This window comes from Euleptes europaea, chromosome 7 (genome assembly GCF_029931775.1).
Source record: "Euleptes europaea isolate rEulEur1 chromosome 7, rEulEur1.hap1, whole genome shotgun sequence".
Taxonomy (NCBI): Eukaryota; Metazoa; Chordata; class Lepidosauria; order Squamata; family Sphaerodactylidae; genus Euleptes; species Euleptes europaea.
In genome coordinates, this window is record NC_079318.1 from 33,029,981 (window position 1) to 33,102,069 (window position 72,089).

The window sequence follows — 72,089 nt, forward strand, 5'->3', positions numbered from 1 at the left end:
GCCATGGGTTGCCATATAGGATGGAAAATTAATTCATCATTAAGTGTGACATTTAATTAAGCCCAAGTTTTAAATGTACACGGTTAAGATGGCTGGCATGATTAAAGAAGCCTGCCGTGCTCTAGAACCCAATATCAAAGGACTGAAACTCTGCTCCCCTCTCAATCATGGTATAACTTACAACGGAAGAAAAATGGTGAAAACAAAATGCACTTATGTTGGCAAAGCCTTCAAAATGGCCAGCGCTTTGTTGGTATTATTTCCCTTCGAAGCAAAACACATTCAGATTTTGGACTGGGGCCCACTCGCTACATTGATTCAATGGTTTGTTTCTATCACTTCCATTTCTGGAAAGAGGCTGCCGAAGACTTTTTTTTTTTTTAAGAGCTGTTAGAGCACACGGATGCCTAACGATTGCTGTAAGCAAGTAAATAAAAGCAGAAATAATTTAATATAAATGTCAGGGAACATAACCCCAAGGCAAAACTTTTATCCCAGATTGAAAAATGGAGCCACTTAGTAAATAACTTTAATAGTGCCCTTTGGGTACTGACTGCTCCTTTCACAAGGTCACATCCTTCAGTTTTCCATTTAATGATGCACTGTACATATTTGTTAATTTTTGTTGTCTGTCTCTAAAGCCAAATACCGATCCCATTCCACACTTCCTGAATTCTAACTTCTAACTTACTTCCTGAATTCTAACAGATGCTTAAGCCAATGCATTCAATCCCGTCACTTCGTAAAGTTGAGCCTTTGCTTTGGAATCTTGGCCCAGCTTTATACATACTGTGAACTGTGACTCATGGGATCAGATCACGAGTGAATTTGCCGACTGCATAAACAGCTGACTTGATCTAATTAATTGATTAACCAGTTTAAAAGCAGGTATCTAATAAATTTTAAATGGTTGGTGAGACACATAATGAGAGTAATCCTTTCTCTTCACTAAACACTAAATTGCATTGCATCTCCTAGGTACAGAAACATCCCCGTGATTATTTTGAAAGACTGCCTCAATACCCCTATGCGAAGAAAAGAATGTATTTTCTCCCTCCATAGAAATAAGCAAAAATATCAATTTCGAAGCTGGAGCTTTTGCATAGTATCATTAGACGGAAGTCTCTCTGGGCACTCTGTGAGCCTCTGACCAATTTGCGCCCATTCTCCCAGCCTTCTCATTGACATCCTCTGTACTTTTCCAGTACATTTGTAGACATTTACCATTTCCAGACTCCTTGCAGGCTATCTTCCTCAGAAGACTTATGGATTGGAAGAGGGACACTGCGTCTTCTCCTTTCAAGCAGAACAAAGCTGTGAGCAGCAACAGGTGGGAAAGAGTGAACTGAACATCCCGCTAAATTCCAAAGTACAAAATCCTTTCAGGCTTAAAAAGTAAAAAGAAATGCATCGTTCCTTGAATAGATGGAGTGTTTAAGCTGGCAGCCTATGGCCAAGCCAAAAGGTTCATAAAACAAAGAATTTGGGACATTGAAAGACAGGACGACCTGGGAAAATGCCCGGATTATAGGATCTCTTCAAACAATAAGTATAAAGTGGCTCTAGCAGGGCAGATTTAGGTTTGGTGAGGCCCTAAGCTATTGAAGGTAATGGGGCTCTTTACATGTCCAGCTGTCCTTTGTCAACAACAAATTGTCGCTTTTTTTTGTGTTGAATATATGCTATATGGTAATTTATGGACCTAATAGGTATCTAAAGCCATTTGCACATAACAAAGTAATTGTTGATTTTGGAAATGTATATCGAGTTTTTTTTTTCTTTACAAAAATTTTGGGGGCCCAAGAGAGTGGGGCCCTAAACTATAGCTTGTTTAGCTTATACGTAAATCCGCTCTAGCATCCTATTTGTATCAGTTAGACCATCCAAGTCTTAGGAGAGCCTTCACGCTGACTCGCTTCCAAGCTCTCCCTTCAGCAATGGTAGAGGGGCATTTTAAAAGGACCCCGATCAGTGACAGGCTTAGTCCGTGCAGAACTGGAGAAATAGAAACAGTGGCTCACGTGCTATTAAGATGTCTCTGGTACGAAGAGGCGCGTACCAAGTACCTTCTCCCTTTTCTGAAGGGCCCCAGAGAGCCCTCAGAATCAGTAATATTGCAGACTCTTCTGGAGGGGGGAAAAGAACAGGTTACCTTAGCCACGGCTAGGTTTTGCACAATAGCACTTAAAGTTTGCCTCTCAAAGGTTTCCTCATAGATATGTCTAATTTTAATTTAGGGGGATAAACCTAATCTGATGGATTTGCATCTTGTTTTTTAAATTAATGTATAAGCGTGAACTGTGGATAGTTTTATTAAGTATTATGTATTTTTAGAATGGGCAATAAAATCCTACTGAACCTACTGTTTAAGCTTGCACATATGTTTCATATACAACCTGAATGATGTGACATTGGACAGTAACCCAGGAAGTGATGGCAGTGGCATGAGTAAAGTCTGTGGCACTGTAAGGATGCAGCAGGAGTATCAAGATATGTATAGGATAATGTCAGGGATGAATAAGGAACCTTGAGGGCAGGGGGTATCAAACACTTTGCTGTAAGAACAAAGGAAAGGCCCTGCTGGATCAGGCCAGTGGTCTACGTGTCCAGCATCCTCTCACGCACAATGGCCAACCAGTTCCTCTGCAGGTCCTGCAGCAGGGCACAGGAGCCAAGGCCTTCCCCAGATATTGCCTCCTGACGCTGATTTTCAGAGGTTTACCATCTCTGGATGTGGAGGTTCACTTTAGACATTGCAGTGAATAACCTGATGAAAAGTTCCAGAAAACTCAAAAACCTGTTTGCCATTTTGGTTGGTTCTGTTAAAGCGTAGTACCTGGCTTCTGGGTTTGGACTCTTTTTAATGAATACTGTATTCTCTGATCAGAATTCTACATCTCCTTTTTACCTATGAATCCGCATAAGCCCTACTTTAACAATGAGAAAAAACTTTGTACTAATTCCTGTTCTAAATATTTCAAAATATGTACTAGTGGTTTCTGAAGCCTGGAACTTAACACCAAATACACAGCACTGACTTCCTCCATCGTTCTTAGGATTGCCAGGTCCCTCTTCACAACCAGCAGGAGGTTTTTGGGGCAGAGCCTGAGAAGGGCAGAGTTTGGGGAGGGGTGGGACTTCAATGTCATAGAGTCCAATTGCCAAACCAGCCATTTTCTCCAGGTGAACTGATCTCTATTGGCTGGAGATCAGTTGTAATAGCAGAAGATCTCCAGCTAGTACCTGGAGGTTGGCAACCCTAATAGTTCTGTATGAAGTTCCAGGTCAAAATGTGATTGGCAAAATGGCTATATTTGTTAATAATGGTGAAAATGTACTGTTAGTCGCAGAATAAATTCCCTTGCATTTCTATCTCAAGGTACTTGTAAATTTCACAAACGTTTGATGGATACGTAAAATATAATTTGTGCCTGCAAGATGACTAGAGTTTCATCGATGGCAGCCAAGCTCAATAGATCTTTTGTTCTCGCTGCTTCCCTGAGACTGGAAAAATCAAGACATGGTTGTTAGTCAGTACTTTACTTGGTGAGCCACACATTGCATAGGCCTAGAATAACTACAATAACATCTTTTACTGCCTCCTAATGTCACTTTAACCCCGGACTGTGGGAAACTTCTGGCACATCGCTTTGTAACTGTGGGATCATCATCAGGAACATTTCTCTAGATATACTTGTTTTAAGATTTAACTAGGGTTGCCAACCTCCAGGTACTAGCTGGAGATATCCTGCTGTTACAACTGATCTCCAGCCAATAGAGATCAGTTCACCTGGAGAAAAGGGCCGCTTTGGCAATTGGAGTCTATGGCATGGAGTCTATGAAGTCCCTCCCCTCCCCAAACCCTTCCCTCCTCAGGCTTTGCCCCAAATCACTGGGTATTTCCCAACCCGGAGCTGGTAACCCTAGATTTAACAGATAACAGAAAGGAAAGAAAGTTCCTCTGCAATATGGATTCAAAATATTGCCATCATGCACACTTGGGTAGCTATAGATAACCAAAACAAGCTCCTGGAACATTGATGATGGGGCCTGAAGATCTCCTGGGATTACAACCAATCTCCAGACAACAGAGGTCAGTTCCCCTTGATAAAAAGGATGCTTTGGAGGGTGTTTTCTATGGCACTGTATATAGGGTTGCCAAGTGCCAGGGGGTGGTGGGCAAGCCCCTGCCAATCCACCTGGCTGCTCGCTGACCAGCTGAGGGCTGGCAGGCAATCTGTGCAGGCACGGACAGGTCACGTCCAGTTCACATCCAGAAGTGCTGCTTTGCAAAGGCCCGGTTTCCACTCAAACTCCCAGATTGAGTGGTAAAGGCCTGTTGCGATGCGGCACTTCCCGGTGTAAAACGCATCACAAGGGGCCATTTGAGTGGAAAACGGCCCCTTGTGATGCATTTGACACCCAGAAGTGCCACATCAGAAGTAAACCGGAAGTGCTGAAGCACTTTCAGGAGTGTGCAACCCCCCTCCACTCCAAAAACCTCCCGCAGAAGAAGAAGAGGGACCTGGTAAGCCTAACTGTATACCAATGAGTTCCCACCCCTCTCCAAACCCTGCCTCCCAAGGCTCCTCTCCCAAAAATCTCAAGGTACTTCCCAACTCAGAATTGGCAACCCTTGTTAAAAAGGGAGCAGAATGCCATTTTTAAAATTTGCAAGGAAGATGGCATTTAAGCTTAGGCTAGGTGAGCAGCAACTGGAGCAGCTAATTTTATCTAATAAAAAATGAGCAATAAGTAAAAGATGTTGGGGGGGATATAAATCCGCATTTTTTAAAAAAAAAATCATAGGTCTATGTATGTGATACATTCTTCCTGTGTGTGTGTGAATCTTGGCTAATCTATGACCTTAAAATTCTCACATCGTCAAAGAATGTTTGTGCGCAGTTGAACCCCTCCTCCCATTAAAAGGGCTTCATGGAGGTCAAAACAGACAGGGCACGGCTCCCACAAAATGGATGCCTCTCAGAGTTTTTGAGATCCATCTTGTTGTGTTCAAGCCTGGGCAGGAAGGAGGTTGACCGCTGACCTTTCCCCTTGGCCTTAAGGTGTGCCTACCTTAATCATGGGGCTACCTAAGCTGATTTAATCAGCACTCCGAGCAGACCATTACTCATCCTATCTGTACCCAGCCCTCCAATCAATCAATATTCAAGGGAAAAGCCCAGGCATTCTCTTGGGACCTAACGGCCCATGAAACCTCTCCTACCCTTTTGTTGGAACCCCGGAAAAGCAATCAATTCTTTGTTCTCTGGCTTTACTGCCTGAATACCTCATACTGCATCAAGACCCATTTTAGAGTATAAACACCTCCTTTGGCCATCGTAATGTATGTGTGTTCTGCATCTGTGCACTCACCCCCACTTACGTGTGGGCTTTCCTCCTCAGCGCTGCTCTTGCCCTTCAAGACTGGTAACTATCACCCTTCCCTAAAAGGCTGTCCAAACCTCCTCCCTTTTCTCTTAGCTCTTGTATGCTTTGTGTGTGTATGTTCATTGCTTGAAATATATTCTATTTATTATTTTCCTTCTTTAATAATACCTGTTCAACTATAACTATCACCAGCTCATTTAAGAGTTCTCACCTGGGACAATCCTGGTATATCAATCCCAGTTACCCTGTTTTACTCTGCCTCCCCAGTAAATTCCCCCAACTTAAGTGGAGACTGCCTGCCCAGAGTAACATGTTCCCTTAAGTGGCTGGAGTCAGATAAGCTATTGGATACTTGCTCTAGGTCAGTTGCCCAATATCTCTGCTTATGCCACCCTAAAAGCTGCTTGGTTCAGAGCACAAGAAGGAGAGCACCAATACTTGCTATGGACTCGACTTAATCCTGGCTACCATTGGCAGGAGAGGAGGTAAAGGTCATACTTTATTTGAGGAACAAAATACCTCGAACCAGGCCTGAACAACAACTTTCAGGAAATCCTGCAGTTCCTCATAAGTTTACCAGGTGATCGGGTTCAGCAGTAGATGGGTATTCCTGAGGTCTACCATCTCTCTAACAACTTTCCTTTGCATTGCTGTGATGTGAAGTAGCATGCAGCATTGTCAGTTTAGTTCTCAAACAGTGCAATCCTGAAGGTGGGGAACAAGATGGCTTAGGAGCCCATGTGACCCTGTGGTGGCGTAAGTGCCTGGTTGTCCTGGAATAATAGGCACTTACGTTGCCATGGAGGGCATCTCCGCCAGCCCCAGGACACCATACCTCAGCGTGGGGCTCAGGAGCCGGCAGGGCCTTCCACCAGCATTCTCTCAGCGCAAATCCCTGCACCAGTGTCTTGGGAGACATTCCTGGGGCATTCCCGGGGGCAGAGCTGCCTTTAGGCAGCTTCCAAACCCCTTTCTTCCTGGGAATGCTGGTAGGCTTTTTTTCCCCCTCCGCAGTGGCCGGGAAGCCTATGAGGAGGCTTCTCAGCTGAGCCATCCTGGCCGCCGCGGTTCGCCCCCCTTCAGGAATGGCCTCAAAGAGTGGCACTAAGGCTAATGCCTACAGCAACAAAATGTGCGCCTGAAGGCATTCCCCCTAATGCATTCAGCCAAAGGAGTATCATGGGACAATGTTGACATTGGAAAGGTTACCCTGAATGTGGAAGTTCAATAACCATGGTTTTATGTTAAATTGCATCCCGCTTTATAATGAAAAGTGAAGGGATGTATTTATGTAGACTGCAGAAATTGTGGAAAAGGAAGTTGACTTCATACCTTTTCATGTGGCCAGGTAAATGCACACTGGATTCCAATCCTGTTACTGATCTTATGAATATGTTGTGCATATTAGCATCTATTTCAGGACCTTTTTTTTCAGTCTAGTTGCAGCAAATCATTTTCCCCAAGGTCACAATTATAAACAGAGAAATATATAGACCTGCCTTTCCTTGTTAGCAAATCTCCGATCCACTGAATAGGGACAAAAAAACATGGGAAAATAAATTAGCCACATCTCTTTTGCACTCCGTTACTTGCTGCAGACAGCAAAAGTAATCAAAACAAAATAGTGTCAGCCTTCAGCAAACATCAAACTCTTATAAATCTAAGAGTTTCATCACAATTATTGATTAAAGAATAGTAAAGGTTTATATTCTAAACTATACAGTTCTGGAAGAATTAGATTCCTTTCTTATACACTTACATCCCTCAACAACCTTTCAGATTTTAGATTGGTGATGGGGGGGAGAGATTTCAGTACAAATGTCTGTGATAGGAAATACATACACAGATTTAAAAGCATGCACACATTCAACATTAAATTGCAAAACAGCAGTGAATTTTAAGAATACTTGCTGTAGTTACTTCTTATACTTCATCATAACAATGTTAATTTAAAGCTGAAGGGATTTGACATGTAGTGAATATAGATGGATAGGTAGAAAGCATGGTTGCCCAGAAAAAATAATCACATGAGGTCTGAAGCACAGAGGTGATTGCTCCCCCTTACCTTGGGTTACCAGCTCCAGGATGGGAAATACCTGAAGATTTTGGGGGTACAGCCTGAGGAGAGTGGGGTCCAACCAAGTGACATTCATGTCATACCCAGCCCTCGTAACAATTGAGTTCGGCACCCCTGATCTAAAGAATGACAGACAAGTGACCTCTCTCAACAGTTACAAACACTTGTCAGTAAAACAAAGCAGCTACACTCTTGTGACGAACTATCTATTGTATACAGTTATATGGAGTTTCCCTCATTCTTGTTTACTTTTCACCTGTCAAGTTTAAACCTGAAACCTCCCTGACAGTCTAACTTGACCATTTCCTCATAAGAGTATAATAACCAAAGATTCAGCATTTGTTAGCAGTAATCTGACACAGTGAATTTCTCCCTGAAATTGACATCTTAGTATGTTCACAAACAGGCTGTGCTTCTTATAACTAATACTTCAATCTGGAAGCCCCACAGGTGCAATATATCTCTTCCAATAGCCCTACAAATGACATTTTTTTGCCAAGTTAGAATCATAAATAAATTTTATACAGAACAATGTCAAACTGGAATGGACTCCTTTTAGGAAAAGGAGGTGCAGAAATAGCACAAAACACTGTCTTTGCTGTAAATTGCTTGCATCTATGGCACCACATCAATCTCATTTGGACATTTGGTCAATGATTCATAAAATCATTTGGTCAATGATTCATAAAATGTTAGAATAGGAAGATACCTTTTAAGTACCGTGAGTGGATCCCTTCCAAAATAGCATATTCCTAGACTGAAGCAATTCTTGTACTATGATTATTAAAAGCATCTATAGTAGTAGATAATGTAATATTCAGCTTTCTGATACGCAGCCCAAATGTACTTGCTGAACCATGAACCCACAATTTCTTCTTTCTATGTTGTTGGACATAGGAAAGGTTGCCTCCCCTCATCACTTCTAGAAAGATGGAAACATTTCTTGGACAAAATACTTCTAAGATCCACTCCATTTTGGTAAGATCCAAACCAGATTCTTAAATACCCCCATTTAGGGCTGTTGGGAAAAAAATCGGTATAGTTCGGATTCGGCAGAATTTGGCCTGTCTTGATTTGGGATATGCTGAAGTCTGAACCCCCCCGATTCGGATCCGTGAAATTCGGCGCCTAGTTCGAGCTCGGGGGGAAAATTCGGCCGAATAAAGTCATTAAAATGCACTCGCGCCTTTCTGCGGCTCCGGGGGGGGGCATTTTTGGGGGTGCAGCCCCCAAACTTTCAGCGTAGCTTCAGATGAGGCTTCTTGGAAGAACCCCCAAGTTTTGTAAAGATGGGATCAAGGGGTCCAGAGATATGGGTTCCCCCCTTTTCCCTATTGGGATGAATGGGATCAGCCGATCCTATGCATCTAGAGAGCGGCAAATCCAAGGCAAAACCTCCCGTGCTAACCATTGCAATGCAAAGCAACACGCAAGCGACCATGGAAAGGAACAGAGGCGCACTAGGCTAGCTATAGCAAAAAGGAAAAAAGGAGCAGGTGACTTGGACCATGAAAATGTATTGTGAAAGTCAGATTTTGCAAAAACATTTTTGAGTGAGCAGCAAAACAGACCATGCAAAAAAAACACACACCAGAGTTTGTATTTTCTGCCCTGCTCCTTCTTCTCATGGTGGAGGGACACTCCCCCTTATGCAAACGACCCCACCAAACTCAAGCAAGTCTCACCAGCACCACCCCCCACCTCTCCAACCAATACGGCGCCGCGGTGCACCCCCCAAACGGGGGAAAAATCCAAGACACAGGGGATCTCACGCAAGCTGCCCCGTTGCACTCAACCCCAGACTAGAGGCAAAAACAGTGAACACCACCAAGGAGGAGGCTCGACACCAAGGGTGCCAAGCGGAGAGAGACTCGCTAGCCGCCGCACAGACTCAACTTTAAACTTAACTTTAAAAGCAGTACACACACTCCCCCAGAGGTGAGCGGTCACCCCCCCCTCGGCAGAATGGGCGAAAGCCTCCTTTGGCTCCCCCCCCCAGAAACTGCCCCCCCACAGACTCTGCTTCCCCCCCACATACACACGGGAAAAAATTATAGATTAAAGCCCCAAAAGGGGTCTTACTGTGGATGTCTTCTGTTCCATCAGGAGGGACTGGGTAATCCAATACGATTCCATTTAAGCACGGGAGGTTTTGCCTTGGATTTGCCGCTCTCTAGATGCATAGGATCGGCTGATCCCATTCATCCCAATAGGGAAAAGGGGGGGACCCATATCTCTGGACCCCCTGATCCCATCTTTACAAAACTTGGGGGTTCTTCCAAGAAGCCTCATCTGAAGCTATGCTGAAAGTTTGGGGGCTGCACCCCCAAAAATGCACCCCCTGCAGCCACGGAAAGGAGCAAATATGTACACGCACCCCCCCACACACACACACAGGGATTTCTCTCACACACAAACAGATACTCTCTCTTTCTCTCCCCGGGCCATGCAGCAGCTGGGCTCATGTGCTCAATCGCGACTGATTGGCCAGAAGACCCTGCTTGGCCACCGATTGGCCGCGGGACAATGCTGCTTAGTGCTTACTAACTGACGGTTATGCTGCTGTGCCGAACCCCGAATTTGCTGATTTTATTCGCCGAACACCCCGAACTCGCCGAATTCGGCTCCCCAGTTTCCAGCCTTTTTTGAGTTTGGTTCCATCCGAAGTAAAAACTGCTGAATCGGGGGAAATTCGGCTGTTTTTTGGTTCAGGCCAAATCGACAGCCCTACCCCAATCGAAGAGAGAGTCTGCCCATGTGGAAAGGCAAAGACAGAAACACTTACCCATTTTTTATTCAGTTGTGATTTATATTCTTCTATAAAATCTTCTTTTATTACTCCATTGATTTCACACTTTCCGGTATATTCTCACAGTCACAACTACCACTTACTCTATCTGCTGTCTGGTAACAATAAGGTTGTTACTCTAGTCATAGTTCATTATTTATCAGCCGCTTTGAAGATACACTGAAAGTTATACTCAAGTTACACCTAAATGCTCACTTGCATACAGGTGCTCTTTTTGCACTGGAACTGGAATTGGCAGGAACAATGATAGCATGGCCCCTGCACAGTATATGCCCATCTCCTTCATCTCCCACTGGTTGCCAGGCCAGGCCTGAAACCCTATTCATTAGTTTATAAGTCTCCATATTTATATAGCTTACTATCTATATCAACATGCCTGTTCATGGTAGGGTTGCGCTAAAAAATATTTTTTGGGGGTAAATTTTGGGTTTATTGGGCCCGATTTTTCCAGTAAACCCAGAATAAGCCAGATACCCATACCAGTAAATTTCAACATTCGGCTTATTTTCAGGTTTACTGAAAAATTCGGATCCATTACAGTCTATGGGGATTTTTTTCAAAGCTCCTGTGGGGCCTTTTTGGAGGTACAGCCCCCAAATTTGCAGCATAGCTTGAAGGAACTGTCCTTGCATGAACCCTGAAGTTTGGTGAAGTTTGGGTCAGGGGGTCCAATTTTTATTGGGTCCAGAATGGGTCGCCCCCATTCTCCACAGGAAAACACTGAGAAGTTCACAATGTTTCTCTATGGAGGAGGAGGGCGACCCCTTCCGGAACCCATAAAATTGGACCCCCAATGCAATCTTCACCAAACTTTGGGGTTCATGCAAGGACAGTCCCTTTAAGCTATGCTGCAAATTTGGGGGTTCTACCTCCAAAAACGTCCCCACAGGAGCTTTGGAAAAAAATCTCCATGGATTACAGCAGCCCTATTTCACATGTGCTGGGAATTGCCAAGCCAACTTTCCCATGATTGGTTTCAATGGGCCAATGCAAAGCAATGGGAGGACAGGTCTAAATTCCAGTGGAAAAGCAGAGAGCTCAGGCCAATCCCTCCCTCTCCAAGAACTCACACAAGCCCTACATGACCAGACACCAACCCAATCCAGCAGCACAACAAACCACACAGAGAAGTCTAACTTCACCATAGTTCCTTATGGAGGATGGTGCCAAGAATCCCTTGCATCTATCCTGTGAATCTGGAGACTCTGCCTTGAAAAATGCCCCCCACAGAAAAATCTCCATAGGATAAAATGAATCCAATTTTTTCAGCAAAAACAGAAATAAAGCCAAATATCCATTTACCGGTATGGGTATTTGGCTTATTTCGGTCCCCCCCCCCCCCAAAAAAAAATACCTGGACCAATAAATCCAAACCCAAATTTTACCAGAACAAAATGTACAGCCCTGCTAAAGACCGATATGTCTTTTCAATAACTAGACTTCAGGTTTGTCTTTTAAAGATCTGTAACTGGTGAATATGTGCAGGATGGCCTAAGCATTACTACTTCCTGTGCTCCTGCAGTACATCTGTCTTGTTTCAAATAAATCTTTTATTGTTCACTCTCCTCTATTAGCCTAAATGACTAAGCAGTGAGCACATTGATTTAAACCAGTTCATGTGTTTCGTTACAATGGGCTTAAGTACAAGAACTCTAATTGCAGTGAAATTGTTTGTGGATGAATGAGCAAACACTCACTGAAATTTTTGCTGGGAAGGGCATACCCTCAAAAGTATCCCTTTCAGTATAGGATTGTTTCCCTTTACAACAAATCAATATTGCAAATACCTTTCTGACTCAGGATAAGCCCGACATCTTCTGTAAATTTTATGTGCCAGACTTGATTATAAAGAAAATCTATAACTCGGCAATATGCCTTGGAGTATGGGAGCCAAAGCTAGACTAAACCCAATTCAAAACAGTCTGCCAGCCATAATAATATAGAGTCTTCTTCTCTTGCGTATCATGCACTGTCACTCAGAATGAAGTTGGTCAAAATCTGCCGCTTGATTTTATTCATATCACAACTGAGCCGCCACTTGTACATTTCTACTTCTTCCCATCTATCAGCTTTCAGAATTACTTATTCAGGCATCAATGCAGTGTCTGCATCTTTTAGCTTCAAGTTTGCCCATTTGTGCAGCTGCTGCCCTTTGATTTATGTGCTGAGAATTCAGGCCTTCAGGCTTCGCAAACAGTGAATTTATTTCTCAGGTATTTAAAGACTGGTAATTTGTTTTTGTTTGTTTTTTAAAAAAATACTCTCTCAAATGCTGCCGAGAATCCAAAGCAAATTGTCTGGTCTTTGGATAATATCTATTGTGCTCCTGTAACCCAGGTAGCAAAATTGCTTGGGTTACTTAAAATATTAAGCCAGTAAAGGGACTCCACCTGCTCCAGCGTAGACTTCATTCTCTTTGAAAGCTGATCTCTCTTTCAAGGGGAACACAAGTTATTTTGCTACTGCATTGTGTGTGCATATGTAATTACACATTTAATGATGATAAATGGCGTAACATCCCGATGAAATATTGGCTCATTTTAGGTCAATGCCCAAACTTCCATTCTGGTTTTGCCAGTGCTTTCTTCACAACGGACGAAAGATGAATCACATTTTTAATGAGATTAAAGCATTCAGTAAGGCAGTAAGATGATTCCATCTGTATTTTTATGCTACAAATAGCTTTAGTGCTTCAAGGCAGAGAAATTGGATCATTTCCCCAGAAATCGAGCACCAGTCGTGGAAATAACCTTGGAGCAGTTTCTTTTCATGATAAGGTTTAAAAATCAAAGTTTTGTTTTTGAGTGGCTGCACTATCTTTTACACCATCAGTGCCTGGAAAAACAGAGGGACTGTCAAGAAACAGCTACTGTATCTAGGTGGAGCTTTTTATGTTTGACTTCATGGATCGCATATTTTACAGTCCTGACTTAAAGGGAGGAAGAAGAAGATCCCCAAAAGCCTCCAAATACCTTTGCTTAATTTGATAGACTGTTATAATGAAATAAAAGTCTCTAAAGATATGCTGCCCCTGCTTTTCACAGTAACTGAAGTACGTTGCCAAATAACATGGACAATAGAAAAGAACCACAGGAAATCAAGGGAAGAAGGAGGAGGAGGAGGAAGAGGAGGAAGAAGTACAGTTGGTTTTTGTATGCCAACTTTCCCTCCCACTTAAGGAAGAGTCAAACTGGCTTACAATCACCTTCCCTTCCCCTTTTCACAACAGACACCCTGTGAAATAGGTGCAGCTGAGAGAGCTCTAAGAAAGCTGTGACTAGCCCAACGTCACCCAGCTAGCTTCATGTGTAGGAGTGGGGAAACAAATCCAGTTCACCAGATTAGCCTCCGCCGCTCATGTGGAGGAGTGGGAGAATCAAACTCGTTTCTCCAGATCAGAACCCACCGCTCCAAACAACAGCTCTTAACCACTACATCATGCTGGATAACATAAGCAGTGGTTATTTTCATCAAAGAGAAATTCTTGAACCAAAGCAAAGGTGTGATGGGTTTGGCAAAGTCAGACATGCTTTGTATATGTATGGCATTTTTACCATACAGAGCCGTAGGAGGCAAGCTCAAACAGTTCAGTACCACGTTCGATTGATCCTGTATTCTATGCACATGGTGAATTCCTAGGGTTGCCAGGTCCCTCTTTGCCACGGGCAAGAGATTTTGGGGGCGGAGCCTGAGGAGGGCAGGGTTTGGGGAGGGGAGGGACTTCAATGGCACAGAGTTCAATTGCCAAAGCAGCCATTTTTCTCCAGGGGATCTGATCTCTATCGGCTGGAGATCAGTTGAATTAGCAGGAGATCTCCTGCTACTACCTGGCAGTTAAAGGGAAACACAGCACCAGCTCAAAGTAACTCAATAACCTTACTATATTTATATTACAAACAAACACAGGAAGTGTGGACTCTCTATATACATACAGAATTATATAATATGCAAAGAAATAATGTCCAATTCTGGTTACTTCACCAATAGAAAACCAAGTTGGTGAAGTAACCAGCATTGGACATTATTTCTTTGCATATTATATAATTTTGTATGTATATAGAGAGTCCACACTTCCTGTGTTTGTTTGTAATATAAATATAGTAAGGTTATTGAGTTACTTTGAGCTGGTGCTGTGTTTCCCTTTAACTAGTGTTTATTCAGCACACGTAGCAAATTATTGAGATACTACCTGGCAGTTGGCAACCCTATGAATTCCAGATCTACTAATCTCATGATCCAAACACACCAAAATTGAGACATTGAACAACTAAAACAATAATTCTTAATGGGGGCATGGACCCTCCCCCCCCCCATGTTGATCTACAAACTCTGGGAGTCATTCAGAAGTTATCCAGTTCCACAGGGCCTATAAGACTGAGATGTTCTGCCAGGCCTGTGGCTCCGGGCTGCAACAGTTTTCCCATCAGAGGTGGCCTCCCATTTTTCCTCCCCTCTCCTTATTTTACCATCTAAATGGGGGGGGGGGCTGGCTGGCTGCCCTTTCCCCCGTTGGCCAGGAAATGTCCCTAGCATTTCTGTACAGTAGTGCAAAAAATAAAAAGGGGGGATGCTGTGACATCACTGGTCATGCCATCAGTGATGCCCAGCACTCCTGCTGGATATTCCTGTTTATTTGGCCATGTGCAGAAGCAATACACCAACTCTGCAGCAGAAGGGATTCAGAGGAAAGGGCATACATGCAGAACGATTCTCCCAAGCTGATTTAAATGCTTGTGGATTGACTGCTGGGAAAATCAGGAGGAAGTTGTGCATGTAGAATAGCCCGTTGGGGGGTTTACCAAGCCTGTTGCAATAGCTTCCAACAGCAAGCAAAGGACAGCTGTTTTCACTTCACATCCCACACTAGCAATAAAATCCCAGATTTCTCTTACAAACCCTTCAAAATGGCATAGAGTGAACCAGAAACAAACCTAATATTAAGAAGCTGGCTGATGGCCATCAGGCACATGGGTCTCATTGAATGCCTGCCTGTACACTGTGTGCATGTATCATACCTATAGAAATAAAGTTGATTTACATGCAGTGCTGGTTTTATGCCCCAATTTATTTACTTGTTTGCTTGTTATGAGCTTATTCATCACCACAGATGCTCCGAGGGCTTCATCATTGTAGAGCCCACTCTTCGAGCTACTTATTGGACTAAAACTTGGGGCTGTGTCTTTCTTGTGTATTTTTTAAATTTTACTTGACTTGCAGTTTAGGGTTTTTAGTAAGCCACCTTGAGTGGCAGAAAAGGCAGCCTATACCTTCACAAAAATAATTGGGGAGCATTCAGTGATAATATTGTATACTTGGGGATGGTAGTAGATTAAAGGTTAAAAACCACTGAACTACAAAACAAAACAAAGATCGCCTGTCAGAGTTTTATCCTGCCCTCCTCCAAAAGTATAGGCTTCATAGTTGCCATTACATCCTTTGTATGCTCAAAATATCCATGTAAGATAGACTAGACTGAGAGAAAGTGACTGGCCAAAGTCACCAATAAGCTTCATGGTTGAGTGGGTTTTGAAGCTAGGTCTTCCCAGTACTAATCCAGTACTCTAACCATCACACCACACTGGCTCGAGATTGTAATGATTTTGCGGTTATTTTAACATGGATGAATTCTGCTCAAAAACTGCCTGTCTCATAAAAAATGGTGCCTGAGCTGAGTGCCACTGCTGTTATTCCAGTGGACATAAGAACATAAGAAAAGCCATGCTGGATCAGAGCAAGGCCCATCAAGTCCTGCAGTCTGTTCACACAATGGCCAACAACATACTTCTAGGAAACCCACAAACAAGATGACTGCCGCAGCATCCTGCCAGCACCTAATATAATAGGCATGCTCCCCTGAGACTGGAGAGAATCGGTATGCATCATGACTAGGAGCCATTTTGACTACTAGCCATGGATGGCCCTATCCTCCATGAACATGGCCACTCCCCTCTTGAAGCCTTCCAAGTTGGCAGCCATCACCACACCCTGGAGCAGGGAGTTCCACCATTTATCAGTGAGTTGCAGCAATTGTTTAAAGGCTACTCGGGAAAAGCCACTTCTTAATCTCGACTAACCTTGGGTGTAGCTTGTAAGAAGGGAAGGAGGAGGTAGTGTGCTGCAGAGAAGATTTTATGGAGCAGGTCTTTTTTGTTATTTAAAATATAAAATAAAGCATTGCACTGTTTTCTATAATGTTGCACCGAAAGTGTGGGTTTTGTGGTGGATCTTTCTTTGGAAAGCTTGTTTTTCGGGGAAAGTGAATTATTGATACACCAGCTGTGAGAGGACAAGTAAGGCAGGAAATTAAAGAATGATTTAGTTAGTGTGAAGTATCTAAATAACAAGAGTATGTATGATTCTAGGCATCTGTAAACAATATTTCCTTAGCTAGTAAACATTACTGTGTGTTTCATACTGGAAATTATGTGAGACGAAGAACAAAATGTTACTTATAATTGATCTGCTGCTCTCAATTAAATAAAACTTACTTTATTGCACGATATTAAGTTGAGCTTTAAAGAGGAACACATAGAAACACAGTAACCAGGATAAGCAGAAAAGAGGAATCTTGAAAGTGGTATTCTGTATCAAAGATAACATAGAAACAAATCTCTCTCTCTCTCTCTCTCTCTCTCTCTCTCTCTCTCTCTCTCAATATTAATGCTTCTCCTGGCCATTCTTCCCTAGTGATACAAGAAACAAGTCTCTTTGCTTTCAAGGACATTTTCCCCTCCTCAGATGCCCATTCCCCCAAAATGTTATTTATTTAAAACATTTATATGTCACCTTTCCACCCAAATAGGGTCCCCAAGGTAGCAAGCATCAAGGCATGAAAACATTAAAATAGCATTTAAAATGTATATATAAATATTTTGAAAAAATGTTCAGTTTTGTCAAACAGATCTGGACACTTCTTGCAAATCCCATCAACATTATTATTTACAATCACACATTTTGTTTCCCAATACAAAATGTGAACAGCAGAACATATCTAAATAATGATTGCCCATCACATAAAATGTTGCAGATCCTGATAATATTTGCAAATATAGTACTTGTTCAGGATATGTATCTGCATCGATAAATTTGCTTTTCAATTCAATTTCAATACCTTTATTGACATACTTTTTTTTTCAATTTCAAAATTGGCTTTTCATTTAAGAGTGAAAAATCATGGGTATCTGTAGCATCCATATCCTCTCCGTTAAAGAAACCAGAGTTTTCCGCCAGCATTATGCAACCACAAATTCCACATGTATTTGTTTGATTTTTACTTTGGTTTTTGCAAGATAGAAGCTGACATCTTCTTTTGCATAACAGACTGAATCAATCTACAAATGTATATTGGAATGAACAGTGAAAAGCCAGAGAAAGTATTGTTTTTGACGAAATATAAATTGCAAGAGAACAGTTATAAAATGTAGGATATGTAGAACAATTTGTTTTCAACCTCTATGTCAGTTTCCTGCTCTTGTTCTTTCTACTCTTATCATGATATATATATCTTTTTCTGCTGTCATACATAAATACCTATTCCTTAACTGAATACATGATATACATCACTAGAGGCCCACGCAGATGTCTCTGGTTAAGATGGTTGTAGATAGTATATTTTCTCTTGTAAAGTTTAAATCTGTAAAACTTGGAAATATTTGTTAAGTTATTCAAGAGCCAGCATGGTGTGGTGGTTGGAGTGTTGGACTAGGATCTGAGAGACCTAGGTTCAAATCCCTACTCTTCCATGGAAGCTGGCTGGCTAGGGTTGCCAACCTCCAGGTACTAGCTGGAGATCTCCTGCTATTACAATTGATCTCCAGCCTATAGAGATCAGTTCACCTGGACAAAATGGCCTTTTTACAATTGGACTCTATGGCATTGAAATCCCTCCCCAAACCCAGCTCTCCTCAGGCTCTGCCTCAAAAACCTCCCACCAGTGGCGAAGAAGGACTTGGCAACCTTGTTGCTGGCTGACCTTGGGCCAATCACACACTTTAAACCTAACCTACTTCATAGGGTTGTTGTGAGCATAAAATGAAGGAAAAGAGAACCGTGTAAATCCCTTTGGGAAGAAAGGTGGTGTATACATGAAGTAAAATAAATTCTCCTTAGTCGGAGTGATTATTGAAGTGTGTCACAGATACTATTCTGCAATAGAAAACTGAAGGTTCAGACATCATAATCGGTAAAGGGCAGTCTGCAGGTTCATATCTAATTTTTATAACACTAATAATAATACACAGATATTACTGTAATTAATGTACAAATAAACAACATAAAAGAAACAAATATGTCAAATTCCAGTAATGATCCCATTTTCAAACTTGCCCAGTTGTGTATGGATGTGGTCAAAGAACCTTCTGGAGTCACATACACTTGGTTCAGTCATTAACATTTCAATTCTAAACAGAGTTATATCCTTCCAAGTTCACTGAAATCAATAGGCTTACAAGGGTTTAACTCTGCTTAGGAGTGCACTGTCAGTGTGACCATTTGTTCTGAAAACATGCCAAAAAGAATTTAAACAAAACTTGCCCCTACAGTGTTCAGAGGGGCAAAGACTTCCCCTCAAAGTAAAATTACCCACCTTGGGTATGGTGTCACTATGAAATAATTACGGTGAAACCAAAATTATTTACTTTTTGCAAAAAACCCACCCAAGGGTTGCTAGGTCCCTCTTCACCATCAAAGGGAGATTTTGGAGGCAGAGCCTGAGGAGGGTGGGGTTTGGGGAGGGGAGGGACTTCAATGCCATTGAGTCCAATGGCCAAAGTGGACATTTTCTCCAGGTGAACTGATCTCTATTGGCTGGAGATCAGTTGTAATAGCAGGAGATGTTCTGCTATTACTTAGAGGTTGGCAATCCTACCCCCCCAATTATTTCTCAATAGCTGTTGCAAAAGTATTCACTACCCAAGAATCACTGTCATATCTTCGTATTGCCATTGTATACCCTTAGTAATATCAGGATGTAGCAAATCTGATTTGCAACATACTGCTGGAAATCTTATTCACAAGGAGATCCCTGATTAGATAGTTTTACTCTTGTGATAATGCCGTAAAGCATTACGTCCCTCTGAATTGGCTTGTTTTCCCTAAATAGTTATGGTTGTATAGCATTGTAAATCTCAGATATAGTTTGTGATCCCTAATTGGTTGGAATCACCACAGGGATATTTCAGGAAGAAAAAAAAGGAGACCTAATAGGGCTGCCAACCTTCAGGTGGTAGTTGGAGATCTCCTGCTATTACAACTGATCTCCAGCCTATCGAGATCAGTTCACCTGGAGAAAATAGCCGCTTTGACAATTGGACTCTATGACATTGAAGTCCCTCCCCTCTCCAAACCCTGCCCTCCTCAGGCTCTGCCCCCAAAATTTCCAGGCATTTCCCAACCCAGAGCTGGCAACCATAAAGCATAATGAAGAAGATAAGCAAAACAATAGCACTTAAGCAGACTAAAGCCTGCAAGCAACCCCCTGCTAATTAAAGTGACAACGTCTGCCCTTTCTTCCTGCTCCATACAGGTCATTTCTGCTTGTACATTTAAATGGTAGTATATTCAGTGTGGTTCTTGCATATCCAAATCCTTTTATTTCTCTCCACTATATATTTCTGTTCACTGCTTATTTGTTCTAGGGCTGCCAACCTCCATGTAATAGCTGGAGATCTCCTGCTATTACAACTGATCTCCAGCCGGTAGAGATCAGATCACCTGGAGAAAATGGTTGCTTTGCTCATTTGGCATTTAAGCCCCTCCCCTCCCCAAACCCCTCCCTCCTCAGGCTCCACCCCAAAAACCTCCCACTGGTGGCGAAGAGGGACCTGGCAACCCTAATGTGTTCATTGCCTATAACGTTGTATGAAGTTGTGCTACTCATCAGCTATTGTTCATTTTATACTTATGCATCTGCTTCTTCTTATAAGTAACCCTTCACACAGAGTTACTGAGGTTACTTTGACATTTTCTGATCTATCATCTAGTGTTTGAAATGCCTTCCAATAACAGTGACCTATTGCAGGATGCTTGTGGATGCCTTCAAATTGCATTCTGCTCCATCAAGCATCGGGACACCTTCATTGATTGAGATGCTACAACTAATTTTTGTTTCTCTAAATTACTCAGTTTTAAGGTGGCAGATTTCCACCTTTGACATTATTGTAAAACTGCAGTCTTATTTGGATGCCAGAGTAGTAACAATTTCACTCTCAGATGAATATTGCAATTTTGTTAACTGTTAATTCTGGAAAGTCACGTATTCATGTGAGACATTGTAATATCCAGAGCAAAAGAATAATCAAACACATGCAGAGAGCATTATTTGCTTCAAAGGACTGGTTTAATGTATGCCTTGCAATAAAAGTCACAGAGAGCTTAGTGTTGCCGATTAAGGTGCATTAACTTGTTGAACCAAGCTCTTAATTTCATAAGTAATTTTTGTTTTGTTTTGTGTTGTACTTTATACATAGCTAGTTAAGTGAAGAACAGCATTTTAGTGGAAAGTGCTGTCAAATTGCAGCTGTCTTGTAGTGACCCCATAGGATTTCCAAGGCAACAGATGAGCAGAGGTGGTTTGCCATTGCCTGCCTCTGCGTAGCTACCCTGGACTTCCTTGGTGGTCTCCCATACAAGTATCTGGTTGGCAACCCTAAGAATGAGTTAGCAGCCCTGTTTGGGAGCAGAGAAATTTGAAGCTGTAAGCTACATTGCATATTCAAAGGCTGAAGAAGTCACTTTTGGTGATGAAAAGCGCTGCTGTATATCCGGAAAGGTGTTTCCTCCGAGTTGCCTGACTGCGCAAGCACCCAGCCAAGAGCCAAGCTGACTTTATTGGACATTGTTCCTTATCATGAGCATTTTGAAATTATTGTGCCTCTTTGCTGTTGCGTTTGTTTGCTTGCGCCATTTTCACTTGTCTAGTACTTGTTGCTTGTTTTGGCCCATTTTTGTATACAACATTGTCATCGTCAGTCACTTTTCCACTGTTTCACTGTGTTCTGTTACATTGTTTATATGATTGTTTGATGTTTTATTACAATATATCACAGTTTGCAGAGCCAACTACTGTTTATTTTCACAGTACCTGGAGGTTGGCAACCCTAAGTATTGATCACAGCCGACCCTGCTTAGCTTCCAGAAGTGCATGCTCCAATTCAAACCACTTCTAGTTAGAGATGGGGCAGAATTCTTCTAGCTGGAACCCATGCACGGATCTGGAAGGGATGGCAGCATTTCTGATTTTTTTTTTTTTGCCAGGTTCTGGTTTTGTTCCAAATAAAGGGAGGCGCCTAGGTGTATGAGGCAAGGTTCTAATCAGACTTGTGGACTCTGATCTGGAGAACGGGGTTTGATTCCCCACTCCTCCACATGAGCTGCAGAGACTAATCTGGTGAACTGGATTTGTTTTCCAACTGCTACACATGAAGCCAGCTGGGTGACCTTGGGCAAGTCACACACTCTCAGCCTCACCTACCTCACAGGGTGTCTGTTGTGGGGAGGGGAAGGGAAGGTGATTGTAAGCCGGTTTGATTCTGCCTTAAGTAGTAGAGAAAGTCGGCATATAAAAACCAACTCTTCTTCTTCTTCTTTGTGCATTTCTTTCAGTTTTAATTTCATTAATGACAGAAATTGGGTGGTTTTGTAACTATTGCAATTAATACAAAAATAAAATTTCCAGAATTAACTTTCCAGAATTAACAGATAACAAAATTGCAATATTCATCTGAGAGTGAAATTGTTACTACTGTAGCATCTACATAAGACTGCAGTTTTACAATAATTTCAAAGGCGGAAATGTGCTACCTTAAAACTGAGTAATTTAGAGAAACAAAAATAGCTTCTCAATAAGTGAAGGTGTCTAGATGCTTTATTTTTGTTTTTCATTTTGAAGCTGCTGTAAGATTTTGTGTGGTTTTGTTGCAGAAGACTAGTGTCTCTCTCTCTACCTGGTCTAGCACTGTGTTCAGCACAAGCATTCATTTTGATTTTAAGTTCTTGACATTTCTGTTACCCTGAGGCAAAAGCTTTGCCTAATAAGCTGTCCTGATAAGATCATTTAATCCCAGTCTACACAGTCTACACACACACACACATACATACAAACACACGATTATGGGGGAACATGTTAACTGTAGGATTAAGAATGAAATACAAGTAAAACAGTATGTGATCATTTTTATGTAAAACTCAAATATGATCACCAATTATTTCTGTTGCGACCTGACACTGTACTTATCTTGGTTATGTTATGGGGGCACTTAAGTTATTGTTCACCCAGGGCACCAAAAACCTATAGGCTGGCCCTGCAAGGATTCCAGTCCATTAAGAAGGAAGTTACTTTCTGTAGCTGAGGGTCATTTTCCTGGGAAATTCATCCGGTGATGAAAGCCTCTGATCCAACAAGGGGACGATAATTAATGCACAATCCTGGAAGATTCCTTTTGGTGCAAAGTAGAGCCAGCTACTAAACTGTGTTCTCTTTGCATCTTACAATTAACTGATTAATAGACAGGGGTTTTAGTGATTCTGGGACCCTGAGCAATTGGCCAAGATTGGGGCCCAGAATCACTGCTGCCACCACCCCACTGGGGCCAAGCAAGGAGTGGCCTGGCCATGCGTGGTGGACAGGAGCCACCACTGCAACTGAAAGCCAGTTGCCCAAGCCCCAGATTGGGCAAGCGCAAGCAGTGGCAAGAGTCTTCTTTTCATTCTCCTTCCCCCCTCCTTTGAAGGTATGGGGCTGTGGGCAGTCAAGGAGGCCTGAGGCACCTGCCCCTGTTGCCCATTGGTTAGGACCACCCCTGGATGGAGGTAATTTTTACTTTTCCCTTGTTACAGCTGAGGACTTTGGGTTAGGGATATTGCCTGAAGCCCTCTGTATGATTGCAAGGAAGGACAGTAAATAAATAAATTCAGATAATGAATGAATTCAGAGTTCTCAAACTCAACCAGTGTGGAGTTTTCAGTACCACAACTTTCCCCTCACTAGAGCAGAGTGAGTCATGGAAACCATTCCAGCTTCAACTGATCTCTGGAATTTTGTGTGGGTTTGTAAAGTGCTGTCAAGTGACTTATGGGGACCTAGGGTTGCCAGGTCCCTCTTCTCCACTGGTGGGAGGTTGTTGGGGTGGAGCCTAAGGAGGGTGGGGTTTGGGGAAGGTAGGGACTTCAATGCCATAGAGTCCAATCGCCAAAGCGGCTATTTTCTCCAGGTGAACTGATCTCTATCGGCTGGAGATCAGTTGTAATATCAGGAGATCTCCAGCTAGTACATGGTGACCTCATAGGGTTTTCAAGACAAGCAATTAAGCAGAGGTGGTTTGCCATTGCCTTCCTCTGCAAAGTCTCACTTGGTGGTCTCCCATCCAAGCACCGACCCATCTTAGCATCTGAGATCTGACAAGATTGAGCTATGCTGTACCATTCCATATCCCATGGAATTTAGACAGAACAGAATAACACCATTATTCACCTTACCCAAAGTCTACCGAGAAGGATCCATTTATCGTGCTCATTTTTACTTCCAGTATGATTGCTTGAGAGTGTAAGGAGGAGATACGTAACCTATTCTTTACTGAGGGAATGGTAGCTACTGAGGGTCTTGTACATGCTGCATTGGTAGTAAAAATATCTTCCCCTTGAAGTGGAGAAAGGGAAGCTCAGGAATGTTTCACAAGGCTGTATATAGCTTTTCAGAGGAATATCCATTGACGCTGGTATATGCGTAGATGGATCTGTTTGGCTATGTGGACATGCATTGCAAAAATGACACTTTCATGACCTCAGTGGTAGAGCATCTGTTTGGCATGCAGAAGGTCCCAGGTTCAATCCCCAGCATCTCCAGTTAAAGGGACTAGGCAGGTAGGTGATGTGAAAGGCCCCAGCCTGAGACCTTGGAGAGCTGCTGCCAGTCTGAGTAGACAATACTGACTTTGATGGACCAAGGGTCTGATTCAGTATAAGGCAGTTTCATGTGTTCACATATGACAGTATATATCACTGTACATGGGGCTTCCTTGCAGGGAATGTTTCAAGTGTGAATCTAGCCTTGTATGGGAATCCAAGTGTACATTTGTTCCAAGGGAAAGGAGCAGGTATAGCTTCTTCCTCAGTGAGGGGAAAGCAAGAGTGAATCCAGACATTATTTTAAATAACAAGGCAAATGTTTGTCCTTCTAAACCCCACCATTTAAAATAATGAGCAAAGTGAAGAAACATAGATCTGACCTGGGAAGAAATCTTTCTGCTCTGGAGCTCTTCCTGGGCTCCAGGGCTCTGGTTTCTCATGTCCTTGCAGAATAGCTATCATTTTGGAATGAAAAACTAATGACTTCAAAAACCATCTGATCTCTTTTCTTCATGTAGGCTGCATTTACAATTTATAACACTGTAGGTAATTAGACATGCACAAACAGTAGTGTGCAGTTACTATTCAGGGCAATTCAAGCTGGCTTAGGTGAGCAGCGCAACATGGATGTAGATGTGCATACAGATATACATCTACATCTGCATCAGCTGCATAGTGGAAGCCTCGGTTGGCATACTTCACTCCGCTCTTTAACCAGATGTTTGTATTTGCAGTGCATTTCAATTCAGGAAGGTCTAATTAAGTCTGCTATATCTCATGCTTTTTTTAAAAAAAAAAGGTGGTGTAATATCAACAGAATAGGCTTTGTCTCCAGTAACATAAGCTGACAGGTAGCTTGTTGAGCTCCAGGCAAACTATATTGCCAGTGACTCATTAACACTGTCTAGTACTGAGAAGCTGTCTGCATAGATGTCCTTCCTACAGAATAAATGAGTGAAATGTGGCCAATTTTCTGCAGAAACAGCATCTACAGCAACAGATCCCCAGCAATAATCAGTGTTAGTAACTGATTACCAATGGGACAGTTTATCAGGAGCTTAACAAAATGCAAGTAACAGAAGAAAAAGCTTAGTCAAGTATTAGGGTAGATTCTGCTGCTCATATCTTACCCTTGTTACCTTTGCCTGTACTGCCCTTCATCCCCTCCCTCATCTATCTCTGCTGTCTCTTCCAGTTATCAAAATTTACTATAAGCTTTCAGGTCCCCCCCTTTTATGTAAAATACTTTGAAATGTTGCCATTGTGTGAATAAAAATAAAAACGGTTCACCTTTACAGAATCAGCAATTGTAGAATGGATCCATTTTATCCCAATTTACGGTTAAAAAGGGGAGGGGGGTTACCAAGCTCCAGGTACTAGGTGGAGATCTCCTGCTATTACAACTGATCGCCAACTGATAAGAGATCAGTTCACCTGGAGAAAATGGCCATTTTGGCAATTGGACTTTATGGCATTGAAGTCCCTTCCCACTGGTGGTGAAGAGGGACCTGGCAACCCTAGGGAGGGGCCATACATTATGTACCAGGCAGGGTCATGAGCAGGTTTGGGCAAGTTTAAATGAGATAGGTCTTATTTGGTTTTAGACGTGTGTAATGTTTGGTATGAAGAAGAAAAAAAACACATGCTAATAGCAACAAGGAAATCTTTTTGTGGCAAAATTTGTGGTTAAATATCATTGCTAAAGACTCTGTGGCCTGATCAGTGTTGGTCAATCCGCCAAAACACTATAACTTGTTTCTTCAGGCTTCTTGTGGAAATTGCCTATTTTCTTTCAAATAGCGTGACTTGATTAGACACTGTTTCTTTATGAAAGGTTAGGCCATCTCAACACCCCTCCCCCCGAGTAATATGCCCCAATCCAAACTGAAGCTGGGCATAACTGGTACTTCCATTTTAAAAGCATTGGAAAGATCTGATTGCCCGCCTTCCAGTATCTCAGTCATTCGACCCACAAAGTGACACATATTTCTTATTGGGGCATTCTTCACGGTAGATTTTGCTTCTGTTTTGCCACGGACTAAAGAAAAACACGATTTAAATGTTTTTTTCATGGCCGCGATTTATCCCCGTCAATTATCTGTAGTTTTGGTTTTTCATGGGAACAAAGCACGCTGTATTTGACAACGGTTTGGTCTGTCCCTTTTGCAGGAGCCCTCCCCTTCCAACAGGCTCATTGTTTATGCCTGCCCCCAGCTCCGCCCCAACTCCGCCCAGCAGATTACCTTGGGCGGTTCACCAGCCCCAGCGCAAAAAACAAGCACCAGTCCCTCTGGTCTCCTCCATTTTTCTTCCACCCTCGCTCTGTTCTGCTTTGGGAACAGTCAGATTCCAAATTGGGGGGGAGGGGAAGGCAGCGCTTTCCTTAAAGCTTCCCTCTATTTTCTATAGGTGTGGAACCCATTGCCCTTTAATGATAGACAGGATTGGGGGGGGGCAGGGAATCCATGTGCCCAGAGAAGTGTTTAGCTGAAAGTGGGAATGGGGAGTGGGGGGAGAGGAAAGAAGGCTCCTGGATTGCGCGCTGGCCATGATCCAGCCACATTGCATCGTGAAAGACAGGAGGGCTCCTAGCTTGCGTGCCAGCCCTGATCCAGCCAGTGTGCATGGCGAGGGGGGGAGAGGAAAGGCCCCTGGATTGCGTGCTGGCCATGATCCAGCCACATTGCATCATGAAAGACAGGAGGGCTCCTAGCTTGCGTGCCAGCCCTGATCCAGCCAGTGTGCATGGCGAGGGGGGAGAGGAAAGAAGGCCCCTGGATTGCGCACTGGCCATGATCCGGCCACATTGCATCGTGAGAGACAGGAGGGCTCCTAGCTTGCGTGCCAGCCCCGATCCAGCCAGTGTGCATGGCGAGGGGGGGAGAGGAAAGCCCCTGGATTGCGCACTGGCCATGATCCAGCCACATTGCATCGTGAGAGACAGGAGGGCTCCTAGTTTGCGTGCCAGCCCCGATCCAGCCAGTGTGCATGGCGAGGGGGGGGAGAGGAAAGAAGGCCCCTGGATTGCGCGCTGGCCATGATCCAGCCACAGTGCATCGAGAGAGAGGAGGGAGATAAGAGGAGGCTGGCCGCCCCTCTTCAGAAAAGTGATGGGAGGGAGTTTGACTTGGGTTTTCCGCTCTCAGGATGCACATTTTCCCCATCCGATTTCTCAAAAATCCCCCCTCCCCTTTGGGGCAGAAGGGCCAACAGCCCCTTCTCTTGAAGATCTCCCCCATTGCCCTAGACTGAGCTGCTACCGCCACCACCCCCAGCGCGCGAGGAGCACATGGCGTGGCCCCGCCAGTCTCCCACTAGAGCCGTCCGTCCAACGTCCCCCAGCTCCAAGGCCCATCCCGGGCGAGGGGCGGGGAAGGCGTGCGGGGACGGAGGGAGAGAAGTGCCAGGATTCTAGGCAGGCAGGCAGGCAACCAAAGGGGCGGTATTCTTGTCTGAGCGCAAAACTCCCCCAGCCAATCACCGTTCTTGGGGGTGGAGAAAGGAGACGTCCCGGGGAGCGAAGCAAACATTTTTTCATGGGCATCCGCGCAAGAAAACACGTGTCCACAGGAAAGATCATTTCAAAAGTGGTTTGGATTTCCTCTCTTTTAACCCGGCTTATTTTGCTAAGGGGGGAAACCACGGATCTGCAGTGAATAACCAAAATTTGATTCCGATGCAAATCAGCATCGAAACAGCAGCAAATCTCCGTGAAGAATACTCCATTGTGTCACCATTGTAGAAAGGGTGCAGATTGGGCACTTAGTAGAAAACCATTTGTATGTTATACTTTCCAGTGGCCTAGCACAGGGACATGAAGAGTCTGGCTGGATCAGACCAGATCAAGTCCAGCATCCCATTGCATACAGTGTGCTAACAGTTGACCTGGAGGGCCAGAACCATGGCACAGAAATGAATATCTTCCTCTGATGTTCCCTCCTAGCACTGGTTTACTGCCTCTGAATGTGGAGGTTCCCTTTAAGTCACCATGGCTAGTGCCCATAGATGGACTTATTTCCCGTGAATCTGTCTAATTTCCTTTTAAAGCCTTTGTTGCTCACGGCCGTAAGTATATCCACTGGCAGTTTAAGCTAAATAAAGGTGTGGCTATCGTTATGCAACCGTTTGAAAATCAGATAATTTGCAAAATAAAAATCCATCTAGCCACTCAACCCTCAGCTCTGGACATTGTTACATCTCTGACGCCAGCACAGTATTGATGTAGCTAATTGGTCTCTTAAGCTTGCTCATCAAAGAGAAATGTTTATGAAAACAACCCCTTTCCAAGGTGCCAAGAACATATCAGTAGCATCAGTCCATCAGAACCCTTCCCATACCCACCAATCAGTACCAGTGGCATGCTGGCAATATCCCTGCAGCAAACAGAGATGGAAGCAGCTAGGAAACACAGTAAACATCATCGTAGGGGAGCTGCAATATGATCAATAGATTCCCTGGCATGAACACACTCCAGGAAGCTCTGCAGAAGCAGGTTTAATTCCCCCTTGCAACCACAAAAGGAAGGAACCATGGCCACTCTAGCACATTCATATTCATCCACAACTAAATTAGCAGAAACAATCCCCCAAAACAAGGCCAAAACCTCTCTCTACCAAGGGTTCAGGTCTTGGGGCTAAGGATCACCAGCATTTTGCAAGAAGTAGAATTCCCAGCATTAATGCCAGGGAGCAGCATGCCCCGGCTCACTGGATTTCAAAGGAGGCATGAGTGTTTAGTTTATTTTTCAGCTGCACCTCCTCCAAGCAGGCTTTTGCTCCTGGCTGTTGCCCACATGTCCTTGCTTTACTCATCACAGGATTAGCCTGTCACCAATGGGGCTGTGACGGACAGCTGAATACTGATGTGTTGTCCCATTCTTGGAACCCTTGACTGACAGGGGGTTCAAATAGAATTCTAGGGTTGGCAAGTGATAGAGGCAGTTAGGAAATGTCAGTTGGAGAGTGACACTTAGAAGTTGACGGTTAGTGTCTGACAGCTGGAGTGAAAGGAACACAGTTGAGTAGGATCAAGAAGGATCCAGTGTGAGGGAAGTGAATTGAGTGTCCTTCCCTAAGGGAAATAGTACCACAGTAAAGGGGTGACCCTAACCAGTTTTAAGGAAGAAAACTGGCAAACTGTGTGAGAGTTTTCCTGCCTCCACCAACTTTAGAAATATTGTTTCAAAGAAGCTTATGTCAGTTCAACTAAGCAGTGACTACCAAGTATTTTCTATCTTCATCTGTCTCAAAAGTAACAACACCTGTCTGTGAAATCCATCAGCTAGACTTCTATTGTATATAAGGCTCCTCATTCCTGTGGTTGTTTTACCTGCTAAGTTTATTCCTGGCTGTGTTTGGAGGCAGGGTGGGTCTTGGTTTAATCAATTAAATAAACTAGTTAAACCCAAGCTGTTGTATTGTGTCTTCTTTGAATTGGTGCCTGGGGCAAAAGAAGGATGCAGACAAGAGGACAACAATAAGAGACTATGCAAGCGCACATTTACAGAAGCCATTCCTTGTCATCTCCCAAACTGGGACTTGAGGGGAAGCATCTATATGGCAAATGAAGGTACAAATCCCACTAAGCAGGGCACTGGCAAGTCGGACACTGGCCTACCTTTTGGTCAGCATTCAACTGATGAGCAGTGCAAGAGAAGGAAAAGACAGTACTACTACCCACACTTCATAGCATTCTACTAACCACCCATCAAAGTGGGCAGCTAGGACAAAAGAGCAGCATAGGGCATTAGGACCCATGCAGTGTTTTGGACTCCTCAGAACCAGATACATACATCAGGGCAGGGGGAATTACAGGGAAAGGAATAGTGCACTGGCAATGCACAGCCATAGTATACCCAAGTCCCCAACTTAAGCCCCAAGCCAGCCACTAAGAACACTAGACAGTTCCTGTCACTGAAGTCCCCCTACCCTGTGCAAGCTATCAAAGCCTACCTGACATGAGCCCAATGGGCTGACTTGTCATCCGTTTTAGTACATCCCTTTTAATGGCTTTATTCCAATGGGCAGATGGGGGGACCCCTTCCGGGCCCCATAACTCGGGGGCCCCTGACCCAATCTTCACAAAACCTGGGGGTTCTTGCAAGAAGGGTCCCCTCAAGCTACACTGAAAGTGTGGGACCTCTTCCTCCAAAAATGCCCCCCGGAGCCGTGGAAAGCCGCGAATGTGTTTTTAATGGCTTTATTCCAATGGGCAGATGGGGAGACCCCCTTCCGGGCCCCATAACTCGAGGCCCCCTGACCCAATCTTTACAAAACCTGGGGGTTCTTGCAAGAAGGGTCCCCTCAAGCTACACTGAAAGTGTGGGACCTCTACCTCCAAAAATGCCCCCCCAGAGCCATGGAAAGCAGCGAATGTGTTTTAATGGCTTTATTCCAATGGGCAGATGGCGTGATCCCCTTCCGGGCCCCATAACTCGAGCCCCCCTGGCCCAAGCTTAACAAAACTTGGGGGTTCTTGCAAGAAGGGTCCCCTAAAGCTACACTGAAAGTTTGGGACCTCTACCTCCAAATATGCCCCCCTGGAGCTGCGGAAAGGCACAAATGTGCTTTAAATGGCTTTATTCGGCCGAATTTTTTCCCAAACTCCGAATCTCGTGCCAAATTCCATGGATCCAAATCGGAGGAGTTCGGACTTCGGCATTTCCTGAATCAAAATGGGCTGAATTTTGCCAAATCCAAATTTTACCATTTTTTTTTCAATAGCCTTAGTGGGGAAGCCTTTGGCTACCGACCAAACCCCACTCCTTCTGTCACATACTCCCAGCAAGGTTCAGCTGTACTCTGGTTAAGGAATTACCAGACTACAGGAATTACCAAGGTGTGGCACCACCACACCTTGGCACCGGCATATCTCCAAGTTATGCTCACACAGAGTTTAGGTAGTATCCTAAATGCTTTGGTGGGTTGCCTTGTATGCTGTTTCACTCAAACAAGTCATTTTTTTTTTCAAATCTCACAGACAAGCAGACCAGCCTGATAATGCATGGATTGTGACTAACCTTTATCAGCTATAAAATGAAAGCAACTAGTTTCATTACACAATATCTATATCTATCTATACTCAATAGATTATTGAACCTATTAAATAAGAAAATGAAGGCCTTAGTCCCATGTTCACTGTGGCTGGCAAACTACTTTGGTAGAGTAATTGCAAGTTTATGTATGCACCTTATAGTTTAAAAAAGAACATTTCTCTGTAAGTTATTGCTTATGGCTTAGAGTAGTATCTGTTCTTGGCTATTTCCTATGAATGTCACTTTATTGTGATACAGTTCCTGATTTCTACTCAGATGTTGTTCTTTTCCTTATTCTTCTTTTATTGTATAACATAGTTTAATTTCACAGGGTCATAAACTTAACTCCATTTTTTCACCTTATATTCATGCAGTTGCTAAATCCTTTTTTAAAGGTATAACTTTTGCAAATATAATATAATACTTCCTTCTTTGTCTTCACTGCTAACATTTTCACTACCTCCACCCCCAGTCATTTCATTCTCTCTTTTTTATTTTGATCCTCTTTCCTTGCACCTGCCTATTCTTTAATCAGTTTGTGTCTCAGTCAGGGTAAACTTTCACGGAGCTTTCATAGAGCATGATACCTCCATTTTAAAATCCTTAAATTTTTATAGCACTATTACATTGTGCTGAGTTATATTTCCTCCTTTACTTTAATCATCTTATATTGTAATGCTAAAATCAGCCAAATCTTTGGATACTTAAATCCAATGTCTGGAGCTGTGAATGGGCAAGACAGGTGTTTCGACTAAAGTGAAAAGGGCCCCAGGTTTGCAGAAAAATGTGAATTTTTTTTTTAAAAATGGGGGGTTAAAAAAAAACCAAAATGATAAAAGGAGCACCTGGAGCTTTTAGCAATGGATTCCCTTGGTGGCTGTTGCTAGGCAACCACAGCATTCCAAGGCTTGATTCAGTCAGTAAAAGCAAGAGGGAGGTGGCAGGGTCCTTTCTAGGTCTATTTTAGCCTTTGAGGGAAGGCATCTTGGGGCCAGGCCTCACTAGGGTTGCTAGCTCCAAGCTGGGAAATTTCTGGAGATTTTGTGGTGCAGTTTGAAGAGGGCAGGGTTTAGTGAAGGCAGAGGGCTCAGCAACCACCTTATGAAAGCCAGTGTGGTGTAGCCCTGAGAGCTTCAGAGTAGGGTATGGAAGACCCAGGTTCAAATCCTCATCTTCCTGAGGTAGCTCACTGAGTGATTTTGGGTCAGTCATATACTTTCAGCCTAACATAACTCAAAGGATTGTTGCATGGATAAAAAGGAGGAGAAGACAATAATGTAAGATGCTTTGTTCTCCACTATGGAGAAAGGTGGGTTATAGGTGAAGTAAATAAATAATAAATTTAGCTGAAAATGGGAGGCAGAAAAAAGGTAGGTTGGTGAATGGCTGAGAATGAGAGAATGACATAGGGAAAGGAGTGAGGATATGGGAGATTGCCAGGAGGAGGGAAAGGGGAGATAATGTGGGGAGGGGGATACAGGGGGAAGTGATGTGACCCTCCACAAGTCCCTGAGGGTACGTAACCATGCAAGTGTGCCTGGCCCAGCAGCCAGCATTTCACAACTAGGGCATAGTTTTCATAGGAAGAGGTTACTGAGGGGAGAGCTGAAGATAGAGAGGCAGATAAAGGTAAGTTGGCTGTTAGGTGAGAAGGAAGCCGGAAGAGAGGCTATGGGTACCTACAGGGAGGAAAATAGGAAATAGTGGGGGAGGGAAAAATGAGATCCCTCCACAAGTCCTTGTGTTTTTGTGCTTGTTATATATAATATTGAACGTGGCCCCAGTGTGGATCAATAAACCCAGAGAACAGAGCCAGGTACAAAGAGGATACATTTTTCTGCAAGCCTGGGGTATCCTACTGGGATTTGATGGAATCCTTTGACTACTCCTTTGCAGTCAGGTGCTCACACTGCAATTACCATGCAACCATCCCATCCTGCAGTCTGTTCATTTTGTCTCATATAAGTAGACAGAAGGTGCATACTGCCTCCTTAGCCTGACCCTTTATAGGCCATCCCTCCTTGAATTCTTTTTCTTGATCATGTTTGAGTATGATGCAAGTCTGAAATTGGCATACATGTATTGATAGCAATGTTAAGTTTTAAAAGGACAGCATACTATTTATTTGATGATGAACAAGTAACTCAAAATACCTAAATTCTGAATTAATGAAGATGAAAATCATCCTGAGTATACAATGCATCTATCCTGCTCTTCCACCACCTCATGTATGCTAAATCAACCAGCATGCTATCGATCCTTCCTGTCAGTAAAGCTGATACAAAATACATTTGTGTGGAAGAATAAATTTCTACAGAGGGAGTTTGATTATTTGTTCTGTAATATTAGCCAATTGTTATTTGACAGCTAAACTCGGTTGCATTTTACAAATGTCTTTTTTGTTAGAGGGGAAGTCAATAAATAAATTGATGCTACTACGTTTATATTCCCTGTATGTGGTGAGTATGCTAAGATAATTGAATTAAATGTTGTATAAAATAAATGGTGTGCCAGAAGACATTACTCCTACATGGAGAGTCCAAATAATATATTATGAAGATTAGAAATGTGTCTTAAACTCAGTGATACAAATGGCTAAAAATGTAGCTTCTGCTTTATGTTGAAGTACAAAGGAACTTTACCAAAAACTCATTTATTGCTTTTTGGATCTGTTACAGTTTTATTCTCTACTTATGACTTACTTCACATTTTAATTATAGTAGGAGAAAGCTGTTTCCACCAGTCTTAATTTGATTTTTAGGAAATGTTATCTGTAGATATTACCATGAATTAACTTGTCTTCGTTTTTATTTTTGTTTTGTATATTTGGTTGGTTGGTTTAAATATTACACTGATACTGTTTTCAAGATGCTGATTAATTCATGGTTTATCACTATTTGCTAGAATATATTCCTTTCTTAAATAAACTAAACACAGTAATTACTCTTCTGATTCATTTGGTGACCTGCTTTAATTAAGAGCTGATTCAACCACATTCCTTGGTTTATTTAAGGGTTGTAGTAAGGGATGTGCAATTTTTTTTTAATTTGGGTATATTGGACACACAAAATATCAGTATTCCTGATATTCCTGCATTTTGAGGGTCCATTATTCCTTATGAGGAAACTTCCTGGGTGACTGGGAGTTTTTGTATGTTTATTTGTTTGGAAGACAGTCACTGGAATTGCAGCAGAGCTGCTGGTGCCTATGCTTTAAATAACCCCAGATTTCAAGTAGATTGCATCAAGGAGTCCAATTCTATGTGTTTCTGAATAGCATGCCCCCAGCCATCCTCCATTATTTCCTATGGAGGAAAAAAAAGAAAAGGAAAATAATATCTCCACACTGCTTCCAGGCAAAAGCCATGCCTGCAAGCAGCATCACTGGTCAAACCATGCCTCTCATGGAAGAACCAACACAAGAAGCCCAACAGAACCATTGCAGAACTCAGTAATTCTAACAGAAACACAAGCCAATGTGCCAAGGCGAATAGAACCAAAATCAAACCAGAGAATCTCTGCAGTACAAACTCAAGGTAGGGACACTTTTGTAAGCCCAGAAGAACCAATGACAATGTACAGATGCCCGGCAGAACCCCAGTGCCACTGTGGTGGTGTAAGCCCAACAGAACCAATGTCAAATCAGACAATCTCTGCAGTGGAAACTGAAGGAAGGTGCATTTTTGCAAGCCCAGCAGAAGGAATGACGATGCACAGAATGCCCAGCAGAACCCTGTGCCAGTGTGGCAGTGCAAGCTCAACAAAAGTAATGTCAAACCAAAGAATCACAGGCAGCAGAACACATCCAAGTGAGGGGAGAGGGATTTTGCAAGCTAGCAGAACCAATGACAATGTACAGAATGTCAAATAGAACCAGTCTGGCAGTGTAAGCAAAACAGGTCTAATGTGCATCCAGAGAACAACACATCCAAGCACTGGGTGAGCAACACTGTAAATAAAGCAAACACAAAGAAACACTTGCAAAGGGGGGGGGACCACCCCCTGAAACTGACAATTGTGTATGGGGTGGAGATATTGGATAGAGGGAGCTTTTTCTCCCTCTCTCATAATACTAGGACTTGGGGACCCCCCAATGAAACTGATGGACAATAGGTTCAGGACAGGCAAAGGGGAAAATGTCTTTACTCATTGAGTGACTTTGAGCCCATTCCAGAAGGGGAGGGGGAAGATCCTTAGGAGCCGGCGTAACCCTGCACCGGCATAGGTGCCACCTGGTGCCACCTACACTGGCGCAGGGTACAAACACACTGGTGTCTGGGTGCAGCCAGTCTCCACCATCAGTGCAGCCATGCAAACAGGACTTACCTGGAAGGGAAAGCCTGCGTCAGCTTGGGGGGCATTCCCGGGGCATTCCTGTGGGTGGAGCTGCCTTTAGGCAGCTTTCACAGCCTTTTCACCCAGGGAATGCCTCCTTGAGCTGCAGCAGGGCTGCACCACCTTTTTCGGTGATGCAGCCTCACTGTTTGCTTTGGGGCATTTCCCCCTTTTTAAAAATTTTAAGCTTTTAGAATTAAGGGATTTTTCTCTCCACGGCGGCCGGGAAGCCTCGGAGGAGACGGCGCAGCTGCGCCACTCCCAGCCACCACAGATACATGCCCCCTTCAGGAATGGGCTGCAAATTGTCGAATTCACTGCCAGGGAATGGAGTGAAGGCCATGACTACAGATGGCTTTAAAAGAGGGTGAGAGATATTCGTGACTATTGGTGGCTACTAGCCATGAGATAAAGGAACCTCCACGTACAGGGAGGCAATACTCTTAGTATGAGTACTGGGAGGCAGCAGCAGGGGATTCCTCAGCGTCTCTGCCCTGTTTGTTGCCCTTCAAGGGCAACTGGTTGGCCACTGTATGAAACAGTATGCTGGACTAGATGGACCAGTGGTCTGATCCAGAAGAGCCTTGGGGGATGGATTGTTTGTCTTACTGCCAGCTCCACATGTCTCCTGGGAAGACCAATGGAATCAGCAGTAAGACAAACAGCCTGCGCCTCCACAGCCCTTTTCTGCTTGCAAAAGTGCTCTGGGTGGAAGTGAGGGAATGATGAAGCCTCTGCTGCTGCCACGTGTGCATTTGGGAGCCCATTCCCCCCCACACACATGCACACTATTTTGAAGGTGGGTGTTGGTCACACAGTTAACGCCACACTGGGTTTTCCCCAACCTAATTGACATCGAATGTATCATTTAATCAGACCCCCCATTTCCATTGAAGACTACAACTGCAGATACTGATCTTTCTCAGTATGCTTTGAAACAACTTATATCCCCCCTTTGTTGTTGTTGTCTTTTTACTGAGCATCTAGTTCCACAAAGAGGTCATGAGAACTAAAGAACTTGTGCGCTGTTTTATGATACACACAATGCTGATATTTTGATGGGTCATAATTAAAGTATGATACCGCTTGTGTTTTTGGAATTTGTCTGTGGACCAATACAACTATTTTTGTCTTAAAAATTAAAATCTTAACTTTGGGCGATAAATGATTGAGGTAAAAACATTAAGCTCAGCATTGACAGATTTAGTGGCTTTGAGCCACTCTACTGAGGGCCAGCTTCCACATACAGATGGATCTTCATAGACGGCATAACCGAGCTCTGCTTTCCACCTTTCTTGCGTGGCATGTACTTATTGACACACAGGCTATGTGTGTAAGGCCTGTGCATGCTGCGTATATCCCTCTCCAGCTCTCATTTGTATGCTTAGACAAGGATGTTCCTTGATCAGAGCAAAGGAACATTCTCTGTGCAGATCCCTTTACGCATGGCTGCTGCACCCAGCATTTAGTATTTTATCATTTAAAATAATCAAGGCTTATAGTATCTGGGACAACCATGATATTAAAAAAAATTCAGATTAGGAAACAAATACTGGTTTTGTTGGAAGCAAATACAAATTAAGATATATATATTTTAGAATTTAGGTTCTAAAATCTATTTTATTACTGTTGAAGGCTTTCATGGTCAGAGTTCATAGGTTCTTGAGGGCTATCCGGGCTGTGTGACCGTGGTCTTGGTATTTTCTTTCCTGACTTTTTGCCAGCAGCTGTGGCAGGCATCTTCAGAGGAGTAACACTGAAGGACAGAGTCTCTCAGTGTCAAGTGTGTAGGAAGAGTAATATATAGTCACTGTTTGTAGGTTATGTTTTTTCAAAACATAACATGTGCTTTTCAAAACATAACCCAGTGATGGGATGGAGAAACTTTTGGAAAAAAACATAACCTACAAACAGTGTTTAAACCCACCAAGAAAATACAACAGATGCTACGATCAGCAAAAGACAAAAGATACCCCCTCATCTCTGCAGGAGTATATCGTATACCTTGCAGTTGTGGACACGTTTACATCGAGACCACAAAACGCAGCATACAAACAAGGATAAAAGAACATGAAAGATACTGCAGACTTGGCCAACCTGATAAATCAGCAGTGGCTGAACATGGACTGATCCAAACAGGTCACAGGGTCTTATTCCAAGACACTGAAATACTGGACAATTCTACCAAATATTTTGTCAGATTGCACAGAGAAGCCATTGAAATTCATAAACATCAGCACAACTTTAACAGAAAAGAAGAAAGTTTAAGAATGAATAAGGCTTGGCTTCCTGTCCTGAAAACCTCCAGACTAACGAAGACTACAGTCCACAATAGCCATGCGGATTACCTTTGGACTCCACATGTTAACAGATCACTTCAGGATACAGTGGTTCCACATTAACATACCACACCCTCATTAGCACATTATCTTGATACTTATAGGACAATGATTAGCACATTACCTTTAATACTTTGCAGGACAATGACTCAGCTCAAACCCAACCCCCTACTGACTATATATTACTCTTCCTGACACACTTGACACTGAGAGACTTTGTCCTTCAGTGTTACTCCTCTGAAGATGCCTGCCACAGCTGCTGGCAAAACATCAGGAAAGAAAATACCAAGTCCACGGTCACACAGCCCGGATAGCCCACAAGAACCTATTTTATTACTGTCTAGTGCAAACACACTACCCCCTTTTTTAGGGACTATCTCCACAGCAGATGTGGTCCAATGAACCTGACATTCACTTCACAGAATGCCCCCCTGTCCTTCTTATATTGGTCTTCTTCATTCTAGACTAGTGGGGATGGAAGTTGAACTGTGGAAGCAACGTGGAGGACACGGTCTTCATGCCAGCAAAACTGATGTCAGTGAAGGGTTCTCTTCCATTTCTCATCCTTGCTGTTCAGCATCTCAAGTGAAGTGAGAAGTAGGAAACAAAATCAGCACCAGCAGTCACTGAGGAAATGTAAGATTGATAAGCTTTTGGAACAATGGATTCTTCAGCTGCTTTGCTTTATTTCTCATAGTCGGATTTCCTTTTCATTTTGCAATGTACTTAGGAGTGATGCATGCTGCTGGACTGTATGCAACGGAGCATACATTTTTATTTCATTGTGTACATTTTGAGTGTCACAGGTGTGAACACCAGAATGCATCTAAAGGTATCTAAGCAATTTTGTAAATGTTTTCCAGAGCACTGATGAGACTGAAAAGACCGGTTATGATAACTTGCACTGCTGAACAGGAAGACCAGAAGAAATGAAGTAATTACAATGATTTCTTACTTCTAGAATATCCCCAAAAAGACTTCAGTGAGCTATATCTCGTATTACACAAAAGTCCTATTGAACAGTACGTAATCATACCTTGGCATTTTTTTGTAGTGATACCAATTATTCAACATTGCTCTTTTGTGTGTGTGGGGGGGATTAACTTTAACAAATGTCACCCAAACAAATATATTCTCAGTTTTCTTCTCAGCAGCAAGGGGGTTATTTTCAACACATCCTTGACTAAAATTCATTCAGATGAAGGTTATTCATAATCAAGTGACATACATTCAAATTATTACTCTTTTGATAGTGTGAAAACGGGAGTTGCCAATGAAATTGGATTGAGAAAGAAAAAGAACTTATTTTCACACTTTATTTATAAATGCATGACCATAAACTACAATAAATGACTAGCCTAATTTGGCATCTTTCATTTATACCTGTGAGGGGAGGAAAAACCATATAATTCAAAGATGCTTCCAGAATCTTGTACACAATAGACCATACAAATGTTACAGATGTAAAGTAATAATAATAATTCCTCAAAGGGGAGATTCATTTTGCTAAAATGCTAAGACAGAGAAAGATTTTTTTTTAATAGTTGTAGGTTTGACTGTCATTATCATACAGTCTGTTTAGATATATGAGTGTTGATACAGAGGAGGTATTGCATATAGAGAATAATGTATAGGAACTAGCTCGTATATACTGGGGCCATTGTCCAAGGCTCGCACAATCCAAGAGTGAAGCCTGCAGGAGGGAAGGCTAAAGCCAGCATCTACATTGGCACTTATAATCAGATTCAAAGATCCAATCTACTCCTGTCCATGCGGTACCACAATCACAAACTGCTTTTGAAAAGTTCTTCAGTGCAAACGTGGTGAATCATGTAGTTTAGAATCGGAAGGGGCTATTGTTCAATAAATATAACCCAAAGCCCCCCCCCTCCCCAGGCATAAATAGGGTTGCCAGCTTCGGGTTGGGAAATACCTGGAGATTTTGTGGGTGGAGCCTGAGGAGGGCAGGGTTTGGAGAGGGGAGGGACTTCATTGTCATAGAGTCCAATTGCCAAAGTGGCCATTTTCTCCAGGGAAACTGATCTCTGTCGCCTGGAGAGGAGTTGTAATAGTGGGAGATCTCCAGCCACCACTTGAAGGTTGGCAGCCCTAGTCATGCAAAATTAGCCATGCAGCTCTTTGGGTTATGACCCTTACATATAATCATCTAGAAAGTATAGTGACTTGATTTTAATCTGTTTGATGTCTTTAAAAAATAAGTCTCCTTGGGCTCCAGATTTTTTTTTTTTTAATTTGGGTATCTTTATTTTGTCTTTAAGGTTACATTGATCTTTGTCTCACTGAAATGTGGGTGTTCAGTCTAAAAATTCCTACACATTTGCACCCAAACCTATCTAGCTACTGAGCAGTGAAGGTTATTAATATGCTTTTCACAATTTCTGAAATATTCAGACTGTTCCTTTTCACTTGTTAAAAGAAGGAAAGTATGTGACCAGAGAGTTAGATCAAGAGGGTAGTGCCTAGTCTAGTTAAAATGAATTAGGACATATTTTCTCTGAGTATGTGTGTGTGTGGTATTTCACATCTTCAGTAGCATTTTAAAATAATTGTTATTTTGTACCTTCTACCATTGCCCTGGTCCCTTTGGCTTCTCATTATCTTCAGCAATCTGTCCCTTTCCTTGCAAAGATTTGGCATCTGCTTCCTACAGTTCCAGTTCAAGCATAGGTCCAAGTGAGTATTGTCCACTTTGAATTATAGACTTCAGACAGTACTGGAAATTCAAACAGTAGACTAGGGCAGGCCCACAATGACAGAGACCCATAAGCCAGATTTGTCCTGAGTCTATAGACTCTGAAAAGTTACTTGAAGTGTTCACAGTCAGTTCAGCAATTGTTTGTTTGTTATCTAGGCCCAACTCACACATTATCATTAGGCAGGCTGCCTCCACAGCAGGATCTAGCTCTTCTGCCGAAGCCAGAATGCTGCCCTTACTCGCGAGCCCCTTGGAACTGCTCTACATCACCTAAAAAGGGGGCATAAGTGCAAGTAAGGGCAAAGGGGGCGTTCCCCGCCTGAAAGGGATTAGGAAGCTGCTGAATGGTAGCTCTGCCCTCAGAGCTGCCCCAGGAATGCCTCCTGAGATGCTGACACGGGGACTTGCGGGGACCGAGTTGCCAGTGGAAATGCCCCTCCCCCGCTGGCATAAGTGCCCATTTTCACAGGATAAATGGGCACATACGCCAGCGTGGGGTCACGTCAGCTCCTGAGCCGATCCCCCACACTTAGGATTGCACTCAAAGTCTCATGCAGAGACATTTTGTACTCAGAGAGTAGTTTGTATGCAATAGATCCCATGAGAAACAGAAGGCCAAATATTATCATATCTGAAAAAGTCTGGCACATCCTTTCCTGCAGAAGCACTGTGTACCTTCCCAACAGCCTCAGACTGAGAGGGAAGGGGATTTCCTTTACCTTTGTTCTTCCCTTCTCTCCTGACCCTGCTCCTTTCAACTTGAGGAGCAAGAGCTGGCCTGTCCTCCTTGACCAATTTCCCTTCGTCTTATGAAGGGCATGCCCAGACTCATCCTTAGAGTTGCCAGCTCAGGGCTAGGAAATACCTGGAGATTTCTGGGGTGGAGCTTGAAGAGGGTGGGGCTTGGGGAGGGGAGGGACTTCAATGCCATAGACTCCAATTGCCAAAGCGGCCATTTTCTCCAGGTGAACTGATCTCTATTGGCTGGAGATCAGTTGTAATAGCAGGAGATCTCCAGCTAGTACCTGGAGGCTGGCAACCCTACTCAAAGAGACTGGCCTCTTTGAAGGCTCTACCCCTCTGGATAGGGTTGCCAGGTGCCCGCTGGTGGTCGGCAAACCCCCGGCTCATGAGGACTCTATGGCATTGAGGTCCCTCCCCTCTTAGTTTGAGTGGTAAAGGGCCACTTTACCACTCAAACTGAGAGGTAAAGGCCTTTGCGAGGCGGCACTTCCGGTTCTAAACCGGCGCATGGGTGCGCACACGCGCTTTCAGACAACTGCCTCCCGCCAAAGGAGAGGAGGGACCCGGCAACCCTACCTCTGGATCTCCCATGGGATTTGAACAATTCCTGCGGGAAGCTGCTGCCACCCCATATCTCAACTGAGACTCATTCCCTTGTTTCTCCACACCTGGCTCAAGGTTGCTTTTCAACTGATTGTCCGGCAGTGGGCTGTTAAAGAGCCAGTCCTTGTCAAGCCATGGACCAGCAGGCTTTGTCTTAAAATTGCCCCATGTGTTGCTGTTTTGAGTACATGGAAATAAAGCAGGATGTAAATATTTAAAACCAACAAACTTGAGGTTGCTGCCACTACCAGAAAACTCTGTACCAGCTCTGCCTGCTGTACCCCCTTGTTTGCATTAATAAAAGTAGGGAAAGTAGATTTGTCAATTTGTGGAAGACACAATAACAAAAGGAGGGGCTTACCCAGGAGTGGGCCGGGGAGGGCCAGTGGGGGTCAGGGCAGTAGAAAATGCCCAATTTATTAGGACTAAAAGTCAGGGTAACTTTTTTGACTGCTTCGTCTTCTTAAAAATTTTTTATTTCATCAAATATTTACATGAAGCATATAATACGTATTTTTCTGAGATCATACTTTCAAATTGTAAGGCAGTCATCTGGGATGCTATATTCAGCTTTCATTTCATGATGTTATCACTTTATTTTGTATGTTTTCTGTAAAGAGAAATTTTCAGAGTATTTGGAGAACATAATTTCCACCCTATTGACTCTTTTTGCAATATGCTAATGTTTTTGGACAATTAATTTTATTTATCCCTGGTGCAATGCCATTGTGAAAAAAAGAGATGACCTCTGTGTTAGCAAGGCCAAATAATAACACAGTTGGTTTTCACTGACAGAAGTAATTAAGAATAATAAAATGCTAGCTCTAGACACAGAGTATCAAAGCTAGATAGACAAAAAAAACAAACCAAAAAGTTGGACAGCTATTTTAACTGGGTTCTCCGGTTGGGATTCCACTAGCTATATACTCAAGATAAAATAACTTCATATGGGTTAGTTACTTTTTGAATACTTTAACTTTCTTTAGGGACATACACTTGGGTACATGTATATGTGAGTACCATTGATCTGAGTATATGTTATTTTACTAATCTGTATACAGAATGTACATTTCACTTAACTCACGAAGTGTGGCTATATTTCACCTTTAAAGAAACAAATACAGGTATTCTGGTGAATTGTGCTGATTATTTATTTACTTGCCTTCTTATCTATTTACTATCTTCCTATACTCCTTGCTGATCAAAACAGTTTACAAAAAGACAAGCAAGATAAAACTGACCAGAAACCTGCAATATGGAAAACAATCACACAATTAAACACCATTGGAATCAGTCAGAAAAAGACCCACCACCTGAACAATAAATCCACATACTGCTGCCTGAATTGCATGAGAGAAGACACAGTCCCTACTGCGACTGGCAGTACATCCCATAAGGACAGGGCCACCATACAAAACATTATGCTTGGAATAAGCATGCAAAGCCAACTGGACAGGGACTTTCAAAGAAAACTGGACAGGGACTTGCAAAGAGTCACGGAAAAGATGAAATCCTATTCCCCAATTCATTTCTCCCCAGGTTTTGGCATATGTCGCCTCTGAGGACTCCAGCTCACTTCTCCCACCTGAATATGGCATTCTTCCACCAGCCTACATCCTCCCACCCCAGCTTGCCAGCTCCAGCTGATTTCTCCTCCTCCTTCCCCTGGCTTTGGCTGGACATACTTATCTCCCCCTCATGCTTCTGGCCACCGCCACTGCAGTCTCCTTGTTCTTCTGGTCACTACAACATAGCTGGCCCTTTTGTTTAGATCTATCTGTCTGCATGGGTATCAGCATTGGACTAATGGATGTAGGAATTATTGTGTGGCATGGTTGTGCGAGAACTTTCCTGATACTTTTTAAAAATAATGTAAAAACTCTTGGTTGCCCTCAACGTTCTTCTTGTGTCTCACCAGAAGATCAACATTCAATCATTTCTTTGGATTTTTCCTGGGGAGAAATCAGCAGTCTTTTCCTTGCCTTTGAGATTAAAGGTAATTTTATACTATCGGATATTTCTTAGTTGTCAAGAAGACAATGGAAAAGAATTTTGCTTCTTGTTATTTTTGTAGTTGACTTGAGTTATGGTACCTTACACATTATAAGAGATCATAGGGGTTTTGCTTTACTTATAACTACTCAGAATCAGTTATCCAAAACTACAAGCATGTACTTTTAATCTCCAGTTGAAAAAGCATACATATTTATTGCATTTCTAGACCTACAAAGCTTAAGGATGGAGCATAGTCTGTTATCTGTATAATGCTTAGATATTTAAAACCGGCTGAAGCAAGACTCTTGAGAAGCAACATATAAATTTCTGAAATAAATAAATAAAATTTAAAAATTCTCATTTTTTCCTGTTAGAGCAACTAATTCTCATGGTTTCTTTCCTTTTGGGATGAAGAGGAGGTCTGCCTGTAATATCTAGAAATCCACTTAACATTTTCCTTGCATACTATGTCATAGTATGCAACAGTTAGTTCTGTTTTTACTTGCGCCTCAGTCTTCTCATAGTTCCCATAAGCTGAACAAAAGTCAAACTACCGTGAAAGACTTTGTTAAACCAAAAGGTAGATTGCACTGCAGTTCATTGTAATAAAATCAGAATGTCTTCCATGCTTTTGCCTAGATCAATGACAATTTTATGCTACCTTCCATCAACTGTTTTGTGCCACTTCCGTTCACATTTGTTTTTCCCCCTTACATTTTAGAAACGTTTGATATAAGCCCTTACACTTCAAACCATACTTTTCTGATTTCCTTTTCTTGCATCTTGTTCTGTTTTAAGCCTAACTCTCCCATCTATGATGTGAAGTAAGTAGATTCGTTAAGCAATGTCTTTATTATGTCTTTGTGGACTAATTATGAACATCAAGAAAGAACATCTAAAGAAAAGCTTTTCAAATTTTGATGCCAGTGATATTCAGCTTTAAATTCAGTAACAAAATTGGTGCTGCAAATCACCAGTGGTTCATTGGAAAGCCTAAAACACCTTTTTAAAAGCTTTCTCAAGATAAAGTAGTCTAGGATACTTATTGTTCATTTAATTTAATACACAGTACTAAGGAACAATCCTTACAGTTTGGTGAAGATGCTGCTTGGTGTAAATGTAAGGGGGAAATCAGAGAGAAAAAGCACAGCCTGGATTTTAAGCATCTGTTCATTGGAGTGCATTGCAAAGTAGTTGACAGATGGAAAGTTACTGTACAGAGGCTCCAAATCAAAATGGATGGCTTGAGTGGTTTAAGCTGGGAAACATTAACAGATGTTAAGGATTTTTAATTGAATAAATTGGGAAAAATACAAAGAGAATTTGAGAAACCATGTTTGTCTCATTGGACTTCAGCCAAATTGTTGTTTCATTTTTGGTTTCCAATGAATTTTCAGTCAAAGCCAATGAGCATTGTTGTTTTTCCCCTTTATAATATTTCCATTCATTTTCAAGGAAAAATCAGAAATAGGCTGTGATTGGTCTTCCTATACAGAGATACATGAAATATTAGACTTCTTTGTAATCATTCATCTATGTATGCCATTAGTCTGAGTAGTGATACTTCAGTTACCCAATGACAAAACAGCTGTAAGCCTCCTATTAGCATCCCAGTGTTACGAAAGTGATTAAGGTAACCTTCAGAGACTGATTTACCCTTTACCTCATACCCAAAGTCAAATGTCTAAGAAAATCTGGAAGATCCTCATCAGGGAATTTTGAGGGAAGCCAACGAGACTGAACAAAATAAGCAAAGGTGTTCATCACATCCCTGTTTATTCCAGGAAGCCAAGATACATGAACACATGAAGCTGCCTTATACTGAATCAGACCCTTGGTCCATCAAAGTTAGTATTGTCTACTCAGACTGCCAGTGGCTCTCCAGGGTCTCAGGCTTAGGTGTTTCACATCACCTACTTGCCTAATCCCTTTAAACTGGAGGTGCCGGAGACTGAACTTGGGACCTTCTGCATGCCAAGCAGATGCTCTACCACTGAGCCATTTTCCATGTCCTGTGCTACAATGCCTTTTCAGACTTGTCATGTGCATCCTTTCAACTATGTTGAGAGGGTCCTTGCAGGTGGCTGGGTGTTCCCAGAACAGTCTTCTACTAGCATGAAAACTCTGCATGAGATCAGGAGGATCCATGAGACAAGCTATGCTGGGCATTACAATGTGGCATTACCATGTAGCAAACTTCCTCAGGAATAAAACAAATATCCCCAAGTCTGGTGGCAATAATATTTCTTTGTTGTTGTTGTTGTTTGCAATGATTAGTCTGTTATAAAATGAAAAGTGGAAATCATCTTATATGTGATGGTATGACAAGGCTCAAGAACTAGCTGTAACATGGTCTAGAAGTACATGCTTTCTTGCTGATAGTTTCCCAAACTATATCAGGACTGATACCCAATACAAAGACTTGCATGCTCTGTCAGTGTCAAATATTATATCATTGATATCCAGATCTACCAAATTTAGCAGCAACATGATGGTGCTGATGGTGGTGATATATTTGGCTTGCACAATCTGAGCAATGGAAAAAAATGGCGCAGTGGAATACTAATTGTTTATTTGGTTATACTGCCCCTGCATGTTTTGCCTACACTTCTTCAGGGGGGTTTATAAGAGTATAAATCAAAAACAAGGAAAAAACATAGCCATTAAAAACCAAGGGCACTGCAAAACTCCATGAAAGCACTTCCCCCAATAACACAACTGTCACAGCCCAGGGATCCCAACCCCTAGGGAAGAAAGGCGCCCTAGGGAGAGTAGCAGCCTAGTGTTGAAGCTGAGGAAAAGACTTGTTGGGGGTAAAGGCCTCCTCAAGAGGAAGGACTTACTCAAGAGGAGAAGCAGGGAAATGGGAACTACTACTGGCCAAGAGAAGGAGGATAAAAGGCCCCAGCTAAGAGAGGTGGCTGAGTGAAGGCTAGGAGAGGGGTGTGGACAGGCAGGCAGGCTTGGGGCCTTTACAGACAGTAAGATGCCACATAGGGTTGCCAGGTCCCTCTTTGCTACTGGAGGGAGGTTTTTGGGGTGGAACCTGAGGAGGGCAGGGTTTGGGGAGGGACCTCAATGCCATAGAGTCCAATGGCCAAAGTGGCCATTTTCTCCAGTTGAATTAATCTCTATTGGCTGGAGAGCAGTTGTAACAGCAGGAGATCTCCAGCCACCACCTGAAGGCTGGCAACCCTACCCAGGCAGATGGGCTTAACCCTGGAGTGGCCAGGGCAGTAGTTGTAAGACCTGGGAGAAGGACCCAGGTGGGGAAAGTGGCCCCGGCAGTGAGGTGTAAACTGGTGGCGGTAAAGAGGCATGAGCTGGCTGTGCCACAGGGTGGTGTACTGCTTGACTTCTGCAGTTGGCAATGTAAAGGAATTCAGCCATTAAAGTACTCGCTTCACAGTTCTTATGTACTGCCTCCTCTATCTGGCAAAATGGGCAAAGATAGCCCCTCCACAGGGGGATGCTGCCCCTGGTCCTGGAGACTTCACAACCCAGAAAGGTATTTTCCAAGTATATTTCCAGACCAGAAATATCTACACACATCTTTATTGTGCTTTTGGATTGCAGTGTTCAGTATTTCTGATCAGGAGAGACTGGGCTATGAATGCCCTTGTCGAAAATTCTTCGGCATCCCTAAATTAAGTCAGTTGACATATTCAGGTGTGAGAGCTACCATGGATGAGAAATGCACATATACTTTAGCTCCAAATTTCTCCAGACTGGAGATGTTGTATATCACATATTAGTCAAGGAAGAGTTAACAAGAGAACTGTGAGATCTTCATACTTCCTGCAGAGACAAGGCAATATGGCTACAGTTGTATGTCATATTTTGTTTCAGGAAGAGCACATAAATATCCTGGAAAATCTGGATTGTGATTTTGGCATGGTTCCATTCTTTTACATTCAAGGCGTTGAGGCTGAATCTTTTTTAAAAAGCAACATTGCTTCTGCTGCTACTGCAGTACAACTTTCAGTAAGCTGTTTCCATTTATTGCTATTATTTTATGCATATCTTCAGCAGGATCTCAAGAATTTATTATTTTGAAACAGAAGTGCAAAAAGGAGACTAAATTAAAAACATAACTCTCCATTTTATTGAGGAAAAGGGGTTGTGTTTTTTCGCCAGCTGTTTAAGAGGCAAACATGGCCTGTATTTCCTTGTGCCCAAAACAACAAAACAAGCAACTGTAATATATTATCCGATGATTCAATCCCACAATGCTCTTATTTCTAAAATTTTATTGTCTGTTTGTAATGCATAGTCCTTGGCTAGAAGACAGTGACACACTGTTTGACACAAATATTTGGCCTAAAAAACTATGCTTACCAGTGGATATATGGCAGCCATTTTGAAGAAGTTAACACCCAATAAATTATTTTAAAATTAATACAGATAAAACTCTGGTATAACAGAAAGCTTCACATAGCCAACACTGAGGGCAGCTATAATTCAAGAAATAGCTTAATTTGTATTTCAGAATTTACGATGCTCTGAGTGCCATCTACTCTCAAGGCCCTTCACCTTAAGGAAGCAGACAGAGTACCTCAGGTATTATGACACCATTATTTTAAAAAATGTCAATCTGACCACTTGGTCTTGAAAACGGCATTCAAATAATTATGCTGACAACCTCAGATGTTCCCATGGATCGTAAGAAAAGATTTAAGAAGAAAAGTAACCCACTGTCATCAAGGACATATGAATGGTAGTCAATGATTGAACTCCCCTCCCTGAACCCATTATCACATCAATTAGGTAAGAAACCCTTTGTAGACTCTCCGTAGGACGTCAACAGAATTAATGAGTGTAATCGGGAACCTAGCATGTGTTTGGTGTGTCTTGATTCATCAGTTGGCATTTAAGAAGCTCCCACTATGACAACCAAATGATCAAACAGCAGACATTCCTCTTCTTTTAACGTACTACTTATTTTGTTTCCATGGGACTACTTTATATCAGTGTTGGATTTTAAAAAGTTAAAATGAAAGTGCTTTCATTCTCAGTTAGACAATGGCCCCCGATAGGGTTGCCAAGTGCCAGGTGGTGGCGGGCAAACCCCTGCCAATCCACCTGGCTGCCCGCTGATCAGATGAGGGTTGGCGGGCAACCCGTACTCGCAGTGAAACGTCACTTCCGGTTTACATCCGGAAGCGCCGAATCGCAAAGGGCCGTTTTCCACTCAAACTCCCAGTTTGAAACCGGTCTTTCGCGATGCAGCACTTCCGGGTGTAAACTGGAAGTGATGAAGCACTTCTGGGCGCGCGCGACCCACTTTCCCACCTCCATTCCAAAAACCTCCCGCCAAAGAAGGGGGACCTGGTAAGCCTAGCCCCAGAACAGTAATTTGATATGTTCTCCTATAAGATAATGCGCTTTATAGACGTATGGAAATGTGAACACGATGGAGCCCTGTATCTGAAAGGGCAAGAACAAATGCCCAATGCTGAAGCACTCCAGTACCATATTATCTAGCTAAAAGTTTACCTTCTGATGGAATCAAAAAGTGTTCAGCAAAGGGTAAAATATACAAGGCCAATTCTGCATTCAAGAACAGTCCTCCTAAATATTCCTGTCAGGGGGCAAGTTTCACATTTCGTTATTTGAAAGTTTCTTCTTTTATCTTCATTAAATTGTCAGGGTTTCTAATGATTACCAACTCATTTGGAATGGCTTTCAAAGTTGCTGGATCAGGCCGCCAGTGTGGTGTAGTGGTTAGGAGCCGTGGACTCTAATCTGGAGAGCTGGGTTTGATTCCCCACTCCTCCACATGAAGCCTGCTCGGTGACCTTGGGCTAGACTCAGTTATCTGAACTCTCTCAGCCCCACCTACCTCACAAAGTGTCTGTTGTGGGGAGCGGAAGGGAAGGAGATCATAGAATCATAGAATCATAGAGTTGGAAGGGACCACCAGGGTCATCTAGTCCAACCCCCTGCACAATGCAGGAAATTTACAACTACCTCCCCCCACACCCCAGTGGCCCCCACTACATGCCCAGAAGATGACCAAGATGCCCTCCCTCTCATGAACTGCCTAAGGTCACAGAATCAGCATTGCTGACAGATGGCCATCTAACCTCTTCTTAAAAACCTCCAGGGAAGGAGAGCTTACCACCTCCCGAGGAAGCCTGTTCCACTGAGGAACTGTCAAAAATTCTTCCTAATGTCTAGATGGAAACTCTTTTGATTTAATTTCAACTCAATGGTTCTGGTCCGACCTTCTCGGGCAACAGAAAACAACTCGGCACCATCCTCTATGTGACAGCCCTTCAAGTATTTGAAGAATGTTATCATATCCCCTCTCAGTCTTCTCCTCTTTAAGCTAAACATACCCAGCTCCTTCAACCTTTCCTCATAGGACTCCTTAAAAGGTAGAGCAAGTCAGCATATAAAAACCAGCTCTTCTTCTTACATCTTAAACTCTAACCAAGATGTATAATCTCCAGAATTTAGCCACAAAAGGATATAAATAAGAACTTGATCTGCTTTCAGCTGACCAGTCTGTGGTGACTGACTGTGGCATTGCTCTATTTATTCCAATATTTGCTAGTTATCTCATTTTGAGAAATATCCAAAATTCTTTTGCTCCTGCAGTCCTGAATATTTTCAACAAAATAATTCATAACATTCTTCATTTCCTCAGAAGTGTCAGAAAACTCTCCGCCAGACATCCTATTTACATGGACCAACTTCTTCCAGAGGTGATGAAATGTTAGAGGATTCCTCCACTACTGTGGAAACTAATATGAGAAGTACTGAAGAACAGGTTGACAATAAATCCCAGGAACTCTAACCTTACCAAGAATTTTATTTTGTCAGATACATAATGGGTTGGATCTTAGAGCCAAGAGTGCAAGGATGTTTACAGATACAAATCTTTCCTGCCTTCTGAGAGCAATAAAGCCATGTTTAGAGTGATGACACTCATGAAGAAAAGTTTTAGGGGAGGCTGAAGTGAAGGGAGGAATCGGGTGCCATTGTCCCTCCTCATTCTTCCACTGATAGAATTCCTGGTGAAACAGAAAGCTCAATCAGCACAAAAGGAGAGAAAAATGTCACTCAATTACCTGCCAAAGCGGTAATTTTTTCTAGGTGAACTGATCTCTATCTGCTGAAGATCAGTTGTAATAGCAGGTGATCTCCAGCTACCACCTGGAGGTTGACAACCCTATGAATACTTCCTGTTTGAGGTTTTTGGGATCCAACCAAATGAGAATGAACTCAGAAACTGCAAGCTCATTCAATGCAGGTCACATTAACGGTCCCATTAAAACATTAATTAATTAGCAATGTGGGAGGAATTTTGGGGGGTTGTTGTTTTGCAGATTGATATGAGAATGCTGCTGTAACATGTAAAGGCTCTTCACTATATAGGCAGGGCCAATTACATGTGTCTTTACTCAGATCGTAACTTGACAGTGACTTCACAATAATAAGGATTACATAATTGGTGCCACCCACATGGTGATAAAAATTTAAACATTACAGATGTAATGGAAGGAACTTACTGAAAGTGGGTCTCCTGTCACTGCTGTAACATCTAAAAGGTACATAAAAGCCTTGGAATTTAGTTTAAGAACTGGGAAAAGCTATCAGCTTGTGCATCCTTGGTAATAAAGTATGGGCATGTAAAGTAGCTTGCACTGTATTGATACCCCAATTAACAGGTAACAGGGTAACTGAAAAAAAGGACAGAGAAAAAGGAAAGCTACCATACTGAATTGAAAGGCAACAAGTATTTTGGACAGTAGAAAGCAAAAATAATTGAGGAGTATGAAATAAACACAAACATAACAATTATTTTAGAAACTTGTTAAATTGCAGTTTCTGCCTTTTAGAATGCACCAAACACTGCGCTGAACAGCTTTGTAGCGCAGTAGCCAGTGCCGCATGTCACAAAACCATGCCCAAGTGGCGCCTCAGTAAATATACTACATTAGAAACATGAGTTGAAGCTTCCATCCATATTTGCACCTATGCAGTTAGCAGACGAACTCCTTCTTGATCCCCAGGGAAAATAGCATGTATGCCCCAGGGGTCAGGTCATTACTTGCTGAGTACAGCATTATTTGCGGTTTTGCCTCTTCTTTACACTTAGTTAAAAATGTAAGCATTGGCTTCCAGTTGTACTGCCAGCAAAAGAAGCCCCCAAATGCATCATATTTATCCATTGAAAAGTTTGAGAAAAAGATTTCTTGTTGAACCACTCACTGGGGTGAGGCACTACAATCCCCATGAAGTATCTAGATCCAACCAGCCTCTAACAAACACCACATGCTGCTGCCATAAAGGACAAAAACACATTACTCGTCATTTAGTAAGCTGTTTGATTGAATTACAGGTGGCCACTTCAGGATACAAAACTCAAACAAGCTCAAACATTACTAAATGCCTTTAAGCGCATATAGATTGGAACTCCCTTCCTTGCATCTCTGATTTAATACGGTAATTATTTTCACTGTACAATTAGGAATTCAAAAGTGGCTATGGCAAGGAAATGATATTAGTCAGAGGTTTCTCTTAAGCTATGATCTGTAATGACTTATTTACCTTCCCTGAAATTCAAAGTGGGAACCCCCCCCCCCCCCGGTATCACGGACAGTTCAAAGACATCAAAGACAAGACACAGTTCATATTTCTCAGCGGTATCCCCCAGTGCCGCTGAAGGAGCCATTTTAATGCTTTTAAAATAGCCTCTAAATTTGCTTACTGCTAGAATTCTGCTGAAGTTTTCAGGCGCTAAAGCTGCAAACGGGAATGGCTGCATGTTTTCAAATGTTGTTTCTTCTGAAAGCAACTTTCCAGCTGCAGATACTTCAAAGGAAATGTAATTATTTGTGGAAAAGATCTATTGGAAGGTGGAACCAAAAATGTGGCTTGCTGCTAGGATGAGGAATTATACAATCACTCGATTTCTAACACATCACTGTTTGGAAAAAATGATTAAAAGTGTAGATTCAGCAGAGAGGTGAACAGGTTCTTGAGTAGGTTTCATGTTCATTCCAGTTCCTCATTTAAGTGGGCATCTAACATTATCCTCCTCCTAGTTACCGAGTTACCAACAAGAGATGGATGGACTCAATAAAGGAAGCCACAGCCCTCAGTTTGCAAGATCTGAGCAAGGCTGTCAAAGATAGGACATTTTGGAGGACATTGATTCATAGGGTCACCATGAGTCGGAAGAGACTTGACGGCACTTAACACACACACAGTTACCATTATCATTTCTGGTTTCAATTACTTGTCTGTCTATATTTACTGTCATTCTGATTTTTGTTTCTTCCGTCTTCTTTCTGTTATGCATAGCTCTGACCTTGGTTCAACAAAACGTTCACACATATCAATGGTGAAGATCACACCCATTTCCAACATGCTGGGACCATGTCCCTCAATTGTTGCCAGAAAACATATTAACGGATCACCTAAGGATAATTTCTAAATGAGCAGCACACCAACTCCCCTCCTTACTTTTGTGCTACTTTGTATTCTATAAGTATATCGTAGGGTAAAAAATCTAGAGATTTTGGTGATGTTTTGCAGGACCTTTAAAAGCATTCTAAGAAAATCAGAACAGCAGTGGTCATAAAGATTCAATACCCACTTTCCTGGCTGTGAAGGCAGGAAAATGTTTCCTTTTCCTTACCACACAGCATGCAACCACTCCATCTCATGTTGCCCACAAGAAAATAGATAGCTGTACAATTGTGAGCTGAACCACTCAGATCGGCCTTGATCTAGAGGACAGCAGAGAGAGTTTAATTTGTACAGGAGCTGTTAAGATACAACAGCAGGGAATATTTGACTAGGAAAGTGCATCAGAATCTTCTCTTCTTGTTCCCTTCTCACTCTTCACTGTCTCCTTTCATCAACCCCTTTAGGAAGAAGTGCTGCAGCAATGGATGCGAAACTACAAACGCCAGAGAGGAGCACAGACGGAGGTACAGAGTTCCCTGTTGGTGATCTCAAAATCAACACGGAAGACGCCACATCATAAAACAGACCCTGCAACTGTGTGGGCAGTAAATCTCTTTGGGTCTTTATTGAGGAATAGGCTGCCTGTGCGTTTTTCTAAAGGTGCCATTAAACATTTTTTCCTTCACCTTGTCTCAAATTTACAACATGTCATTTCTGCATAGATATAACACGACTCCTACAGCTTTCCAAAGTGGCCACGATTGCCAAAGGATACTTTTCTTGACTTTCCCCCCAAGTATTGACACAGCTGTGGTAACAAGACTACTGGAAGCACTGCAATTTAACCCTAGATACACATTTTTTTATTTCATTTCTACCAACCGTATTTCTTTAAATATCATTGAGGGAAATTGGGAAAGTTATAATCAATACAGGTAGATTTCTTTTCACGTGTAGATTCATCTCTCTATTTAATCCTTATTTTCTGCACATTTAAAATAATCTAAATTATCTAGAAAGTCCAGGAACCACTAGTAGGAGCATGGTATTTATAAAATACTGTGCACTCTGGCTCTGTTGATGTTTTCCCTGTTTTAGAAGAAGAAGAGGTTTTTTTAAAAAAATGCCCACTTTCTCTACCACTTAAGGGAGACTCAAACCGGCTTACAGTCACCTTCCCCACAACAGACACCCTGTGAGGTAGGTGAGGCTGAGAGAGCTCTAACAGAGCTGTAACTTGCCCAAGATCACCCAGCTGGCTTCATGTGTAGGAGTAGGGAATTAAACCCGGTTCTCCAGATCAGACTCCACCGCTCCAAACCACAGCTCTTAACCACTACACCACGCTGGCTTTTAGAGTGTCATCGGTGACCCTATAATTAAAATGATTAAAGAACCATTGATTATTAATACAAAACGAAGGTGCTGTATTTAAGACTCGCATCCAGGTATGGAAATGACTTTGTGCTGATTTGGATGGCCTAGGTTAGCCCAATCTCATCAGATCTCAGAAGCTGAACAGGGTTGGCCCTGGTTAGTACTTGGAGGGAAGAACCACCAAGGAAGTACAGGGTTGCTCTGCAGAGACAGACAGTAGCAAGCCACCTCTCTTTGTCCATTGCCTTGAAAATCCTATGGGAGCACCCTAAATCAGCTACAACTTGACAGCACTTTCCACTCAACTTGACAGCACTTTCCACCAAAAGGCTTAGCCTAGATTATGTATTTTTCTCTCCATCCTTACTAGTCAGACACCCGTGTTTACCCATTTGCTGGATCACCTCTGCCAGAGCACCATCTACTTCTCTAAAACGCTGTAGGTGCCTTGCTAAGGCTTCCTAACTTTGACGGAGAGTTTTAAAAACTGCATTTGACCCAACTAATTCCAAAACCTACTTAACTTTTTCCAGCTCGGATGGTTCCTCGGTCTTAGTTGCTTGCAAATATGGTACCGTTCATCAGCTGGTTGCTGCTGAAAACGTTACAGAAAGAAAGCATTTATCTCTGGGGGGAGAGGAAGGAATGGCTTTCTGAACTACTGCTGCTATACCAAAAATAAAGACAGATGCATTGGCATAAGGTCTAGCGATCTCTGTGGCATTAGAATGATTGCAGTTTCTCCAAGTACTCTCCTCAATGATAATACACTTCCCCTGTCAGGACCAATAATGATGACGGTAAAGAACAATAAGTACATTTCAACCAGTTCATCCATTTTCAGACTCCCTATAAATACTGGAGGGAATAATGCTACAGGCTAACTTATGTTGTGTTTATGAATTTCTGATTTTGGCACATTTATTGTTCTGAAGAATAATTTACTGCAGAGTTGTAGAAGCTAAAAGGCTGTTTTCCACACAGCCAATACATTAATGTTTTTTGAGGGTTTTCTTTTTTTTGTTACAGCAGAAAATCTTTCCTACAAAGGCCCTTTTGTATCACGTGTAAAGTCTCAGTCCACTTGGAAAAGAAGATAGAGAATAACTGTACATAAGTCAGAATCATTACTGATGGAAAATATTTCTAAATTGTTTCCTTTAATTCCCCCCCTCAAATTGTTTACAACTTCTCTTTAAACAATTCAAGGGTTGAGATTGCATCACTTTCTTCGAGGCAGCGGATGCAGGAAACTTTTATTCCATATCATATGCACCCTAAATGAACAACAATTTATGAATGGATTTGCTGTAAGAGACCCAGATTGCTATGCATGGGATGGGGAGGAAAGACATGCATATTGTATGTGTTCATATGTCCACCTAACATGGGGAGGGAGCACTGTCTGATGCCCATTATACAAGATGGGTGCTATAAGGTCTTCCTTCCTCTGTTACTTACCAATGACTGTCTGGTTTGGGGAATGGGTAGTCAAAGAAGGCATAAGGAAAGAGGCCAAGCCCTAATCTCCCCAGCTTTCTCCTTGCTTGAGAACTAAGTGGCAGTCTGAAAAACTTCAACTCTGATGAGAAGAAGAGTTGGTTTTTATATGCCAACTTTCTCTACCACTTAAGGAAGAATCAAACTGGCTTACAATCACCTTCCCTTCCTGTCCCCACAACAGACACCCTGTGAAATAGGTGGGACTTAGAGAGCTCTAACTTGCCCAAGGTCACCCAGCTGGCTTCATGTGGGGTAACAAATCCAGTTCACCAGATAAGCCTCTGCTTCTCTTGTGGAGGAGTGGGGAATCAAACCTGGTTCTCCAGATCACAGTCCACCACTCCAAACCACTGTTCTTAACCACTACACCATGCTGGCATAAGTTCAATGATAATCCCGAAGAGTGCACCATGCATTTCTCTGATATGTGTGTCAGCTGGAGAACTGTTTATAGTTCTGCTGCTTTTTTTAAAGTTCTTCTGTTTCTTTTAACATTTCAAAATAGATGTGATGATGTCATTGAAGATAAAGGGGAAATTTTGAAGTACGTTTTGCTGCACCAACTGAAAAATAGTTCCATCCATACAAGGATTGCTTAAAAAATGCCATGTGGCCCAGTCTGTCCCCTGAAAGTTGAACTCACATGAAGTTTCCTTATGTTGAATCAGACCATTGGTCCATCAAGGTCAGTATATTCTACTTAGAATGGCAGTGGTTCTCCAGGGTCTCAGGCAGAGGTCTTTTTTTATCACCTCCTGCCTGGTCCTTTTAACTGGAGATGCCAGGGATGGAACCTGGAACCTTCTGCATGCCATGTAGATGCTCCACCACTGAGCCACAGCCCCTTCACCCAAAATTTTGAGGAGGAACAGGGTGAACCCCTTCAGATAATGTTCTGTGACATTTAAACACATGAAGCTGCCTCATACTGAATCAGACCATTCTAACATTACAGTCAGAATTGCCTAAGACTACTCCAGAGTCTTATGTTGAGGTCTTTCACATCACCTACTTCCTGATCATTTTAGCTGGAGATGTCAAAGATTGAACTGGAGGCTTTCTAAATGCCAAGCAGATGCTCTGTCACTGAGCCACAGCCCCTTGAGGTTGATGCATTTTGAAGCATGCCTAATAGTAAAGTGGCTGACCCCTGCTAGAGTCATGAACATAGCAAAACTAAGCCACCAGAGGTAGGTGATTTTATACATTTTGTGGAACTTCCCAGGTTATGTTGAGAAAAAAATGACTTTGCATATTAAACAAAGTAAAAAAGGTGAAAACTTCAAAACCACCTGATAAAGGATGGGTATTCTCCAGGAAAATTAGCCAGCTCAAGCCCCTGAAAGTTTAGAGAATCCTGGAAGGGTTTTTTTCCCCCAAAATTGTTCCCCATTCCCATGTTGCCTTGAAGGACCCCAACTTGTACTAATATTAACACAGGCTGCATTTCTGGGGTGTCCTTTTGTTCACCAAACTAGATGTACTAGAATTAAGGACCACCGTAACAACAAATCAATGACCTTAGGGAGAAAGTGAGGTATCAGAATATTCCCTCTAGGCTGGTCCTCCTGTCACCACTTCAGATAATGTCCTTCTCTCAGATAAATGCTGTGTTAGTGATGGGGTACATGGTCTTCTGACCCAGATCTGCTTCCCTACTATCTGATTCGGTATTCTAAGTACTGCACTGGGAAAAAATAGAGTATTCTGGGGGGAAATTGACCTTCCAATATCTCTCAATTAGTTTGAATTTAATATAGAAACAACTTCCACAACTGTCAAGGACATCCACTGCTCTGGAAAGGCAGATCCAGTGAAGAGTCTGCAGTGATGGAGTGTGATGGAGAAGGCCTAAGTTTGACAGTATTTTTTGTGCAGAAAAGTGGGGTTGAGGTTAAGCCAGGACAATGCCCTTAAAGTGTCAATCTACCGCAAGGTTGTTTCCTTGTGGTATTGAACAATCTTTTCTTTACAAATATATGAACATGTGAACAGATGATTCACTGTTGCTTGAAAAAAATACAGTGCTCCATTTAGCCAAGGGGGGTTATAAGACATTCACTTCATAGTGATCTATGGTCCCAAATGAGTCAGGGAAATGAAGGCTTATTACTTTGATTTATGCCACCCACCTGCATAGGAAGAGAAAAAGTGGTGCTTTGTAGTGGTATGTCAGGATGACATTTAGTCATCTCTTTGCAATGCAAAGTCAGAATGTTATGATGAGTCATGATATTGCTAATAAAAATGGCAGAATGGTTGTAGATGAAATAAAAAATGAATTGGGCTCCTGTTAGCTTCCTTGGAGGAATTCTCTCGGAAAGTAGTTTTTTTTTTATCATGATCACACTGGTTGAAAAACTTTTCAAACTAATTGCCTGGATTGTAAAGCACGGGGAAATTCTGTAACCTTCAAAGGAAGTTTATCAGTTTCCTCCTCTAATTCATATAAACTGTCACGTAAACTGGAATTATTCACTGTTGAACTGTTTCACTGAAGGCAGAACACGCAGTGTTAAATTACTATTAGTGAAGGCAAGGTATCATGCTGAAATAAATGGCTATCTGTAGATTTGTCCCCATAGGGCAAATAGCCACTCCTGTGATAGAGGCTTGGAAAATGGTGCAGAGGGAAATAGTTTTTAAAACTTTCTTCCCATTCCATAGCCCTGATTCAACACCCCCCCCACACACACACATGGTGCTGTTTAGCTTTAAATACTGGCAACTGAACAAACAGCAAAGCACAATACAAATTTGAAATACAAGATTGTTTTTTTAAAAGACACATGGCATTCTATGGCTAGCTGGTAGAATGATGAATGTTGGCCCATGAAACAGCTTACAAAATAATAGTAAAACTGTAAGATATCATAAAACACATCACACCTCTATCAAACAACAACCCAAACAAAACAATGGGCAACAATATAGAAAAAAGTCCCACCAATCAATCCAAATGCCTGAACTCATAAACCAACATATAAAGTCGAATATGACAAATCACAAAGCTCTGAAACCAAAAATCTAAGCTATTTTTTTTAAAGCAGGTGAGACCTCAAAGAGTTGCTCATATAGGGCCCCTTTAATAGAGCTGGGTTTATTCAAAAGTGAATTAAGCTACAGCTTAGGGCCTTGTGGGTAGGCAGGGACATCTCCATGGGCTTCATGGTGACCAATGGTGGTATAAATATTTGGGCAGTGGCACAGGCATTGGCCCTGAAGTGCATTTACTGCACAGCCCACCTTCTCCACTTTGTGGTTAAGGATGCCTTGGGTTTGGGTTCTGTAGAGAATGTTGGGATTATTATATGAGGGTAGCAGAGTGCTCAAGGTACATAGATGCAGCAGAGTACCACCTGGTTTGTGTGCACTAAGAAACAAAGTTACACATGGAGTCTTTTTATCTTTGCAAAACTTATATGAGTTCTTTATTGTAAGGAACTCTATTCTAGACAGGATAGAGCAGGGATAGGTTTCTAATCTAGTCTAACTAGCTAGGAGGGATAGAGACGCAGGATGCATGTCCTGCCCTCATGGTGCCAAGATGGAGAAGAAGAGAAGTGTGGAGAGAAGGTGTCAGTAAGAAGGAAGGAAGTTTCCCTGAGAGCAGCAATGTACACATCAAAGGGATAGCAACAGAGCAGTAGAAAGGAAGGGCAGGTCGATCTCCCTTCCTCTCCCTCTCTCCCTCTCTCTCTCCCTCTCTCCCTCCCCCCTTCCTTCACTTTCAACAGAGAATCTCTCTCTCTCTCTCTCTCTCTCTCTCTCTCTCTCTCTCTCTCTCTCTCTCTCTCTCTCTCTCTCTCTCTCTCTCTCTCTCTCTCCCCCCCCCTTCCTTCCTTCACTTTCAACAGAGAATCCCAGGCTGGATACAGAGACCAGTGATTTCCGGCATCTCCTCCAGAAATGCTGACATGCAGCCTTTGTTCCAGCAGTGCGGGTGCAGAGGCTTCAAGAGGGTATCGAGTCCCACCTTCAACCTTTCACCAAGCAGAAGGTCTACATGTTGGCGACCATGTGTGACCTATGCATCAAGGGCAGGGTCCATTTCTGGACTCTGAGGGTGAGTGAAGACAATATGTGCTTGTTCCTGCATCCTCTTTCAGTCTGTATTGGGAGGTCAGGGTGAAATGCTGTTCCCAAAATTAAAATGTCATTAGAAATAAAACAATTACTCAATTTTATTGGCAGGATCAAGCTAAGCAGGGTCAGCCCTGGTTAGTATTTGGATAGGAGACCACCAAGGAATACCAAAGTGCCCCCCTTGCCTTTGTTCTTCTGTGCTTCTCTGGGTTGACATGTGTTCTGCTGGATATGCAAAAGTGCTTAATATTGTTGTGCTGGACTGTGGATTACCCTTGATTCTACAAAAAATAATAATTCTGTTGGTATTCTCAGGTTTGACATTGGTCCTGTTGGGCTTGCACTGCCACATCAGCCCTGGGCTCTACTGGGCTTCTCTGTTAGACATCGATTCTGTTGGGCTTGCCAAAGTGCCCCTGCTTGAATTTGTTTTGCTGGGGTTCTCCAGTTTGACATTAGTTCTGTTGGGCTTGCTACATTAGCTTCTCATTGTGCTGTGATTCCTGGGTTCAACTTTGGTTCTGTTGGGCTTGTTGTTGGTTCTTGGCATGGGAGGCATTGGCCAGTGGTTGCTGCAGGCCTGCCTCTTTGCTTTCGCTCTGGAGGAAAAAAAATACTGTTCCCACCCCCCACACACATACACACTGGAAATAATGGAGGGTAGCTGGGGGGCACCTTCTTTTGAGGCATATAGAATTGGGCCCAATCTTCGTGAAATTCAGACGTTCTTCTATGGACAGGCACCAGCAGCTGTAGAGCAATTTTGGTGCTTAAAAAACAGCCTCCCCAGCCCTCTGGATAGGCTATGATGGAGGTAAATAATATCAGATTCCCAGATAAACCTGGATCCAAGCACCATACTCTTATTGGGATTCCAAAAAATCAGGAATACCAATATTTTTGAGGTCCAGTATACCAGAATGAAAAATACCCTGTTTTTTTATGCACACCTCTATATCTACATCTCTAGGGCCATAAGTTTGTCACAGGGCTACTTGTCCATGTAATGGGAGCTATTTGTGGTTCTTCAAATCTGTTTTCCATGTGCAAAATAATGGTAGTTGTGTTCCTCTTGACCTATTCCTGAGTTGAGGTGAACTAGCAGGTCCTTGTGGGAATTGCTGTTGTGTTGTGTTGTATTGCATTGTAGTTGCAATGTGGATTTATATATTAGCTGCCTTTCTACCTTGCAAAACTCAAGGAGGCTTTTAAGGCTTTTTCCTAAAAGACCATAGTTTAAAATCTCAATTAGGACTCTGCCAATAAATAGAAACTAAATGCACTCTCAAATAAAATTGTCTTTAACTGCCTCCTGAAGATTGAAAGTGAGGGGGGCAGGTGCACCTCCCTGGGGAGATTGTTCCATACTTGTGGGGCTGCCACTGAAAAGGCCCTGTCTCATGTGCCCACCAGACAAGCTTCTTTGATCGGTGGGACAATCAGGAGGGGCTCTCTGATATTCATTCCTGGGCAGAAATCCCAACGTTATGTGCCGACGTTTACTAGGCAAACTATGTTTATGGGGTGGTTTGTCACTGCTTTCCCCAGTCATCTACACTTTACCCCCAGCAAGCTGGGTACTCATTTTACCAACCTTGGAAGGATGGAAGCCTGGGTTAAACTTGAGCTGGCTACCTGAAACCAACTTCCATCAGGATCGAACTCCGGTTGTGAGAAGAGCTTTTGAATGCAGTACTGCAGCTTACCACTCTGTGCCACAGGGCTCGAATGTGTGTGTGTGTGTGTGTTCCCTCATGCTACTGCAACATTCAGTACAAGCAAATTAATTACTCAAGCTAACCTGCTTGAAAATGACAAAAGAAAAATAGAGACTAAGAAGGGAAAGCACGTCACCAAACATATTTGTTCAGCAAGTCATACATAATAGATACCCGAAAAGTAGAAAGACCACTTAAGTTAAATTTTTCTAGATGTTTCCAATCAAAATACCATTACCTGAATTCTTATTACTATGTGAAGCTTGAAAAAGTTGGGGGAGGAGGCCTTTCATTTATATTTTAAATACCAGGCAAATTCGTTGACTATACTACAAAATGGAACAAAAGATTCACTAGTTTTCTCAAGCCTTGTTAGCAGTAAGGAATGGATGCATGACTCTTTTCATTCCATTTTTTTTTTAATTGCTGTTTTGAGCCTTTTCACTTTGCTCATTTTTAATCCTGGTGTTCCAGGTTCATGTGTTTCTTATAGGGTATTTTTTCACTATTATATGCAGCTGGCATAAAAACAAGATTCCCTTTTTAACAATCATATTTCTATCAATTTTGTTCATATGGTTGGGGGGGGGGGAAATGACTGCATTTTTCCTGAAAAGAGAGAACGTATGTCAGAAAGTGAGATTTTCAGATCAAAACAGTGTGGCCATGAATCTGGGTAGAAGCCCTCATTTTTTTGTTTTTTTTTAAAGAAGAGCTATTGGGAGAGAGCACTAAAATTGACTAGAGCACTCGAGAAGATGTGCTTAACCTTGCAGTTTCTGAAGCTGTTTTTTAGCTGCACAGGAAGGAGCTGTTGCCTGGATTTTCTCTTCCCATTGTTATGCTGTGTGACTCATCTGTTCTGCTTCTCTGAATCCTAAACTGCTAGGTCAGACAAGTAGCACACGCAACATAACAACAGAAGAAGAAATCCAACCAGCTAGCAGATCCTTCCATCTAGCAAAGAGCTCCTCGGCCAAGACCATAGGCTTCATGGCTCTACAGGTCGTTAATGCATGGGAGTTTTACCTGAGGTTCGTTACTTGCTGGACCCACACTTTCCTGTTGGGAATCTATGCACCAGCAGTCTCCACGCTCAAATCAAGAAATATTTGAGTCCCCGCCCCTTGAAATGCTGCTTTGTAATTGGCTGGCATAGGAGAAATGCCACCCCCCCCCCCGAAAACCAATTGCCACATAAAAAAGTATTTTTAGAACAAAAAAAAAAGGAGCTATCTGAAAGGAACGGGGCTGGGTTGGGAGAAACCCAAGCCTCATTTTTAAAAGCCTTTCTTCTGCTCAGAAAGACCTTTGAGGAAGCAGGAAGCATTTGAATCCCTGCCCCTTGACAAGGTGCTTTGTAATTAGCTGTAGTACTGTCTGTGAGAGAAACAAAGTTTCTGTGTGCCGCACTTTGCCTTATGTATGGGGATTTCACCTGGGCTATGCTGAGGGGAGATGGAAGAACTGGGTTAATAGAGGGAAACTCATGCATAACTCCAAGGAACAACTGTCAGACTGGGGGCAAATGTGAGTGAAAGAATGTGAGTGAAAGAGTAGAGTCTACTCTTCCTGTTGATTGACAGCTTCTTCAACCAGCTTTGAGCATTCCACCCAGGCTGCTTGCCATTCATACAATGGAATGAGAGCCAGTGTGCTACAGCCAGGAAAACACTTTGAGGTAGGACTGTGGCTCAGTGGCAGTTCATCTGTTTTATACACAGAAGGTTTCAGGTTCAATCCCCAACATCTCAGTTTAAAGGATCAAGTTGCAGGTGATGCAAAGGACCGTGACCTGAGACTGTGGACAGCTACTGCCAATCAGAGTAGACAATACTGACCTATATGGACTGATAGTCTGAATCACTATAGGGCAGAATTGTGTGTTCAAATCCACAAGGTACCCTTGAGGTAGTCTCTCTCTCTCTCTCTCTCTCGCTCAGCCCAACCTAACTCAGAGGATCGTTGTGAGGACAAAATGAAGGAAGGAAACTATGTACTCTACTATAAGCTCCTTGAAAAAAAGGGTGGGGAAAATATAATAATCATGCAGAAAGAGAAAATAATTCATTTTTTTTCAGTCAGTCAATTTATTAATGTTATGGTCACAGACCTTAACAATAGCAAAGTTACAACTGTGCACAATGATTACAATATCTGCAAAGGCGATAAGGACAACAACAAAAATTTCCCCACGATTTCCCTTTTTTCCCCATTCTCTACCCTAACGTTTATTTTTAAAATATTATATTAATGTATTTATTTAGTATTACATTTATTACAAATTCCGCCTCTAATGGCACTGGAAGTAGTTTACCAAAAAAAAAAACTATAGTAGGATACCATCCTAAAATGTAAAATGACATTAAAAAAAAAAAAAACAGCAGACACAGAAGCAGCACTATGACATTTCCGGAACAAAGGCCTTCCTAGCTTCAGTACAAATGGTTCAGCTGCCTTTTATCTGTTTAAACCAATATAATTTGGCCTTCTGCAGAGACTAGAGAGAGAGAAATCGTCAATTGCCATGCATTTGTGCCAGGCTTTGTCTAGCATGACAGCAGGTTTTGTGCTGTTTTCAGCACCTGTGTGAGACGATGAATGATTCATGATTTAAATGACCCACTACGAAAAAATACAGTGCAGTCTGTCAACCCATTTAGTGCAGGGTTAGTTTTATGAATTGGCAATGTGCTGATAACTCAATTTGAAAATAAACATCTATGAAACTCATCTACTGGAGCAATTCGGAAATCAGCCGGTTGCAAAGTCTTTGCATAATGTTTGAAAAATCCCAGCGCTGCTGAATGGGATATATCATGTCCATTTCATTTCACCGCACAACTCTTGGGTTTATTTCCATAGGAGTACTGAGAACAACCAAGCTGGAAAGAGTTAAGTTCTAAAAACTGACACTTATTTGAGCTTTAAATAAATTATATGAACTTTTGAAATACATCTTTACCTCATTCCATTGCTTCAGGCAGCACAGATGGACCAATTCAGAATTCAAGAAGCAACAGCTTGTATCAATCACTTCCTCTTTGCTTCTCTGTTCAGGCTTCTTTGAATCCCATGCTCTTCTGCTGTTCCTTCTTAACCTCAAGTATCTCTGCCATAACTGGGTCTCTTCCATATTTTATGACTCCTGCTATATTTTCATTGAACCCAATATTGATGTTCTCTATTAATATTTTCTTTTAGTTAATACACTAGTGCAAGATGGTGAGGGGTCTGGAAGCCAAATCATATGAGGAAAGGTTGAAGGAGCTGGGTATGTTTAGCTTGAAGAGGAGAAGACTGAGAGGGGATATGATAACCATCTTCAAATACTTGAAGGGCTGTCACATAGAGGAGGGTGTCGAGTTGTTTTCTGTTGCCCCAGAAGGTCGGACCAGAACCAACGGGTTGAAATTAAATCAAAAGAGTTTCTATCTAGACATTAGGAAGAATTTTCTAACAGCTAGAGTGGTTCCTCAGTGGAACAGGCTTCCTCGGGAGGTGGTAAGCTCTCCTTCCCTGGAGGTTTTTAAGAAGAGGTTAGATGGCCATCTGTCAGCAATGCTGATTCTATAACCTTAAACAGATGATGAGAGGGAACACATCTTGGTCATCTTCTGGGCATGTAGTGGGGGTCACTGGGGGTGTGTGGGGGGGAGGTAGTTGTGAATTTCCTGCATTGTGCAGGGGGTTGGACTAGATGACCTTGGTGGTCCCTTCCAACTCTATGATTCTATGATTCTAAGATAGGACTGTTCATTATTTTTGTATACAATATGCCTGGATGTTTTGTGATCCACCAAACTGACTTAACCCACAAGCCGTTTGTCAAGGGCTTAGAGCATTTTCTGAAGTCACATGATGGAGCAGATCTGGGTCTGGTCAGTCCTTGGATAGGAGACCATGTGAGGTGTTTATGTAGGTTGCCCTCAGCTCCTTGAAGGAATGGCAGATATGCATGTAATAAACAAATACAAAAATATAATATATGGAATTCCTTTAGGAACCCAGTAAATCAGACTGTGAAAAGACACGTAAACATGTGAAGCTGCCTTATGCTGAATCAGAACATGGGTCTATCAAGATCAGAATTTTATGTTTAGACTGGCAGCAGCTCTTCAGGGTCTCAGGTAGAGATCATCTACTACCTGATTCTTTTAGCTTGAGATGGCAGTGATTGATTTAAATATTAGAACATTGATACTCTGCTTTTCCTTGTGGACCAAGGCAGGGATTGAACCTAGGGACCTTCTGCATGCCAAGCAGATGCTCTACCACTGAGCTACAGCCCCTTCCCTCATCACAACAATCTGTGAGGGTTGTCAAGAATATAGCTGGCCATACTATATGGTTGGTAGGCTCAGGTGGGTTACAAGATATGCAAGTGTAACCCAGTAGAACCCAGGCTACATAAATGCCTCTCCTATTCCCCCCCCCCAGCTGTGAGTTGGGGTTGGTTCAAGTAAAGAAATGACACTTGTCAGGTAGTTATGACATTGATTCAAGGGGGGGGGGGAAGTATGCAAGATGGTGCATTTTCAAGGTAACACAATTTATCCTAAACTTGAAATATATAACACATATAGAGACACAGGTGCTACTGACATAGAAAGCTTTGTAAAATGCAGGATTTTCAGCACATTCCAAACAGAGAAAACTTAGCAGGTGTTGCCTAGAAAAGCAAAGCAAAGGAAGTTCTCTTAAAGACATGCAGAACCCCTTTTTTTCCCCTGAATGCTCTGCAGGAACTCCTGCTGCTACTGAGTGCTTGACACTATTTCTTTAACTGGAGCCTGCAAAGAAATTAGCATGAGTCACTAATAGGGTTGCCAACCTCCAGGTACTAGCTGGAGATCTCCCGCCATTACAACTGATCTCCAGCTGATAGAAATCAGTTCACCTGGAGAAAATGGCCACTTTGGCAATTGAACTCTATGGCATTGAAGTCTCTCCCCAAACCCTGCCCTCCTCAGGCTCTGCCCCCAAAACCTCCCACTGGTGGTGAAGAGGGACCTGGCAACCCTAGTCACTAAGCATCCTTGGAAGGGTTTGCTATGCACTGTCCTCAGTCATCACCTTGGGGCTACCACCACCCACACCACCCAAGGGAATTTAAAAAAAATCAGTGGTTGCTATATTGCTACAGCAATATAACAATACAGTGATATAGAAACTGCTGTGTTTTGTTTTTTTAAGTCCCTGTATGGAAAATGAGCCCTGACCTGGATGGCCCAGGCTAGCCTGATCTCGTCAGATCTCAGAAGCTAAGCAGGGTCAGCCCTGGTTAGTATTTGGATGGGAGACCACCAAGGAATACCAGGGTTGCTGTGCAGAGGAAGGCACTGGCAAACCACCTCTGTTAGTCTCTTGCCATGAAAACCCCAAAAGGGGTCGCCATAAGTCAGCTGCGACTTGACGGCACTTTACACACACACATAGAAAATGACGCAGTATAGAACGTGATGGCCAGAAAAGGATAGTGGCAATAAAATAGTGCTAATATGGGCAGGAGGTTTGAAAATGCATAATCTCTTGTCCAGACATCATGCAAACATGCTTAAAAGTACTCTCTCACTGGAAAGTCTGTATCAAACTTTGGGTTAGTGAATAATCAAAGCAACGGAGAAGAAAACATGGAAAGCTATACAGCCTAAGACTCCCTTCCACATGTCTCTAGATCACTGGTTCCCAACCAGGGGTCCGTGGACCCCCAGGGGTCCGCGAGAACTAAATTAAGATCCATGAAACAAAGTTATAAACCCATAATAAATTAATATTTTCAATTAAAAGTTCTCTATTATAAAAATATATATTCAAATATTATTCTAAGTTTAATGTTTAACTAACAGTTATGATTAAAGTTTATTTTCAAATTCTCGGAATTTTTATTTTGAACCTTGGGGTCCCTGCGCCGAACAAAAAAGTCCTAGTGGTCCCTGGTCAAAAAAAGGTTGGGAACCACTGCTCTAGATGTTCAATATCTGTCCTTATGTATCTTCAGCTAAATGTGACCCTAGGAAGGCCAAGGATCTTCCATTTTTCCTAGTGCACACTAGCTTGTCTCCATCTGACACCCCCTCATTAACATGAATGCAAAACATAAGTTTACTACAACTTTTAATAAGTATCTCTCATGTTACAGGGTTGGGAGTGAACCATGTTTTAAAAATGGTGCTGGGGAGGGTGTTGTTGTTGTTTTGTATTTGATCAGTCAGAAAGAAAGCCTTTTGACAGAAATTCTACTTTACTTTTTATTCTTGCCATTCTAGAATAAACAGTTGTGTTTTTCTGCACAACCTTGACCTTGCTTTAGATCATTTTGATAACAAATTAAAAGGATTCACATTTATCAAGGGCACCTTGACATTCTTTCACTACCATACGGTTGTGTTTTCTTCTGCTTGTCTCATCCCTTTTAAAATGTTTTCATGCATCTTAATTGTTTATTTACATCAGCTAGCCATGGTAAGTAGCTTGGCTACAGCAAGAGAAAAAAAAATGTATCACATTTTATTTGTATGAATGAAGAGTTCCTGGCTCTGCCTCTCTTCTGTTGCCTCTATCAGCCATGCGGCTGCCTCTCTGCCTCTGACGCAGGGTAGGGACCGACCTGGTCATTCACCTCCAGTTTGGTTTGCCAACCTCCAGCCAGTAAATAAGCTGCCAGCAACGTAGACCACTATGAAATCTCAATGCACTTATATTCAAGACATACGATAAGAGTTACAATTCATCCAGTACAAAATACAGCTAAACAACATACACATAGACAATATATGGGCACAACATATCCCGGAACAAGACAAAAACTGCGGGAAAGTTCCAAAGAACTGTTAAGGGCTACCGCCCGTTTGAACTACAATAGTCCTCCGTTCATGATGCAAGCTTCCGTAGCCGATAGCTGGTAAAGGCTAAATACTGTCCAGATCAAAAGACTCCTATGAAACTTGATCTGTTGCCAAATGAAAGCTTCCAGCTTCCAAAGTCCCTCCTATAATAATGGTGATGAAGCAAACTTGCTCAGAATTGCACTCCACTGAATGCGACAGAATCGGAGGCTCGCCTGTATCGCCCCCAAAACCTCCAGGTATTTCCCAACCCGGAGCTGGCAATTCTACCCCCAATGTAGAAAGAGAGAGAACAGAGTCATCATGAAAAATGGCATGTTGTGTCACTGTTAGATCACTGTTTGGGTGTGTGTGTGTGTGTGTGTGTGTTAAGTGCCGTCAAGTTGCTTCCGACTCATGGCGACCCTATGAATGAAAGTCCTCCAAAATGTCCTCTCTTTGACAGCCTTGCTCAGATCTTGCAAACTAAGGGCTGTGGCTTCCTTTATTGAGTCAGTCCATCTCATGTTGGGTCTTCCTCTTTTCCTGCTGCCCTCAACTTTTCCTAGCATGACTGTCTTTTCCAGTGACTCCTGTCGTCTCATGATGTGACCAAAATACGATAGCCTCAGTTTAGTCATTTTAGCTTCCAGGGTCCGTTCAGGCTTGATTTGACCTATAACCCACTGAATTGTTTTTTGGCCGTCCATGGTATTGGGGTAGTGTCCTTCTAATAAAAAAGCACACCCAGAAAAGTGACCCAGTCACATACAAAATGGAGGGTGTTTTATTATTATTATTATTATTATTATTATTATTATTATTATTATTATTATTATTATTATGCACTATAGAAGTGAATATTTCTGGGTATAGATAAAATGAGGCCTTCAACTTTTTTTTTTTAAGTACAGTAAAGTAGCAGAAGTTTGGAGAAATCCTGAAATGGAAAAGGTGCAATAGCCCCTGCTTGTGACAGCCATGCCTCACAGCACGCGGGTTGAGCACTGCACCAATGGCACAAAATGCAACTTCCTGCCCAATGGGTGTGATCGGGAACGTCATGTAAAGAGCCATAAGCTACTCCAGTTCTCAACAGGGATGAGACCAAATTCTGAAAGCTGTCTGGTTTGATGTAAATGCCTCCATTTCAGTTGCCTTTCTGTCTTATAAGAGACAACCCTGTGAGTCTATACTCTACCATTTCCCTCTTTCTTCACCCCAGTTTTTCCCTTTCAGATTAATACATTTTTTTCAGTGTTATTTTGGCGTGTCTTTATGAATGGAATAAAAATAAAGAATCAATGGCTGCAATAAAAATGAGGTCAATGACAACAAATGAAAGCAAAAAGGAACTCATCTGGCCGTTATCAGTTCACCCTTAACCTAAATAAGGAACAGCTCATAGGGATCAGATCATCTCTAAACAGCACTAAATTTTATATTCCCCTTTACAGCATGCTAAAAAAGTGGGAATCAAGTGCAGCTAACATTTTTATTTCATTTAGAATTTTTTAATGCAAGTTTTCCTTTTAGAGTTGTCTTGCTGAGAACATCCGCAGGGAGGTTGCTGTGTAAATAATGGTTATTGTATATACTTATTTTTCTGTGAATTATATAGTGTCCCATCCATACATGCAGAAAACCACCTCTTTAATCAAAGTGCATATTCACCTTATAATCAGTTATAAGGATTAAAGGTCTAGCTATTAGAATGGCTATTAATTTGTTGATGAGGTTGAATTATAATCTTGCATATTAGTAATGCATTATATAGTCAGAGTGCCTGAGGACTAACTGTGTAGGGAAATCTAGTATCAGGATAATTAATTTCCTAACCCTGAATGACAAATGTATCATACTTACAAATGTAAAGATTATGACAAAAGGAAAGTCTCTCTGTTACATGACAAGCATTACTATCATCTTGCAACGAAAACGGTAAGGGGAGGGGAGGTCAAGAATGTATTAAACCAAACAGATAAATAGGATCATTTTCTACTTCACTACTCTGATCTGACCAATTTGTCTAGAAGTGAGTTTAGCAATAATAATTAGCACCTACTATAAAGTCGGTCTGTCCCTCTGGGTAACATAAAAGAAAACAGTGGCTAGAATCCAAAGGGCTTTTTTCAAGAGCAGAAGGTATTTCTGCTCTTCCAAGCGACTGGAACCAAACTTTTATGAGACCTTCTGTGAAGTTCATCTTACTCCCTTACCGAAATGTCAAACAAGGCACATTTGAGATAAGTTGATTTAATGGAAACGTTCACCTTTAACATATCTTTGAAACAAACACCTTGGTAAAGAAAGAACTCCTGCTGCTTGCTGGTTAAAGTCTTTTCTCTTCTGTATTCTTGGCCTGGCTTTGCCACCAGCACCCTTCCTTGATTCCCAAGTGAAGACTTTTAAGAAAGCCTGTAGCTGCCTTGGCCTTTACTCCAAGCTCCTTTACTTCAATAATTAAGCAGAAATGGGAGTTGATTCCGTCCCTATGCCGGTGGTCATTCTGCCAAAGTGGCCATTTTCTCCAGGTGAACTGATCTCTACTGGCTGGAGATCAGTTGTAATAGCAGGAGATCTTCAGCCACCACCTGGAGGATGGCAACCCTAATGGTAAGAGAGCCATTGCCAACACTCTGGCCTAGTTCTTCATGAAACTGTGAATCATTGGCCTCACAAGCTGCCTACCTACATAGTTATGGTTGCCAACCTCCAGGTGGTAGCTGGAGATCGCCTGCTATTAAAACTGATCTCCAGCCGATAGAGATCAGTTCACCAGGAGAAAATGGCCGCTCTGGCATTTGGACTCTATGGCATTGAAGTCCCTTCCCTCCCCAAACCCTGCTCTCATCAGGCTCCGCCACAAAAACCTCCCCCTGGTTGTAAAGAGGGACCTGGCAACCTTATACATAGTATCTTGCCATTGCAAGAGAGATGGGTCTCTCCTATCCTTTTCTGCCTGTTTCCTTTGCCTTTTATCATCATCCATATCTTCTTCCTGTTTTCATTGTCTAGATTATGAATGTGTCCTTATTACCTATGGTTGCCAACCTCCAGGTAGTGGCTGGAGGTCTCCTGCTATTACAACTGATCTCTAGTCGACAGAGATCAGTTCACCTGGAGAAAATGGCCGCTTTGGCAATTGGGCTCTATGGCATTGAAGTCCCTCCCCTCTCCAAACCCCACCCTTCTCAGGCTCCACCCCCAAAATCTCCAGGTATTTCCCAGCCCAGAACTGGAAACCTCATAGGCCATCTCCCATGAATATG